The sequence below is a fragment of the Humulus lupulus genome, chromosome 1 (genome assembly GCF_963169125.1).
Source record: "Humulus lupulus chromosome 1, drHumLupu1.1, whole genome shotgun sequence".
Taxonomy (NCBI): domain Eukaryota; kingdom Viridiplantae; phylum Streptophyta; class Magnoliopsida; order Rosales; family Cannabaceae; genus Humulus; species Humulus lupulus.
In genome coordinates this window covers 113,677,675-113,749,763 of record NC_084793.1, presented here as the reverse complement: position 1 = coordinate 113,749,763, position 72,089 = coordinate 113,677,675, and the positions used below count along the sequence as shown (strand labels likewise).

Sequence of the window (72,089 nt, the reverse complement as noted above, 5' to 3'; positions counted from 1 at the left end):
CCCTCGAGGAAGATTCATAAAAATTCTATGTTTTTGTTCATTTGTAAACTGAAATTCCATTTTTTAAGTGAACCTAAGTATGAGAAAATAATATCTCATAGCTACCGGCAATTCATCTTCATCATCTATCGTCTCCCAAATTTCTTCTAAGGTTGCAATTATAATAGGGTAATCTTTAAATAATCTAATCACTAAAATATATTGCTCCGCAGCTCTCATCATAATTTGCTTAGATTCTTGGAGGTGACTTATCTCCCCGTGGAACAAAAGTAGCCTCCGAGTGATTCTTTCTAGCACTCCTACGGAGTTTCGTGGTTCTCTAATTCTTTTTAAAGCCTTTATGGCTCGGATATCCTCATAAGTTAATGCTCCATTCATTCTTAACTAAAACATAAAGGCTAAAATCGTTAACTATACATATAAACATAATAACTATAACTTAAACACTTACTTGGCGGTCAGATTTGGAGCTTTGAGTGTGTGTATCGAGGAGAACTTCATGCGAATGAACTATTGCTTTGATACCAACTGTAATTACCCAACTTATTCTAGACTTTGGACCATTAAAACTACTTATACATAGACACTATTCTTAAGAAAAACTTACATACGAAATAGTCATAACTTTATTAAAAATTGTAAAGCAAAAGTTAAATACATAAAAATTCGGTTAGGATATGGAATCCCATTGTTTTGAAAATAAAACATAACATAACTTAAATCTTAAATAAATTGGTTACAAAATCAAGTGTGGAAATACATAAAAATCATAATTAAAAGACTTAAAAAACTTCGTCCTCGAATCGTTCACGCAGTCCACCGATTCCATTCTCCCTCAATACACAATCCCAAGCCGCCAAGAATCTTCCCGCCATCATAACTATTTTCCTGCACATATAAAACAAAGGAATGAGCCTAATGCCCAGCAAAGAAAATCTACTACAAGCATGAAACATATACATAAACATAAGCTATAAATATATAACATATAACTATAAACATATATCGTAACTATTGGGGTTTGCTGACTAAGCAAACTATAAGCCTCAAAATAGTGGGTTTTCTAGCTAAGCAACTATAAGACCCAAAAACATAGAAGTGTTGGGGTTTTCTATTTAAGCTACTATAAGCCCCAAAACATATAACATATAAAAACATACTATAGCATAATCATAACATATAAAAACATACTATAGCATAATCATATAAGCATATAATACTATCCTATTTTCCTTACCAAATACTAGGATGTGAGAACAAGGATGGGATTTTGGAACACTCCTAAAACCATTAATAGAAAGGTGAGTATTCTAAAAGAAAGAGATGAAAAGGAATGAACTAAAACACCGAGAAGGTACTTACCGACAAGAACCTCAAGTTCAAAGAACTTAGATGCCTAACCACGAATGAAAACATCGAGTTAGGAATTGAGTAGAGAAAAACTCTAAAAACTAATGAAACAATATAGAAAGGAACTAGAAATAGGAATACCTTGAATGCGTTATAACCCAACTACACCTCGATATCGGAATACACACTATTATCCTTACTTCGCAAGTGTTTAACAAGCTTAGAATGATAAAGCTTATAACCCCAACCCAAGTGTTTAACACTCTAAAGTAAACCTAGCAGCTTGAAGGCTCTGAACTCAGCTTGATGAATGAAGAATTGGTTGGGTACTATGTCCTATTTATAGAGTTTAAGAAAAAAAAAAGATCTTCTTTTAGCTTGAATAAAAATAATGACTTTTTAATTGAAAAACATTTGAATAATTGTTCAGCAGAGGCTTAAGACTCGGTCAAAAGATTCTGAGGCTTATCAAGAGGTTAAGGATTAAAAGGAGCTCGGTTTCAAAATTATTCAAAATTCATGCTCTAGAGCCGATATATCGCCCATGCTAGGCGATATATCGCCTGGGCTGATATTCCCGAGGCTCGTCGAAGTGGTCATGCGAAGTTACGTGTTTTTCGTATTCCCCGAGTGGCGATATATCGCCCCCTAGAGCTGCGATATATCGGCATACGCTGAAATATTATACACGTAATTACACTTTTTCAGCCTAATTTGAATTGAGTAAGCAGCTTTGACTCAGTCCTATAACAATTTCAAAGCTGCTGGCAGACTCTGGGATTTTCAAATATTCCTCAAAAATACTTAATTTCTCAATAAACATGAACATGACAAGTGTCATTATCTTATTGGGTCTATCTAAACCTTATAGTATAATAAATATCATCTTTATAATCAGCTGTATTAATCAAACTTTATGTTATAATTAATATTCTTAAACTATAGGTTAAACTTATAAAATCTACAAGGGTTGCTACGGGTGTTCAACTAAGTCCTGGCTTGAACCAAAATCCACAGTAATAAACATATTATAACTACTACTATCTAACTAGCTAAGTAAAGTTCTTGGACTCTACATCACGAAAGAAATGCAAATGAAGTGAACATCCAAAAGAAGACTAGGGGCAGAGCTACATTGGCAAATATGTCTAAGAAAAATGATGACTTGATCAAAATAAATTGGAACGAAAAAGGACAACCAGTTGGTATTAACTCAGTGCAATTTGCTTCTTTAGTGGGTTTCCTTGTGAGGGAAACCGTTCCTTACACTATTTCTAATTGTAGGAAAATTTCACCAATAATGAGAGATGTTCTTTGGGCATCTATACAAGTACAACTTAAAATTTTTGTGGCTTTCTGTATATATACTTCTATATTCAACTCACATCATAAATATATAATATGTAATTCAATATCTTATTGTAGGCAAAATATGATTTACATGAAGATTGGCAAAAAAAGATGTGCTTTCAAATGATGTGACAGTCAGAATGCCATGATCCGTAAGGGGAAAGACCGGGTAAAGTTGTGCAATCCCACACCGCCTGGGGAAGGTCAAGTGTGATGATTCTAAGACTGTGTAGGTATGTGACTACACAGTTGAAGAGGGCTTAAATGGATTGATGAGTACTACCTATATCAACAAGATGCATCCTCTTTTTGGTGGCCCATCACTTGAGAACTCCAAAGTTAAGCGTGCTTGACCTAGATTAATCTCAAGATGGGTGACCTCCTAGGAAGTTTTCCTAGGAAGCGTGCGAGTGAGGACAAAGCACGCTGGAAAGACTCGTATTAGTTTGTAGGGCTAGTCATCATTCTAGGAAGCAGCCATAGTGACGTGGCGCGTTACAAATGATGTCAGACTTATGGAGACCCGCAAAATCTAGACTAGTCAAGGATATTATTGAAGCTATAATTGAGAGTGAATGACTAGCATTAAAGTCAGATTGCATAAAAAGTGATGTAGAATGGAAGGCTTTTGTTAAACAAAAAACTAGTTAAGAACATATGGTAAGATAAGAAATATGTGATTGAATATTAGACCAAACTAAGTTTTTTTTTAACTAATGCTTGTTTCTTTTTAAATAGATTGTAAGGAGTAAGTTCCAAAATAGAAGAAAGAAAATTGTTCCACACACCTTAAATCGAAGAGGATATGCTCGAACAATAAATGCTATGGTAACAATTAATATTTTGACTGAATATATTTTGTTTTTATTGTAGGTTTTTATTTTATGTTTTGTATTATTGTATTGTGCAGAAAAAAAAATCCAGGTGGGAAAATATATAGGATCCAAGCTTATCGGAGAACCCATACCAAGAAAAATGCTGAACCAATCAACCCAACAATATCTAATGTTTTTGTGAGTACTTGTCTTTTTATTTTTCATGTTTATACTTAAATTCTATTGTTGTACATTATCCTCACAAAGATATATATATATATATATATATATGGAGAATTGGATGAGTTTATACTTGAAGATCCAAAATCTGGAACTACAAGCAATACTGATGAGGATGCATTAACCAAATTGTTTGGTAATTCGAAATTTGGTAGTCTAATCAGAGAAGGAAGGGGATAACAAGGTCAAAATTAGTTGTCATTAATATGTCTAAAGACAAGATAACAATGTTGGAAGAAGAACAACAAAATATGAAGATCCAAATTGCTGAAATGTTAAATCTTGTTAAAGAACACTTGGTAAGGATTTGTTCATGCACTTATAAAACTTTAAATTTGTATTGTTAAAATGGAACTTATCTTATTGTATATTTTTAGGGTGGTAAAGCAGCGCCGAGTGAGGGGCAGTCCCACAATGTTATGCAGTCAAACAATATTCCTTCTCCCAAGGTAAATTTTCAAATTAATTTCCTTTTAAAGATTTTTTTAGAACAACAAATTTAGCAACTAACATCTTCTCTTCAAAATTAATTTGCTAGAGTGTTGGACTTAAAAAGGCCCATAACTTTTTAGATGAGATGAATGATTGCTACTTGCTTGATTGGTCGGATGCAATTGTTACTGAAGGTCGTTGGCTTTCTAGTGATCCTAACATAGTGATACATGGAATTCCCCTTGGACAAGATTTTTTGAAGGTATGGGTTGATGGTGCTATTGTCCCTAGTGCTTATTTATTTTGTCCTAACTATGCGATTCTCACCATACAAGAAGCTGTTGGTTCTACAAGTGCATGGCCTAATCAAAAGGTTATTCCAAGAGGTATATATTTGATTATTTAAGTACTTGTTCATCCTTAATTTATCTACAATCCAATTCCAATTATTTGGATTATGTCATGATCCATATAATAATTCTTTTTTATGATAATTATGCAATCTAAGAGTGTTCACTGGGCATGACCTATATGATAATTATGTTTTATGATGGTATTGTTTTTTATTGATTTTAAAAAGAAGGTTTAAGAGCAAATGATGGTATATAATATTTTCAATAATTAATGAGAGAACATGCTCTAGTTCATTATTCATACTCAATGAATATAAACTTAGTTATGCCTTATCAACATCATGGTTATAGAGAACTTGATATAAGTTCCATTGTAAAATGAATTGTTGATGCCATGGAGTGTTTCTGATGAATGATATGATATTATATAGCCTAATTAGTTTTTCTTTTTCTATTTTCTATACTAGATTCGACAAGCGGAAGGCAAAAGAAAGTTTGATTTTGAAGACTTTCTTTTGGTGGTATTTGGAAGATGATGAGTTGTTTCCTTCACTTTTGAATATGTTGAATGTTTAAGACTACTTTGTTGTTGTTAGGTAATGTTGAATATTTTAAGACTATTTTGTTGTGGTAATGTTCAATGTTTTAAGAGTCTTTGTTGGATTGCTAATTAAGTAATGTTGACTGTTTTAAGACTTTTTTGTTGTATGAACCTTATAAATTCTTATATATATTTGTACCACTTTAATAGCATTATAATTATATTTAATACAATAGGATTTAATTGGAATAATAATAAATTAAGCAAATTTATATGATATTGTAATAACAAAAAAATGTTTTGTTAACCTATATATAATAATAAGTCAATCTTATCCAAATATTAATTTAATACAAACAAAGTGTTATCATTATCTTATACAACAACACTTGCATATAAGTACGAAAATGTGTTATGGAGATTATTTTACATACTGTTAAAAATGTGTTATTGTAAAATATACAATTACACTACTTTATAAGCATAAAAAAGTGTTATATAAACTATTATAAATAACATAAGTAAACACTTATCCATTTACTAATATAAGACAAGAAGATTGTTATCGTTGAATAAACAATACTACTTATCTATAACTATGGAAAAGTGTTATGCAAAATAATACCGCTTTCCTTAAGACATCAAAAACTATTATGGTATGTATAATACTTTTTCGGTCTTATTGAAAGGGGTCTTTGGTGTAGTGATATTTGAAACTGATGCCACCTTCACCATTTACATCCTTTATGAGATACCAAAGTTTTCTCCCCAAGCTCCTCATTCAAAGTCTTGTGTTGTTAGTGCGACATGCCAAATAGATTCATATCTTGCCAAGCTTGAGGGCATTCAAAATGACAACCTTCAAGTTGTCTTGTATGACGCTTATTATGGGTGTCAACCATTTATTGATGCATCAATGAATAATTTTATATTTACAACGAGATAAGGATGACAATGATGTCACTACAATGGAGCAATGCATTGGATTATAGGGAATTTTTCTTTTCTTTTTCTTTTATTTATACATTAGGGACAATGTTTAGAATAAGTTTGGGTGATGAGATTTGACTTTTACTGCTTTTCCCATTGTAGATGCTTTAGTTTGTGTAAATTTAGCTTCTGTTTAAGTTATTTTAGGCTTATATTTATTTTTATGTTTTGTTTAGATTTTGTTTAGAGTGTTGTTGAATTGAGTTGACAATGAATAGCCAATGGCAATATGTTGAATGATATGTTGTATAAATTGAATGGAATGAAACCTATAAAAATATGTGTGCTTGGTTGAATATTTATTTCTACTTTTACTTGGGTCTACATAAATAATTGAGAGCTCGATCATGATGTTTTATAATTTTTTTTATGATTGAACAATATTTATGTTTGCTGAATTTTGAAAATGAAAATAAAATATGATAATGTTGTTATCTTAGAACTTGTTTGTTTTCTTTTTGAGATGAAGTCCTAGATGATGCATGCTTAAGAAGATGATTTAGGCAATTCTTTGGAACAATTGAGCCTTTCAAGCCAACCTTAATGTATTAAATCCTTAGTTACTCATTTTTGAGCTTAATGTGAATCTTTTTATTGTTTGACACTTATTTTGAGCTTATTTGAAAGTTTGTTATTTTTCATTCCATTTGATTTATACCATGAGCATATGAAAAGTGATTGGGGGATGATTTGTAATGGAGTTTATATTTGGAAATTTGTGTCAATTGAAGAAGAAACATTGAGAGAGAAAGAAAAAAAACTACACTCCAATTGAAAATACAAAAAAAAAGTTTGGGGGAGTGTAGTTTAAATAGAAAATAATGAAAATAAAAGTCTATCAAAAGAAAAAGGAAAAAAAATAATGTTTATGAATTCTCTCGTATTAACTGCCTTTTTTCGTTATCAACTTAATACCAAAACTAAAAGAAAATAAAGAAGATTAACACCGAGATTTTATGTAGTTCAGGTTATAAAACAACCCTAGTCCATGAGTCTTTAGCATTAGTATTCTTAAAGCTTATGATGGTAAACTTTAATGGAGGTTTTCTCAAGCAGTGTATAGAGTCCTCCGAGTACAAGAATTTGTGAATCCTTTTACAATGATACCCTAGCCCTATTTATAAAGGTTGAGGGTCATTAATATCATTTATTACAAATGTTCCCCAATTATTTTGGGAGTTAATTGCTATTCAACCCCTCCGAATGTTCTAATTAAGACTGTGGGCCTGTGCGCATCGAACGGGGCCCAATTTGTAGGTTGCATCCCACCAACTTTATGGGAGACATGCCTCTGACACTGTCACAATACGGGAGGCACCCAAAAAGTTTTCATACGGTCTTGTGGTGGCCCAAGGCTATAGTGACTAACACCTGGCGTTCTCTCTAGGCCCGAGGACAAAAACTCCTAGACCTGGAGGACTTTCGGGTCTAGAAGACGGAGGACTACTAGTGTGGTCCTTGGGACATGACCTCACTTGGAGAAATCCATCCCTAAAAAGGGATCATGGCTTACAGGGAGGAGACTACACTTTTAGAAGCTTTGGATGAAATCTACAGATCTTTATTATCTCTCGATGAGCCTAATTACTTCTCTAATTACTACCACATGTCCAATAATGAAATCACGGACAACATTTGCCCCCAAGTCTTCACTTGTCCTCAGATAGTGGAGACTTAGTCTGAGAGGAGTAATTTTAAGGGTTTTGATAGACGACTCTTGGGCTGTTCATGACGTCATACTCAAAAAATGCAAAGCCACATGTTGACTCCTCACTGCTGGGCCCATCAATTGGTGCAGTTAATGAGGAGTTCGTTCCATGCCCAAGACGTCCAATCTGTACCTGAAGCATCCTTTCGCCCTATATCTGAGGCTTCCTTTCCCCATGCTAATGATCATGTTCCGTGCCTTGATAATCGTGACCGTTGGATCATGCTCGAGTGTCTACCCTGTAGGTGATCAACGGTCATGGTGGAATTGCGTCCACCCTAAGCTATTCGAGTATAAAGCTCAAGAACCACCTCCACATACTCACTTTGGCCATTTGAAATTTGAAAATACAAGAACCTTCAAACTCTCCCAAAGCCTCATCACTCCCAGACCCCAAAAACCTTCACTAGTTCTTGCGTTTCCGACGATCTGGAAATCTGGAGGGAATCGTCATTCTTCTGATCGAACAACAAGAGGTCTTTCTGATCTGTTCTTGCTTTAGGTTCTACTTTCGAGTACGCACACAGCACAACATCTACATGCACTTTATATCGATTAAGTTTTTCTAACCTGTTCTTACTTTAGGTTCTATTTTGTTGAGTGTGTAGTTGCATGCTTAGGGCTTTGGTGTTTCTGGCATCTAGAGGTCTTTTTGACCACTTTTTAGTTGCTTTGGGCCCATTTTGATGTTTCAAATGGTCAAAATGGCTTATTCCGCGCTTTATGCAATTTTTCATGTTTTTGGACATTCGACCTGAATCTAGAAGATATCTAGATTCCAGCGAAGTTCATGAACCTCTAGTGGTATTCTTCGGCACCAATACGTTGGTTCTGAGGACACACAAGTCCCTTAGATTCCTTCTCCTCCACTCCCCGAGCAGTAGTCTTAGGGGTTCTCGTTTTGGCCTATCTTTTCTCTGGTCAAGGCACTAACTTCTTGGTTTTGTTTCAGATGTCTGAAGAGCTTCACCATCTCCACCAACAAGGATTCTATCACTTCAACAACGAGGTATTAGAGATGGCCCAAGATGTGGGACAACCTCCCTACAAGAGGACGCAAGTGGTCGTGGAGCAAAGTAGGGCCCTCGCGGTGAGGGGAGACAACACTCTGGCAGCGAAGATGCCCATTCCAGTTGGACTCTTGGAGGAGGAGGCCAACATGGGTCCCCTGCCAGGGGACAACATCTATACCACCGAAGACTTCCTAGCACAGGAGCTCCCAAGCAAGCTGAGACACCGGGGAGCTCTTAACAAGATTATAGCCCACTTCAGAGTGGACACTCGAGACATGCTGGTGCGCTTTTCTTGAGAGAATGAGAGGGTGCACTAAAGCGTCCATGGCCTTGGAGCGTGGAGCGCTTCTCACCTCCAGGCGGGAGCCGCGCTATGACTCCACCAATACTATGTTGACTTCCTAAAGTTCGTCGACATAGCTCTTGTCCAGCTATCCCCGAACGGATATCGGGTGTTAGCAGGGCTCTTCTTTCTGTACAGGAGGCAAAGCTGGCCTGCCCCTTCTTCGGTAGAGATCCTTTATGTATACAACTTCTGAGCTTGCCAGAAGAAGGGGAATCATGATGGGTACTATACTTTGATGAAGTATACGTACCTTGGCATGTCCTATAAGGCTCCGAGCAGCAACGAGTTCCATGCGCGGGATAAAAAAGACCAATTTTTCTTGACAAGTTTCTTTCTCACGCATACAAATCCGACACTACTCCTTGACTTTGCCAGGGTTGGTAAGTCTTTGCCTAAACTATCTTTGATCAATTTTCCTCCCCTTGTAGTTGGTCCTTATGAGCTGAGTCTTTTGCAAGTCCATTTCGTCGCACTCCTCACGCGGAAACCTACCATGCAGAGTTTCAAAGAATGCAAACCCTCCCAGACCAAGAGATGAGTCTTGCCTTCCTCATCACAAAGTTTCATCTGCACCAGTACGGGCTTCTCCAAGAGGGTCAACACATAAGCCCCGTGAGCCTGTCCAACTTTCGCGACTCGAAGAAATCATTAGTGGATACCAGGGTTCACACGAAGTTTGTGGTAGTGCAAGCGCTCCTACGACACTACTAGAGGATGTGCAAGGACCATGTGGAGACAGTGCTCGCCGTCTAGGCAGTTGTCGATGCCTAAGAGGATGAGGAGATCGAGGTGGAACTCAAGGCAAGGATAGGGTCTTCTTCTATGCCTCAAGGTAAATCCCCCATAACCTTTTACCATGCTAAGCATGTAGAGGAGGTATTTAGTCCCAACCACATAAGGATTTCACCATCACTCCTCGAGTGCGGGCAGGTCTCGGAGTGTCAATAAATGGAGGAGGAGTTCTAAGGCTACCAATGTTTGATCGATGTCTTCCTTTGCCATTTGAAGAGAATACATCACCCCCGAGGATTTGTGCATCTGGAAGAGGTGACGTCCATGCATGCAAGGTGGTTTTATCAATATGAGACAAACACCACACATGAGATGGGCCGACTCGTCCAAGAGTTTTCTCACTTAACTCTTCACCCAAAGGAGCCTTATAGCGGTGGGGCTCCTGAGGAGATCCTAGACACTTAGATCTTCTTGCATGCATTTGTCATTTCATTTTCTTTATTATTATTTCTCTATCTTTCCTTCCCTCTGAGTGTTAACCAGCTCCTTTCTTTTTTGCAGACCATACAGGCTTGTCCGACTACATTCAGGAAAAAAATCAGAGGGTGTTGGGGCCATCTCAAATTGAAGTTCTGATGGCACCAGGAGTGGTGCCTCCGTCCCCAACAGTTGTTCCCCAAGCCTCGACGACCCCTATGGTTCCTTTTCCTGGGACCAGTGGTGCTTGGAGAGATCATTAACCTAGAAGGGTCCCCTTTGCACGATGAGGGGCCTTCTTGGAAGGGAAAGAAGATCCTTTCCCTCGAGGTTCTTGACATTCTTCCAGCCAAGACACCGTACCTCATCATCTTACCTAAGACGAAGGGGAAGAGTTGGAGAGGCATAAGCGTGTGGTTGAGTACTTCAACACTTGTATTGACGAAGGGATGGGGACTTAAAAGACCTGGCGGAGTATCTGCTCAAAGACAAACCGCAGACCTCGATGCCGCCTCCTAGTCGCGAAGAGCTAGAGCCTCTCCTTGCGAGGAGGGTGGGCGATCGAATGGCTCTGCTTACGGTGGAGATTCTCCAGGGACTAGCGGGGTCCCTCTGCCAGATGTCGTTTCACAGCTACGCCCATTGTGGCAGTGATAATGAAATATCACTCCTCCCCGTCTGCCCCTACAACACTCTGGGGGGTAAGTATCACTTGAGCTTCTCAAAATTTCAATTTTTAGCCATGTCCTTTTTTTGGAGCTAATTGTTTTTGTTGTGTAGGCTCCGACATTTTGTCAGAGGCTCAGGGATGTTGTCACAATGAGATCCTTTGAACTCAAGGAGCTCAGGGAGACCTCAGTTCCCTAGAAGAGCACTCACGATTCCAGAAGGCCATGGAGGAGGAGAAGACTCATGCCTCTGAACTGGAGACCCAACTGGCGATGGAGCGGTCCAAGCTGCAAAGTCTTGAGGACACTTCCTCGAAGTTGGTGGAGGATGCGGTGGGTCGCACCCAAGCTGTGGAGGAAGCCGCCCGCAAGGTGTCGAAGGAGCTTGCGGCTGTTCGGGAGGAGCTTCGTATAGCCCGCGAGGAGTCCTCCAAGCATTTTGCAGAGGTCATGAAGGCCTGAGAGGAGGCTTTTCAGGCGGATTTGCAAGCTGAGGCATCCGCAAAGGAGATTGAGGATCTGAAGATTCAAATTGAGGAGCTGACAAAAGAACTTGAAGTGATGGTCGAGGACACCATCTATGTTGCGTGGCAAAGCAACAAGGAGATGGATCTGGCCTTCACGGGGGAGCCCAACATGAGGATGCTGCTCGTGGAGCGTCTTTAGGCAGATGAAGCTAAGGTAGCCAAGGCAAAAGAGGCCACGACAGCAGGTGATGGGTGTTGTATGCTGTATCAAATTTAAATATATTTTTTTAATCACTTATACCAGCTACTTCATGTTGGAAAAACATTTAGAGAATGCAACGAAATCAGCGTGGTGGGCCCATTGTTCAAAGAAACAACAACAATCAAATTTTTTTCATTAATCATATAAAAGGTTTATATGATCAAGAAAACAATCCAGAAACATTATCAAACTATAATATTAATCATGCAACAAATATATAAATATACAATATATTTATATATAACATATAAACATACAAGAACATTAACTTTTACCTCTTGAAGCCTATCAAGTGTCCTTGAGTCTTTTCGTATATTTATTGATCTTTCTATCCAAAGTTTTGAGCACTCAAACCACGATCTTCCGGAGTGTTCTCTACACCTGAAGATGTGTCTGGGCACATAGAGAACATGGATTTGCAATTTTTAGGAATCACAAGTATTTATCAACACATGAAAACTTGGATTATGGCCTGAGAATGGCTAGAATAAAGAAGAAGAAAGAAATATTTTTGTCTAACAAAACCTTTGAGAACTATTCTAAATTGTATCTGTATTGTTGTGTATTTTTGTATATCTTTTCTCTTCTTCTTCTTCTTCCTCTTCTATATCATGTATATAGAGATTTATATTACCTTATTATTCCTAATAATAATAGTAATATAAATATATTATAATAATGATGATAGGATTTGATTTTAGGTAAATATCTAACTTACCAAATTTGAAAAATTATTTTCAAATTATTAATTAATTAAATAAATAAAATAAAAACTACACTTATACAATATCAGTATATGTGGTACACACATGGCATAGTCTCTGGACTGTGTCATGCGTGACCCACTATTCCTTTTTTCAAGGATTTTTTTTATTTAATTATTTAATTAAAATCAATCTCCCACAAAATGAGGTGTTTATCTTTTTAAAGAAAAGATGAGAATCATATTTCAAAATTTAAATTTTAAATTCAAAATTTAAAATAATGATCATCATTATCATCATCTTTTAAAATTAAATAAATAAAAAACTATTTTTTTGACTTACCAATTTTATTTTCTCCCACTCAAATCAAATAATTAATTAAAAAAATTATTTTATTTATTTATATATATGAAATTCGAAATTTACATATTTAAATTAATAAATATATTTTTGAAAATTAATAATTAATTCCAAATTATTTATTCAACCTCAATTATCTTATGATTGCATACTTGACTCGAAGAATAAAATTATTCTAAAATTCCCAAATTACAATTATGCCCTTGTATTAACTCTTACCTTGATATGGTGTTGATAGAGCCACCCTGGGGACCTATGGACCTATAATATCAAGCTCCTATAAATATTACATTATTAATCAAAGCTCTTTGATTAAATAGTCATATTTATTAATCTCGTGATCACTCCATAAATATGAGATTGAACTCTTGATAATTACATACATATATTTACTGAGTACTTTATTAAAGAATAAATTGTCCATTGATATAATCATTACATACAACGTTAATCCTCTAATAATGGTTCATAATTAAAATGGAATAAAATTATTGTCTTACCCTTTTAGTTATATCTTGTTCCTAGTGTACCATTGACTTTACTAGTGAAGGTTGTGTCACAACAAGTTTGTGACGTGAGTGCTCATAACCTTTTCAGGTCTAAAAGCCAACCCAATAGGGAACCAATATTCAATCTATAAGAAGGTATAGATTCCATATCTGTTAAACTACGTCCCCAGCCATATACATCATTGAGGCCCCAAAACAGTTGTTCTTAGCCTGATCATTCTAACAAACCTTAACGCATGAATCAAAGGATCATATGACATATATAGGAGTTCATAGCAACCCAGTGATTAAGATTATCTTGTATATGATCATCATTTGATGTGTTTGATTAATACTATGAAACGATGTTTAGACAAGTATTAACAAAACACATCTGGTGTAGTTCTATATATCACTATATATAAAGTACCTCCACTAAAGTGTCCTACTACACTAGTAACCCGGATCTAGGTCACATGTATTCATAACACTAGTTGATCGTACTAGCAATAATTAATCTAAAGATTCCATAACATTATTTTACTGTGAACTGTTTCAAGTTTATTATCTTAATCTCGATCCTCTCACAACTATATGAGATTAAGACCACATAGATAAACTATGGATTTTTCTGATATTTACTTAATATTATCATATAATATCGGATATAGTCTATATATAATAATTCAATTCAATTATTTATTTCATTCAAAACATTTGTCAACTACAATTTCTTTAATGACACTATTCCCAACACTTCAGTATAGCGGTAAATAAGGGTCGAACCCACGAGGCCTATGATCAAACTATTATTCAAAATTACAACTAAATTAGAGAATGATCAAAGATTATATAACTAAGGATAGAACGATATTAAAGAAATAGTCAAGAATTACTCTCCACCTTTGACAATCAATCTATCAACAATGACAAATAGTATTCCTTATTCTCAATTAAACTATTAACTCTGCATATAACACTTAAGCAGTCAATTATCCCAGCTTCCCCATTATAATTAATTACAGCTAAGCGCTCTTAATTAACCCTTTTTACCCAGGAATAAACCCATTAAGCATGCGATCTATTTAACCTAAGTTCTATTTTTCATCACAATCAAGATACCCATCACAATATCATAATTGTAATTTATCACTCTACTTAGAATCCTAAACTATTAGGTGAATAGTAATCCTAAGATGATAGTAGAACAATGTAAAACCTTAATTAGTGGCCATCTAAACAAGATTTTACAAGATTCATAACATTCAAATAGAAAAATAGAAGCAAGTTAATATAAGGGAATAGAAGGAATAAAATTCATCAATGCATTCAAGATCTCATGTCTAGGGTTTTGAAATAACCCCCAACTACAAAGAAAACTACTCCATAATCACAATCGTATTCACAAACATAAATATTCAATGAAAATAAAAGAGTTTTGAGAAGAAAGAAAAACTAAATTGAAGAATGTATATGCTGATGTCTTTTCACCTCCTCTGCTGCTCTAGCCTCTAAAATTCGCAATCCAAAGTTGTATTCAAAGTTAACCATATTCCCTTTTATAGCCTATTAAAAATTACATTTAAAAATTAAAATTTTAAGAAAAATGCTTTCGCAGGTCGCAACCATTGATGCCTAGTTGCCGCGACCACGGGACATTTCTGGGCAGGCTACGCACGGCGGCTGCAGCTAGGAGATTATGGTTGCCGCGACTGCTACTCTTTGACTCCTTGCCCGAGACCAGTGAATGTTGGTGGCCATGGACACAGCCCAAAATATGCTCTCGTGCTTTTTCTTCGTAATCTTCAACTTTAAGCTCGAACCTCGAGTTTAGGGACTTCTATCACTGCACATCCATTCCTAACCACAAAAATACATCAAATTCATCAATAATACCTTATGAAATATTTTATGGCTTAAAAATAAAAGACTCATAAAACAAAGCTAATAACACATAAAACACTTGAAATTAACATTATCTAAATGCGAAAGGATAACAAATATCATATCCAAAATGCCCTTATCAAATCCCCCCCACACTTAGACTTTGCTAGTCCCTTAGCAAAACAACTAATAAAAACAAAAAACTCAACAAATAAAAGCATAAGCAATAGTTTTGTCGAAAGCATTAGTTGTCTCAAAGATTGATCAAACAAATACGTTATAAGAAAAATTTGAATTTCACATTCCTCAAAATTTCAATTCAATGCATAGTCACCACTTAAACTCGATCTATATATGATTATGCACAATTAAACCTACCAAAACACAAACATTCGAATCAATTTATACATGCGATAGTATGTTTTAAAATCTCATATATAATAATATTTTCATGAAAAACATCCACTCCATAGATATTAACCAATTGGTCTCCAGTAATGTAAACACACACAATCAATAATCAAATGTAAGACTAAGGTTGAAGATAGTTGAAAAAGGAATATTTATGCTTAAATCACACCATAGCCTATATATCTATTCTCTAGATCTTCCCATACACTTCAAGAATACATAATCTCTCCCTTTCCTTTTTTCACATTGATCTTACTGTTTCCCCCACACTTATGCAAAACTTTTTTTTTTCTTCAATATTTCTCTATGCATTTGTTTTCTCAATTTTTTTTCTTTTCGATTCAACTCATTGAGAGAAATAGTAGAACATATAATTTAACATTATAATCCAACAAACCAATACAACTTCCCCTTCTTACAATCCATAACCCACCCCACCCCACCCCACCTCACCAAATCAAACAATCATATAAAACTATTGTGGAATGGGTCACAAAACGGATAAAACTTTTAAGCTGCCAAAGGTTTAGATATTGGTTTATAAAAGAAAAAGGTTAGTCATTATGGCTAAAAAATGGGAAACTAGGATATTCAATTTCATAGGTAAGCTTGAAAGGCTCAAACGATCCAAAGAACATGCCTTAATCATCTTCCTAATCATGTGTACTTAGGATTTTGTCTCAATCAATTAATCAATGATTTCTAGAGTGGTCGAGAATATATATATATAGATGATAGCATGCATAAATATCTCCAAAAAATAGTGAAAAGGTAAATCTAATTGTACACACATTATGTTTAAACATCAAAGATCAAGCTTAAGTAACAATCACACAAGAGTTAAGCACACAATTCATGCATGATTCATCAATTTCCTAGGAGTAGTCTCATCTTAATAAGAAGTTTTATCATTGACAGACAACTTTCAACACAATCATGCTTATGACAACCTAATACAAACTAAAAATGAGAAAAAAATGACACAAAAACATAAAAACATAAAAACAACACAACATAATAAAAATAAATACAAAGCAGTTCAGTTTCAGTTGTTCCCTTCCCCTACACTTAAATAGTACTATAACGCCCTCCTAATCATGGACCATTACACTGTGTACTTAAAATTGTGTCAGACCTGCTAATCAGGTCATTTGGCTTAAATCGTGTAACTAAGGTTAGTCACAAGGGTTAGGGTTAAAAATTTTGGTCAAAGAACCATTGAATTTTCTTTCAAAAGTGTTATACAATATGGGATCCCAAAATAATACAACAAAACTATTTAAAAGGGTAAATACATAACAAAAGTTAGATCACCAGCCTAAGCGGCGAAATAGGGCTATAACCCTAGTTCCTCTGAGATACCCCAGCCGTGATGGTCAAGCAGCTGCATATGTACACGCCACCACCAAAGCTCTCCAACTCATGGCTGATCAAGCTTTCCCCTTCTCTTACCTGCACCACAAAGCACCTGTGAGCCAAGGCTCAGCAAGAAAACAGAACGTGCGACATTAGAGAATATAACTTTAAAATAACCATTCAATAAAATTAGTAATATCCACTCATAATTAATATCTTATAAATTCAATCGCATGATCATTGGATCAACCTGGGGCCGTTGCCCTATTCATTTGTCTTTTAAGCCAACTCTCGGGCCTATGCCCTAGCTACGTGACCATAGAGTCACCTGGGGCCTCGCCCTTAGCTCTGTCCCACTAGCGATAGTGCTCACCAAACCCCTGTGGTTCACCTTTGACCTTAGATACAATCAACGTAATAGTATGTTGCAGGTTGAGGCCTATATATGCCTCTCGACAAGTGCACAACGCGCTATTGTCGTCCTTGACTTATAAGTCAAGCCCTGATCCAGGATTACATACTTTGCTTATAAGAAACAGATGTCGATAGGCACATCCCAACAATTAAGCACATATTCATGCTAATCATACAATTCCATTGATTAACCATACCCACGATACCAAACATAATCACATAAGGGGTCGCACGCCCTAATCATAGAATTCATGTAACGAATATAAGCACTTAAGCATTTATCAACAAGCCTTTAGAAAAATAGCCTAACATAATCAATTCAGGGCCCAAGCCCTAACCATATTCAAATACGATAGATGGGCCAAGCCCTAATCACACACAACCCATTCGGGGTGCAGTTTCCTTACCTTAGGTCAGAGTAAGCATAAACGAGAACGACCCTCAAGCACGATGCCGGTTCCGAGCCCTTAGCGAAACCCTAAGCCACAACCATAAAATAGGATACTATTAATATCGAGCGATCAAAGGCTTTTGGACCAAGTCCTAGCCTCCAGGGCCTCGGGTTCCACCAAACTAGGTAGTGGAAACAATCCCGAGCGCTAAGGAAAAGTTCTATTTTGAGAACAACCTCCCTAGGCAAAACTGCCCAGGCGGATGCGACTTGCCCCTCTGCAGGTCGCGGCGTGCTCCCCTGACTAGCCTCTATCTCCTCTCTGTTCAGAGGTACGGGCCGCGACTTGGCCTCTCAAGTTGCGGCGCACCCCCCAGGCAGAGGCCTCCCATGGTGCATGGCTCTGACTGAGTCGCGACTTACCAAGAACAAAGTCGCGACTTGGCCCCATGAACCTAGAAAATCCTCCATTTCTAGCAGTCAAAACCCATCCAATCTAACCCAAAATCATTTCAATAACATAGTTTAACAATCACAATAGTACTAATATGTTCCCAGCAACAAAACCCACCAAAAACTTAGCTTAAAACTCATCAAAGCTACACCTTCAACTTTGAAACTCACAAGCTCATAAACACTTAAAAACCAGTCAAGAAACACAGAATTTACTTGCTAGAATTCATAGTTTAAAGCTTACCTCTACTGAAGATGGATTCCACAAACTGCTACTGAATTAATCCTCAAGATTTTGGCTTCAATTCATGTAATCCTAGCCCAAAAATCCCTTGGTTCTTCAAGGACTTAGCTTGGAAAGCTTGAGAGAAAAAAGAGAGAGAAGGGGTCAGTCTAGGTAGCAGCTTCTAGCATTTTTTTTGTTTTATCTAACTTAACTAACTTAAGCTAATCCCAAGACTTGGGGTACCAAAGACGTCCCTGAGGGAAAAATGGTAAATTTCCCCAATATTCCCTCCTAAACTTTCTAACTTCAAATATATCTCCAATTATTTATTTTCATAACCTAATAACCCAAATAAATGTCTATTACCCAAAATACCCCTTGACTCGCCCCGAGTCGGGTATCGAGTCTCGTTGTGAATTTCCTGCTAACTTGCTCCCTAGGATCACCTCGTGCCGAGTAACCCAAAATAACCCACATCATAATGTGGTCTATCACATACATCACATATATGCACATAAATACACAATAATGCCCGCAACTAGCCAAATTATGAAAGTCTCTCTTCTAATAAGAAGCGGGCCCACATGCATATTTAAAACCCCTAAATATGTTCATTTAATCATATTATCACATAATCCACATAATTACAATTAATATAACAATTAAACACATAATTTCATATATTGCCATCCTGGCCCCCTTATTAAGGCCCTAAGCCTTATTAGGTAATTTTGGGACGTTACAAGTACATTATCCTCAATGAAAAATAAAAGAAAAGATAAAGAAAAAGAAAAAGAAAAACTCCCTCAACCGAAGTAAGTGCTCATTCATCAGGCATATCTGCCTGATCATCTTCAACTTCCTCCTCATTCTCCTCATCTTGCATCATGGGAATAGGTGGTGGATACACTGAAACCACTGTGGTGCAGGTGGATAGTTCTCCATCTCCATACCAAGGTGCATGGAATTCACTCTGAAACAGACATCTTGGTAGCTGGCCCACTCAATCATGTGTTGTTGGTGTGCTTGGAATTCAGTATGGTGAGCATGCAGATCTTGGGAGGTATTGTACAGAGATTCCTCAACAAGTGTCATATGGTTCGCCAAGGTCTTATTTTTTGTTGATGGCGGTGGCCTAGCCTGAGTTTGAGAAGATGAGCTCGCCCCAATAGTGTCATTGACCTTGAAGCAAGGTATGGATGATCTATTCAGTATATGCATAGGTTGCAGCAAAGGCTCAGAAGGATATCATTTCACACCAGCTTGAGCACACATGGCAGTAATGAGATGGGGATGATATAACCTCTTAGAGACATGTCTGAAACTATTCTGAATGGATGACTTGATTATGTGTCCCACATCAATTGTTTTCCCTTCAAGATGGCATATAAGAGTATGGCAGTATCCACATTCACATCACTGGCATGTTTAGTTGGAAAGAACTTCGCATTGATAAACTTATGCCATGCTTTTTCAACAACTCCCATTTCCTCCCTTAAACTTAATAGGATGACCTGTTTCAGTTAAGATCCATTGGGTGTTCAGTTTGCACAAAAATTGGATGATCTCATCAAAGTCGCGATTATCAACTATTTGACTATACTCATAATTTTCTATGCTAGGAAGCCCATAAAATTGATTTATTGCCGCACTTGAAAAATTCACATTGACCTCTCTCACTATAGCCATAGCTGTGACTTGAGAAATTCCATTGGCATAAAACTCTCTTACTATAGGGATTACTGCAGCATTGGGTTGAGAGAAAAATTTATTTTCTCAATTTTCTCTACAATGGATGGATACCCATGACGAACTTCCATATTAAACACCCTCTCTTCAATCATTGTTTTCTGCTTCACTACAACATCTTGATAGCGTTTAAATGCCTCCTCAGAAATAAATTTGTTGGCATCAAATTGAACCCCAGATGAGGAAGAACCTTTGGTATTCTTTCTAAATCTCTTTGGTGCCATTCTTCACTTCAAAACTCAGTAACGAGGTTCCTTTAACAAAAATAATCAAGCAATAAGAGAAAAATTCAAGATATCCAAAAAATATCAATTCAAACTCATTAACCAAATATCAACTAAGCAATTAAATGCTTCCTCTTAAAAAATATTCCACCAATGCCCCTTAAAACTCAATCACACTTCTCTTAGAACTTTTATCAAACACTTAGTAGGCATGAGCTAATCCAAGAGTGGAAAATATTGTTCTAGTAATCCAATCTCCCCAAATTTTAGATTATCACTATTACAACAACATAAACACTCAATCCAAGGCAATGATCACAATAGATAAGCAATTCATCCACCAAAAATCATAAGATCCTAAATGCCTCAATTCTTGATCTACAATATTCAAAACCCACAAATCAAACAATGAAGAGAAACTAATTACTTGTAATCGACAATAGAAAGTCTTGGAAACTTGATTGTGCCAATGAATCACCTTGAAAGTACTTGGAGAACATCATTTGGAAAATTTGAAATTATGGGGTTTTAGGTTTTGGAAGGGAAATGTTGTAGATATCGAAATTTCGGTGAGGATAGGTGAAAAATTGTAGAAAATAAAGACTGAGAGTTGGAATTGTGATGGTTTTGGGGAAAAAATTGAGTGAAAATGGGTTTGAAATGATGAAATGTGGTTGAAATGAGAGTATTTTCAGTTTGAGAGGTTTTGGTTTTGTAGGAAGTGGGAAAAATGATTTGGGGGGTTTTTAAAAAAATTTGGTTGAAAATCGCTCAGTGGCCGCAACCTAGGGTTATTGGTGGTCGCGGCCATCACTCCCTGTTCTCCAGGCCATGGCCACAGGCCTTTTGGCCCCAATTTTTTTTTCACGATTTTCACTGTTCTAAAATAAGTAAAAAAATATTAAAACTAAGTTCAAAAAGAAAAAATTACAAGGAAAAATAAATTAAACAAAAGTGTTTTGTGTTTTAGTTGTGTATTGTATTTGGTTAGTCTTTTATTTACTATGTTGTTGTGGCTAGGATGTTTAGAGTGTCATGTTTGTGTGAATCAAGTTGTCAATGCTAGCCTATGATATGGTAGCTTGTGTGAATCAAGTTTGGTCAGTGCAAATTTTCAAAATTTTTGATCAATTGAATCTCTGTGCTTGGTTAGACTTCATTGGTAGCTTGTTTCGATCCATGAATTTTTTTTTGAATGTTTAGCCATGAATGGAAAATTCTTTGCAATTTGAATTTGAATGTATGCATTGTTAAAAATTGGCTTGTGGTTTGATGTATGAATGAATCTAGAACTTGCTTGTTTATCATTTGAGAAGAAATCCTAGATGAGATATGCTTAGGAAAGTGATTTATGCAATTTCTTGGAATGTTTGAGCCTTTCAAGCCGACCCAAAACTATTTTTCCATTGTTACCCTTATTGAGCCTAAAATTATCCTCTTTATTGTTTGACACAAATTGTGAGCCAAATAGATATTTTGTTAGTTTTCATTCCTTTACCAAATTACTATGAGCATATGAATAAATAATGAGGAATGAATTGTAAGGGGATGTGATTAGTTTTGTAATTTGGTGTATTGTAATGAAGAGTAAAAATGTTGAGAATAGAAAAGAAAAAAAAAACAAAATCAAAGGAACTTGAAAATCCAAGCAACACTCTTGTTATGCTTTTACAAAAATAAGTTTGAGGAAGTTTAGTTTGAATAAAAAAAAATGATCAAGTGAAATAAGCTTTTCTCAACCTTTACTTGGGTTCATATGGGGTTTTCTTTGGAAATTGTTTGGGTGAATTGTTGGTTTGTAAGTTCATATGCTTATGGTAATTTGAAACCTAAATGACATATATCTACCCATTGTCTAAGCCTATTGTTATGAGCCTAAAGTCCTAGTGATTCTTGAGAATATTTTGTGTACATTAGTGGAGAATGGTGAACAATACAGGCATATGGATCAATGGTTTGATGGATTGATGGTGAGATTTTGGCATGCATACAAAGGTTCAATTGTTGAGTAATTTTTGTGGTTATGGTTGAATAGGCATTTTTGGAATGAATCAGGTTGTTGGTGTGGTTTAACTAAAATTCTAGATTGTTTCTACAAATCAGGATTTTGGACTTTTGTGTGAGATTTTTTGAAATTGAGGCTAATTCAGTGTTGCTGACTTGATTCATAAGTTTGTGTCGTTTGTGTTTTTGAGTTGTCTATGTGTGGGGTGTTTAGTTTGAATCTTTACCTTGAGGGCGAGTAAAGGTTAAGTTTTGGGGAGTTTGTTAAGTCTAGTTTTGTGTTGTGTTTTAGGTAGTTTTTATTAAGTTGAGCTATTGTTTAGTGCGGTACTATGCTTGTTTTTGTTTGTTTTTAGGTTTTAGCTTTTAAATAAAGGAAAAGAACAATTGTAGCAAATTGGCAGAAAAATTATGAAAAATTGGCTTATTGGTGTTGATTCCATGAAAACATAAATCTTAAAGCAATTTTATGGCTACGGTGATTTTTTGAGATCAAAAGCACAAAAAATGAAAAAAATTGTTAAGGGTCGCGATGCCATGATGTTGTGCTGCAGCCAGGTCTAACACAGAAAGCCTATTTTTCGAGGATAGACATGGACCGCAGCGTAGGAACACAGGGCCGCGACGCTGAAGGAATTGTATGCCCAGAAATTGAACCTGAGTCACGACGCTAAAGAGGTAGGATCGCGGCCCGCCTGACATCCACATAAATCCCAAACTAACACGGGCCGTAGCGCTTGAAATGTTGGGTCGCAACCCGCATTGCTTCTCAAGAAATAAATTAGGTTTTAAACCTAATTTTGAGGGGGGAAAATCAGATAGAGGGGGAGGACGAACTCTGAAGGAGAAAACACACCGTGGAGCATCTCCATTCGCTCTCTACAATTCTTTTTCTATTGCCTTTTAATTCTATGTTATTTTTTAAATTGTTGTTGATGTTCAGAATGACAATGTTGAACTAATTTCTTTATTAGGGTTTTTAATGGATTTTATTGAACTCCTTTGATGATCTAATGCAATATTGGTATTTTTCTTCTTCGTCTATTAAGCTTCTCTCAATCTATTTTAATGCATGAAATGTGATTGTCCATCTTATTTCATTGTTTATTTGTGTTTGAATTGAAATTTTGAAAAGTGAAATTTCAGCAAGCTTTGATTGAAACAAAAGAGATTTAATTTACAACGAAAGTATCTAGGTTATTTGTGTAGCATTTAGGTTGTGAATTCATTGCCTCCTAATTGTTGAATTTATAATAGAAATATATCAAGTTCACAATTAGGTTGAGTTTTATAATTCCTAATTCGATTATAAAATACATTCACAACTTGTTAGCTTAATGAGAAGAAGTGTTTTTAATATTGTGTTAGTGATTGATAGGAGGGATTGTAGACGAAATTAAAACCCCTAATCGTTTAAATCCTTGGAATTTTATTCTTGTTTATGTTCTTACAATCTTGCATTATTTTAGTAGTTTTATTGTTTTAATCATCAAAATTACAAAACCAATTTTCATTAACCAAATATAAATGAAAACTAAGAAATAATTATCTGGTAATTGATAATTCAATCCTTATAGGACGATACTTGGTCTTACCAAGAAATTATTACAAATTGCGACTGTGTGCACTTGCATAGCTTTAATTTTCGCAACACAACTTTGGGTAGCCTATGCATAAATATTGTAAATAATAAATTTGGATAAAATTCCATTTACATAAGGATATGATTGCCTATAGATTTTTCATCAGTTATCTTAGGTAATAAATGTGTAATAAAATCTAGGCATTAATGAGCGTATAAGGAATCTCCAAGTTTTTTGGGATCATTCACTGTGCATCATGACCAGGCTTTCGCGAGTTGGTCACTTCCTTCGAGCTGAATGCCTCAGAACTAATCTATCCTAACACAGGCTAAGTTCAAAGTTTCAAAAAGGTGATCTGACCATCGCGGATCTTGAAATAGGTTGTCCTCTCAAGAGGCAATCTGAAGATTATCTGGTTATCATAAGCTGTCAAGTTGAACTCGAGCTGCTCACTTCAAAGTTAGCTAGATATTCTATCTGTACGCTTTCTTCTTGCACTTATCTACCATTTGTACCCCATGCTGAGTAATTCAGTTCGTATTTATTTTGGAGTACAACAAATTTGAAATTTTAAAATTTTGTAAAAAATATTAGTTTCGCAGAAAAAAATATCAATTTTTGAAATTTATGGTTTCCCAAAAAAAATTAAATCACTTGGGCACACGTGTGTGCACACCCATTGCATGCCAAATCTCCCAAAACGCTAAAAAACGTAAATTTTTGACTTTTTTGTGCAAAAAATCATTCCAAACTTATTTCTAATTATATTTATGGGTTTTATACAATTAATAAAACAAACATAAAAATTAAAATACATCAAAACAATTATTTTTTAAGCACAAACACATAAAACCTAAACATGCTTCTAGAACATGTCAAAGTTTATAAAAATAATCATGCATGCAAAACATCTAGTTCTAGGCAACCTAGGCTCTGAGGCCAATTGTAGGATCTCGAAATTAAAATCTAGATGCATGCTCCCTATTATTTTTTCAAAAATATAATAGAGACATAGAATAGCATGACATACATATGAACATCAAATTTGTAATTTATAAACAAACACAAAGATGTAGAAGCTTACAAATAAGTAGCAAAACAATGACTCATTCCTTTAGATACTCTAGCCTTTGATTCATGGAGGTAGCAAGGTATTGTCAAGAATCTAAACTGCTTAGATTGTTGAAAAGTCTTCCAAGCCTATCTCTAAATCAATTCTAACAAAGAGTGGGCATGTTCTCAGCACAAAGATAGAATTAGAGAGGGAAGAACAAGAGAATGAACGACCAAGAAAGGATTAGATTGTTTATGTTTTCACTTACCCAATGAATCAACTAAGACTCACTCACTTATGAAAACAGTAGATATCACATTCCTTATATAGGCAACTTAATGGGTTTTATTTAAATTTAAATTAACTAAAATAATAATAAATAAAAAATCAGAGCCTTGGGTTCCAACAAATGGACTTGCGCCCAATCTCTTTGTTTTGAATTCAAATCACAATTGGGCCTAAATTCAAATTCTTTAAATTTATTAATATTTCAATTAATTATTTAAATACTTATTGAGATTAACTAATTATCATTTGAAACTTGATTTAATATTATTTATTTATATTGACACCAATTAATCAATATTAATAAATTTGCCCAAAGATTCTCCTTTATTCCGAAATTATTATTACATGTAAATATCAATGATATTTCTAATTGATAATTAAGTCAATTGTTTGAGACGATCAAACTTGATTTGATAAGAGACGACACATGGACTATGGATCTATGAATACATGCTACAATACATTCTCGTGAGTTTATTTATTGAATAAATTATCTCACAATTTATTAATTCCTCATGACTCTACTATAGATTCAGAATTGGACTCTTGAGTTCACAGAATATATTTTACCAAACCACAAATACGTTATCGATTGTTATGACTGTTATAGTCAGTCAATCCTCTATCGATGACTTCCTAACGTGTAGGTGAAAATTACCGTTTTACCCCTCATTTGTATTTTATTCTTAACTCCCACTAATTCCCTTGTAAAGAATAAATCCGTGAACTTAATCGCAACTACATAAGAGCTCAATCATTTACCCTTTTGGACTAAGCTATTAAGGAATTCATATTTTCACATCTCATACAAAAGCTATTGATTTCATATTTAAGAATAATACTCCCACACAATTACACTACTAAATCTCTAAGATGTAAGTATGGGCTAGACCATAGGGTAAACTGGTAATGAACAAGTCAAAAGATTTAAATAATATAATTAGCATAATATTCTCACATAGAATTAAGATTAACTTGACAAATGGTCAACGTTGTGACATTGATTAGATTCGATAACAACAATACTTATTTATCTATCAATAATCAATATTGGCCCTAGTCCATTGTACCCATATACATCTTGTAGCGCAACAATTTTTATTTTATTTTATTAATTTTGTGTTTTGTTTTATTTAATTGTTAAGTGTTGTGAATTTTTATTTTATTTGTTAGAATTGTTTGGTAGTAATTTTGTGTAATTACTTGTTAATTGTTAATTATTTTATTTATTTAATGATTTATTTTTGTGAATATATGAGTTTTGGTTGAATGCACCAAGGTGCATGGTAGGTAGTGATGCACCCTAGTAATTAAGTGTGTGCATGTGCATGGTTGCATGTTGCACTTGAAAATAATTTTCTACACATTTTATTGTTTCCTTGTATTAGACTTATTTTATTTAATTAGAAAAAAAATAAAAATAAAGGAAAAGGAAATAGAAGGTGGCGTGTGGACTATAGTGGGAATGAGGTATTTTCCTTTCCAATTTGGTTTGGTCTTAGCACAATATGATTGGATGATAATAGTTAAAATAGGAAAAGAGTTGTCATCTTTTATGCACTCTTTATTTTCCTACCATCAAGAGAAAAATCAAGTAAGAATAAAAACAAATGAAAATATGGACAAATAGGCAACTTACCCTTTTTCTATTTGGACTAGTAATTGCCTTAGGTTAGATAAGAGGGGAATAAAGAAAATAGAGGAGCCATTTATTCTTGGGCTGCCGAATTCAAGAGAAGGAGAGAGAGAGAGGAGAGGCATGATTTCTAGAGAGAGACAGAAGAGAAAGAAGGAGAAGAGAAGAGGAAGAAAGGTAGGGTTTAAAAAACCCCTAGGTATGTGCTTATGTTTTGGTGTTTTTAAATCCTTAGTCATGAATCTTCTTCCTCTTGAAATCTAAGAAATAATTTGTGGTTTTTCTTTCTTGTTCTTGTGATGTTCGAAATCCCTAGGGGAAGTGATCAGGGGTGGTGGCCGAATTGAATTTTTGAACTCTATCAAAGGAGGTAGTTGATCACTAGCTTTGTTTTGGTTTTGTGTTTATATCTAATGGATTGTTGATGTTTTGGTTCCTATTTGAATTTTTCTATTAGTTGATTTACGTGGTCATTGAGATACTAGAATATGATGTATGATGATTTTGGTATTTTATGTTCATGTTCATGGGGGTTTCGACCAAGCATATTGTAGGGAATTCTTATCTTTTTTTTTATGTTGCTATGTTGGATTCATATTCTAGGATTCTTGTTTTCTCTTGAGCTTTGAAATTACCTTTGGATTTGAGAGATGATTATGATATTTTTGAAAGCATGATTAGTTTAAATGAGGAATCTTGTTGTATGTTCTTGTGTACATCTAATGATTTATTTTCTTAAAAAGGGCACATAAATTTGGTTATATATTTTGAAAATAGTACTGTGGATGTTTCGGCCTTGTGAGTATGTTTTAAGATGGTTGAGTTTAGATTCACTTGTGATTTTAAACAAAATAATTGGTGGCTGAAAGTTTAGTTTAATAAATTAAAAATAATTATTTTGGTTATCACATACGAGTTTACATTACATAAATTAAGCCTTAAATAATACAAGAAAAAAAAATATTTTTTCTCACCCTTAAAATTATAATTTATATTTTTCCCACATCACATCATGTAATTTTATTAATTTAAATAAAGTGTTATTTTCTATTGGAAACATGATATTTATAAGTATTTTTAGATAATTTCAAGCTTTCGTTATTTTTTAAGCAATTTAAAAATAATAAATAGAATTTTTTTTATGGCAAAATAATGTATTTTTATGAAATAAAAATAATGTCTTAAGAGATTTAATCAACTTAGGAATTTAAGGAAAATAAATAACGGTGAGGAAATTATGTTACTAAATCTTTATTTTGAAAAGGTTAGAAATATGCGTGTAGAAATTATCATTTTTAATGTCACTTTTTAACAATGCTCCTACATATGCATGTCGCATGCAAATGCACTTTTACGTTAAAAAATATGTCTATTATTCAACCGTATAATTTTTACTTAAAAACCATGCATAGATAATAGGTAGAATTGACATTATTCTTTTGTGATTCTATGTGAAAAAAGTGCATGCTTGGAAATTATGTGTAAATTGCACCATGTGTGCATGGCCCATGCACAGATGTGATATGTAAGTTGGGCACAAGAAAATCTTATGTGGTGCTAAAGAATGCTATTTGATTATGGTTATACGCTCGTCGTGAAGTTTGTTCAATTTTTGGTTTGCTTGGACCTGAGGTAAGGAAGTTAGATAGAATTCTATTTATTTATGCTATGAAAGGTAAGATGGGTTTGTTTGAGGTTAAAGGTTATGTATGATGATATACCATGTGATATGAAGTATGAAATGCTATTTTGAGATGATATGATGAATTTGATGAATCATGTATTTCCTTTGTGTTGATATGACTGGAATGCATGTATTTTGTATGCTGTATGAAAAGAAAATGGTTGTTAGCGTGTTGAATGCGACACGACAAAGTGGTTGTCAAGGATATAAAGACATAACTCATAGGGCGGATGCGCCGAGGTTATTCAAGGACCAGAGCCTTCTGTTTACCTCAAGATGTGACATGGACAAGAGAGGGGGACATGTTCACAAAGATATGATGATGATGTTTGAATATATTAATAATATATGATGCAAAATAATGATGGATGACGTATGATGATAACGTTTATGTACGATGTATGATGATGATGTTAAGTACGATGTATGACGATGTATGTATATGATGTTGTAGGAGTCTAACGATATGATTATGTTTTGTTGTGTTTTTCTTTTTTTGTTGTTTATAATTCCTTGCTGGGCTTTTAGCTCACCCCCTTACTTTCCCTTTCAGGTAATAAATAGGTTTTCTCATTGGCACGCGTGGTGATGTAGGGAGTTCCAACGTCAGAGTGTGTATGGCGTGGGGGTATCCTATGGGCGAGTAAACAATGAGCTTAAACGCCAATTTTAAAGAATGATGTTATGTTTTATTTTGGCTTCAGACCTTATCAATGTGACTTGAACTATATATATTTTTAAAAAACATTGCATGAGAACTTTTATTTTATTTTAAACTATTGAGCCCAACTTGCATGTTTTAACAAGGCTCCACTGGAATTTTCATATAATAAGAGGTTTTCTTCTACAAGTTTATGAGCATGAAGATGTTTTACAAAGTATTAGTCTACGGAGTTTTACAAATGGTATCAGAGACGATCGTCCATGTTTCCAAGGACCCTCCCCATACACTAAAGACGAGAAAATCTCACATCACTGCGTCGTAAGTATTTGTTCTATTTGTTATTGTTTATTTTTTAGTTTTATAGTTTTTTTTATTGCAATATAGTAAGATGCCTCCCATTATAAAAATCAATAAGAAATAACTACTTAAGGAAATTCGCGCGATACCCAAGGTCCAGCTTGAGGAGGAGCCCTACGATTGGAGGATTGTGGTGTTGAAAACTACGGCGGTGGTCTGCGATCATATATGAAGGAATCATAAACAAAAGCAGAGCATTGCTATGGCTTATAAAGAAATACTGGGTGTTAAGGGAAGCATTGTCGGTGTATCTCGAAGCCCTTCATCAGTTAGCTATGTCATGGCACAACGTCATTCAGGATGACCTGGACTTTAGCACCTTCGAGTACGTGATCTACTATCTTATGGGCAACTACGATTTTAGTCGTGAGGAGTCGGTTATGGTAAAGATGGACAACAGAGAGATGGAGGAGAGTTATGAGATGGTGCATGATTTGGAAGGAGCTATGGCATGTCAAGAGGTAGTTCATGCCATACCATGAGTGAGCACTAGAATGATAGCATTGGCGAGCGCCCTCGAATACTTCTACATCTCAGAGGCGTCTTCGACTATAGTTCTGGGGATGAGTCCACAGTGGAGGACTAGAGTCCGTCACATAGATCGTACAGTGAAATGTTAATGAATAAGATGGGATATTTTTCTTTAAAAACCCTTAGGACTTATGGTTTTGGGTATTGAATACTTTATGAGTTGTTTGAATTTTGGAATAATTTTGAACACACTTTGAATGCTATAGTTTAATATTTTTCCTCTTCCAAACTCTAAATGGTGCGGATTTGGAATGTATGATTTTCACGAATATCTATCAAACCATTATGCGATTTGTCCTTTCTTATGATTTTCTTTTGGTGCCTTAGAATCTCATAATGTTGACAGGAGGACGAGGAGGAAAGGGAAGAGGAGGAGGCCGAGGAAAGGGTGTCTCCATAGGATCTAAGGCCACAGCAACTCTTGAAGTAGGAATGCCATTTGTCCAACCTGCAGCCCCAGTTGCACCAATTGTGGATCTGGCTGCAGAGGTAGCAAGGTTAAGGGAACAACTAAGGCTGAGAGATGAGGAACTAGCACATGATAGACAAGCGCCCCAAGTGCCTCAAGTACCAGGGGTGCAGCCTCAGCCACCAACGTCACCAACTGCACCAGTATCTCTGACTTATGGGTTCGAGCCGATTTATGAACGTTACAGAAAGCAAGCCCCACCGACCTTTGAAGGGAAAAATGATCCCATTGGGGTAGAAGATTGGTTAAGATCAATTGAGGCAATCTTTGATCATATGGAGTTAAATGATCGCTAGAGAATCTCATGTGCAACACACTTGCTTAAGTTTGATGCGCGAATATGGTGGGATGTGATTAAACAGGCTTGAGACCTGAATACCATGACTTGGGCAGATTTGGTGCAGGCTTTTAGCAAGAAGTATTACTGTGCGGCCGTGTTAGCAACCAAAGTAGATGAGTTCATGACTTTGGTTCAGGGAAATCTATCTGTCCTCATTATACAAAGAAGTTTGATAGGTTGGCAAAATTCGCTCTTGAAGTTGTACCAACTGAAGCTCTGCGAGTCCAAAGGTTCATGAGGGGACTGAAGCCTATGATTTCTAGGGACGTTATGATGACCAGTGATAAAGTGGTCAGTAATGCCGAAGCACTAGATAGGGCACTTGAGAAAGAATACTTGAAGGATTGGACATGGAAGGATAATGCTGCCAGAAGAGAGGCCCACTGAAAAAAGGGCCTCAATGAGGCTAATAAGAGGAAAGCTAATGAAGGGAAGAATAGTGGCACTAACAAGAGACCGAGACCCCTGGCCACGAATAACAATAGTCACAACACTCAGAACCACCCTAACAACCGCAACAGTCGCTACAATGATCGGAACTATGGGAATCACCAAAGCAACAGAGTAAAGCACCCCACCTATCCTAATTGCTCGAAAAGACATATGGTAGAATGCTAGGCTGACACCAACAAATGATTCAAGTGTGGTCAGGCAGGACATCTGAGAAAGGATTGTCCATAGTTGAAAACAAGACAGAACAATAACAACAATCTAGTGCAAGCACGAGTCTTTGCCTTAACCCAGAATGAAGCAGCCAACAATAATACCATAGTCACAGGTCAGCTCCCTATATCTGGTATGATGTGTAGAGTCCTTATTGATTATGGAGTGACTCACTCTTATATTTCCATGAATATGATTGATAAGTTGGGTATGCCTTATAAACTATTTGAGCATAGTTTTAGTATAATGTTACCGTCGGGAGACATGCTGTTGTCAACTAGGTGGTTACAATCAACACCTATAACAATAGAGGGTAGGGAGTGCCCAACAGACCTTATAGAACTAAATATACCAGACTATGATGTCATACTTGGCATGGATTGGTTATCCAAACATGGAGAGTCGATTGACTGTTGGAAGAAAACTGTGGAGTTCAGACAAGAAGAAGGGGAACTCTTTTCTTTTAAACGAGAATTAGTAGGTTTTCCTACACCCATAATATCGGCACTGAAAGCACGAAATATGATGCAACATGGTTGTTCGTCATTTCTGGCTAGTGTGGTGGATAAATCCAAGGAAGCAGGGTTGAAACTAGAGACTGTGCATATTGTTTGCAAGTTTCCGGAAGTGCTTCCTGAGGAATTAACAGGATTACCCCAGATAGAGAAATCGAATTTATGATCGAACATGGACCAGAAACAACACCAATCTCTAAAGCACCCTATCAAATGGCACCTGCAGAGTTGAAAGAACTCAAGTTCCAGCTACAGGAATTGTTGGATAAGGGGTTCATAAGACCTAGTCATTCGTCATGGGGAGCACCAGTCCTATTTGTGAAAAAGAAGGACGGGAGCATGAGAATGTGCATCGATTACCGAGAACTCAATAAGGTCACCATTAAGAACAAATATCCTTTGCCGAGGATAGATGACCTTTTTGATCAACCGCAAGGGGCAACAATATTCTCAAAGATTGATCTGCGATCTGGGTATCATCAGTTAAAAGTAAAGGAGGGAGACATTCTAAAGAGGACTTTTAGAACTCGCTACGGGAACTATGAGTTCTATAGAGTCCAAGAACTTTACTTAGCTAATTAGATAGTAGTAGCAATAGTAATAGTTGTAGTATTTTTTATGACTGTGGATTTTGGTTCAGGCCGGGATTTAATTAGACACTCGTAGTAACACTTGTAGATTTTCTAAGTTTAACCTATAGTTTAAGAATATTAATTTTAACCTAAGGTTTGATTAGTATGACTGATATTGATGGTGATATTTATTATATTATAAGATTTAGATAGACCCAATAAGATAGTAACACTTGTCTTATGTATGTTTAATGAAAATTAAGTATTTTTGAGGAATAAGTTTATTCAGATAAATATTTGAATATCCTAGGGTCTGTCAGCAGCTATGAAATCGTTAGAGGACTTAGTCAAGGCTATTTACTCAATTCAAATTAGACTAAAAATGTGCAATTTCGTGTTTAAATATTCAGCGCATGCCGATATATCACAGCTATAAGGGGCGATATATCGCAGTACGGGAATACGAAAAACACGTAACTTCGCACGATCACCTCGATGAGCCTCGGGCATGCTGGCCCAGGCGATATATCGCCTACTAGGGCGATATATCGACTCCTTTGGTATATTTTTGAATGTTTTTGAAAACGTTCTCATTTTAATCTTTAACCTCTTGATAAGTCCAGCATCTTTCTGACCGAGTCTTCAGCCTCTGCTGAACGATAATTCAAATATTTTTCACTTAAAAAACCATTATTTTATTCAAGTTAAATGAAGATCTTTTCATTCTTGAACTCTATAAATAGGACCTAGTACCCAGCCATATATTCATTCATCAAGCTAAGTTCAGAGGCTGCAAGCTGCTAGGTTATTTTTGAGAGTGTAAACAGTTGGGTTGGGAATTATAAGCTTACCAAACACTTGGGAAGTAAGGTTTATAGCACATTTCGGTTCGAGGTTTAGATCGGTCATAGAAGCATTTAAGGTATTCCAAACTCTAGTTCATTTTGGTATTGTTTTCCTTAAGTTCTTATAGTTTCTACTCAGCACCCTAACTTTATTCTTTATTTTTGGATAGGAAATCTAAGATCTTGAACATAAGGTTTTCGGTAAGTATATTCTTGATGGTATAGTTTGTCCATTCTTTTCATTCCTTTTTCTTCAGTATACTCACCCTTTCATTGATGGTTTTTAGGAGTGTTCCAAAGTCCCAAACCTATTCTCATATCCCGGTACTTTTGGTAAGGAAAATAGGATAGGATTTTATATGTTATGTTATGTGTTATCTTCTGATTTAAGTCTTATGTATATGTTATATGTTATATTATGTATGTTTGTAGACTTGGGCATATGACCTATATAACTAACAAGCCCCAATAAATTATGGGCATATGACTTGCTTAGCTAGCAAGCCCCACAAATGTAATGGGCATATGACTTGTTTAGTTTACGGGACCCCGAGTAATAATGGCCATTATAGTATATGTGACATATGTTATGATACGTTTTAGTATATGTTGATATGAATATTATGTATATGATTTATGTGTTAGATTTTCCTTGCTGGGCATTAGGCTCATTCCTTTTTGTGTATATGTGCAGGAAAATAGCTTTGGTGGCGAGAAAGGTTCTTGGAAGCTTGGGGATGTGTATTGAGGCGGGATGGTGTCAATGGACCGAGAGTTCGAGTCAAGGATGAAGTCTCTTTAATTATGGTTTTCTACGTATTTTTCCGCAATTGGTTGTAATAAGTTTTAATTAAGTTTTCATTATTTCAAAGTTATGTTTTGTTTCAAACAATGGGATCTCATATCCTACTTTAAATTTTATGTAGTTTAACATTTGTTTTACAAGTTTCTAATGAAGATTATGATTATTTCACTTGTAAGTTTTATTAAAAATTAGTGTCTATGTATAGTAGTCATTAATGGTCCAAAGTTTAGAGTAGTTGGGTCATTACAAGTTCCTAGTGATGTCTTTTGGACTCACTAACACTCCTACATCATTCATGGACATGATGATCAGGGTATTTAAGGACTATTTAACAAGTTTGTAGTAGTGTTCATAGACGATATGCTTATCTACTCGAACACTAAGGAGGAGCATGAGGAGCATTTGAGGTTGATCCTAAAAGGACTACGAGAACATCAATTATACACCAAGTTCTCCAAGTGTGAGTTTTGGCTAGAACAAGTAACTTTCCTAGGGCATATAGTGTCCAAGAATGGGATAGCAGTAGATCCGTCCAAGATCGAGGCCATTAGGGACTAGCCCGAGCAGAAGAATTCCTCAGAGGTTCAAAGCATTTTAGGATTGGTGGGTTATTATCAGAAGTTTGTCAAGGGTTTTTCAAAGATCACCACACCTCTGACCAATTTGACCCACAAACAACAGAAGTTTGCATGGACCAAGAAATGTGAAGAAAGCTTTTAGATCATGAAGGATAAGTTGATTTCTGTGCCTATCCTTTGTGTTCCCACAGAGGGCACGAAATTTGTGGTGTATTGTGACGCATCAAAGAAAGGCTTGGGGCGTGTTTTGATGCGGGATGGGAAGGTAGTAGCTTATGCTTCTAGACAACTCAAGGACTATGGCAATGGTATCCCACTCATGATCTTGAGTTGGCAGCAGTGGTGTTCACACTAAAGATATGGAGACATCACCTATATGGGGATAAGTGCAAAATCTACACTGACCACAAAAGTCTGAAATACTTCTTCACTCAAGATGATTAGAACCAGTGAAAGACTACGATTGTGAAATACTATACCACCCTGGCAAGGCCAATGTTGTAACTCCCTGGATAGCCAAGACCGTTACACTGTGTGTTTATAAAGTGCCAGACTTGCTAATCAAGTCATTTAATTAAAATCGTGTTGCAGAAGCTACAAAGGAACTAGGGTTAAAAGCGTTTTGGTCTCAAAAGCCACACTTTTCATTAAGAAACATCATCTGGTTACACGGGATCCCAAAAATACAAGTTTAAAGATCGTTTATAAAAGTTGTAAGACTCAGATACAATAACCAGCCATACTAAGGCAAAACAAGCAGATAGGTAGTCCCTGTCCTGGTCCACTCCTCGATCATGGTGATCGAACAGCTGGCTATGTACATTCCACCTCGGAGCTCTCCACCTCAGGCTTGGTCCAGCTTCCCCTTGCCTTTACCTGCACCACGTAGCACCCGTGAGCCAAGGCCCAGCAAGAAAACACAATATCAACAGAGCATAAGCAATTATCAGACAAGTCAATATCTCACATTGCATCTCATAGCCTCACTCAAATAACCACTCAATATAGTCAATTATTCCACATATTAAGCATATCAATTCATAACATGCACATTTTATAAACGATAACCAGGGCTAGCGCTCACAGGCTGCTCCCTCTGTTATCCCAGTGTTCATGGCTCCCAGTGGCCGAATCGCGCTCTGTGCGCTAATAGTATGTATGACACTCTTAGGCCGCATTTACATGTCCCATGGCGTGATACCAACATTGACACGATACAATTATTGGGAGCACTTAGTCCCATCACAAACATATAACCGGGTGCAGTTTTCTTACCTTTCAATTCAATAACTTTGATCCCTCGACACCTTGAGAACGATCCCCCTCGAGCCCTAGCGCTCACCTAAACACAATCATGGCCAAAGTCATCATCAACCCTCAAGTTCAAAACCTAGTCCCGGGCCAATCCCGAGCCCCCGGGAAGTCCTAGTTCCACCAAACAAGGTGGTGGAACCAAACCCCAAACCTTAGGTCAAAAACCCTTGCAAATAACCCTAAAATCCCCTTCAGAAGGCAGGGTAGCGCTACAGCGCTCTTGGGAGGGCGCTACAGCACTACAGACAGAAGCCCAATTCCCCTCAGCATTATGGTCTAGCGCTACAGCGCCCAAAGGCTAGCGCTAGTCACAGACAGCCCAGCACCAAAATTTCTCTTCTGGGATTTTCTCAAACCAACCTCAACCAAACCTCTTCCAACTCTTACCCAAACTTAAAAACAACCTCATGAACACACTCCACTCATCCCAAGCACCCCAAACACCTAAAACCCAAGCACATGCATCCACAAACTCAGATTTCACCATAGCCACTCCTAAGCTCTAAAACTCAGTAAAAACTAGCTGATCATCAAAGTTTAAAGTTTAGACCTTATACCTTTGATAGAATTTCGACTACAAGCTGCCTCTAGACTCCTTTTGCTTGCTCCTCCTTAACCTTTGCCCTGAATTTCCCAAAGTTCCACTCAATTCAACTTAAACACCACAACTCAAAAACTAGAAACAGAAATGGATGAACTCTAGAATCTTACCTCAAGTGTTAATGAAACCCTGCTAAACCTCTGCCAATTCCTTAGTCTTAGGTCAGGATCCTTGATGTTTAGTTACCCTAGCTCTCCTCTGAGCTTTACTCCAAAAAGTCCTCAAGAAACAGATGAAGAAAGCCTGAACCGACTCAGAGAAACTCTCTCTGTTTTTCCTCTTTCTTTTCCCTTAATTTTCCTTCTTTTTCAGACTTCTTTGATATTCTACAAATTCCACTAACATAAAGCCTTAGTATAATCTAACTTCTGTAAAGCAAATGACCATTTTACCCTCCCTATTAATTCTAACCCTTTTAGTCCACTTAAGGGTATCTTAGTCATTTTACCCACTTCCCGCTAATTCCTCGAGTGTCTCTAATATTTCCCACTTAATTCCCGATACCTAATTAATCACCAATGGTATTCCTCAATGTCAAAATAGACTCCAATATATCTGCCAAACTCCCATTTATACCCCTGAGCTCACCGCGAGCCGGGTATAAATCCCCGCTATGACTTTTCCGCTACTTTGCTCACTAGGATCGTCTCAAGCCACAGATCACAGATATATCCACATAATAATGTGGTCTCGACAATTATCACATATATCAAAGCAGTTATGCCCATAACGGCCAAAATTACGATTATGCCCTTCTAACCTAATCTGGGCCTATATGCATACTAACACACATAGTCATGCATCTCAAGTACTCAAGTAATCATATAACATGATTTAAATCATAATCATGCATCTAAATCATTAAAACCACACATAATTCCCATTATGCCCTCCAGGCACACTAATCAAGGCCCTTAAGCCTTATTAGCAAATTTGGGTCGTTACAACTATCCCCTCCTAATGAGAATTTCGTCCTCGAAATTTACCTGAACAACTCGGGATACTGATCCCGCATCGCTGTCTCAAGCTCCCAGATCGCCTCCTCGACCTTACTATTTCTCCACAGTACTTTAACCAAAGGAATCGTCTTATTCCGCAACACTTTATCTTTCCGATCCAAGATCTGAACCGGTTGCTCTTCATAAGCCAAATCCGCCTGTAACTCCAAATCTTCATGCCTCAACACATGAGTCACATCTGAGACATACTTCCGAAGCATGGAGACATGGAACACGTCATGAACTCCAAACAACGATGGCGGCAAAGCTAACCTGTAAGCCACCTCACCAACCCTTTCCAGGACCTCAAATGGTCCAATAAATCTAGGGCTCAGCTTGCCCTTCTTACCGAACCTCCTCACCTCTCGCAGAGGCGAAACTCGAAGAAAGACATGGTCACCAACCTGGAACTCCACGTCTCTGCGTTTAGGATCAGCGTAGCTTTTCTGTCTACTCTCTGAAGCGAGCATCCTAGCCCGGATCTAAACTGTGGCCTCACTTGTCTTCTGAACCATATCGGGCCCCAAATATCTCCTCTAACCCATCTCATCCCAATGAATGGGTGATCTACACTTCCTCCCATATAACATCTCATAGAGAGCCACTCCAATTGTTGACTGATAACTATTATTGTACGAGAACTCAATCAACGGAAGGTACTTACTCCATGAACCCTCAAAATCAATCACACAGGCTCTGAGCATATCCTCCAATACCTAGATCGTCCTCTCAGACTGTCCATCAGTCTGAGGATGAAAAGCTGTACTGAACTTCAACTGAGTCCCCAAAGCTTTCTGCAAACCACCCCAAAACATGGAAGTGAAAATAGGATCCCGGTCTGACACTATAGACTTAGGAACCCCATGGAGACGTACGATCTCCCTCACATACAACTCAGCATACTGATCCACAGTATATGTTGACCTCACTGGAAGAAAATGAGCTGATTTGGTGTATCTATCCACTATCACCCACACCGAATCATGAAGTCCCACTGTCCTGGGTAAACCTCCCACAAAGTCCATAGTAATGTCCTCCCACTTCCATTCAGGAATACCCAATGGCTGAAGCAACCCTGCTTGTCGCTGATGCTCAGCTTTCACCTGCTGACAGGTTAGGCATCTGGCAACGTACTAAACCACATCCTTCTTCATCCCGGGCCACCAATACAAAGTCTGCAGATCTTGATACATCTTCGTGGTACCCGGATGAAGTGAGTACGGCGTTGTATGAGCCTCATCTAATATCTCTCGTCTGATCCCCTCATCAGCTGGAACACAAATTCGTCCCTGATACTGAAGTAAACCAACCTCAGAAACAAAATAGTCCTTAGCTACTCCCACTAAGACATCATCTCTAATCCTCTGTAACCGAGTGTCTGCCAGCTGCCTTTCCCTGATCCGCTCTAACAGGGTTGACTGCAGAGTAATGTTGGCCAACTGGCCCACTACCAATTCTATCCCCGCTCTAACCATCTCATCAGCTAACTCCCATGAGATCTGAACAGAGCTATACAACTGACCTGGACCTCTGCGGCTCAACGCATCCGCCACCACATTGGCTTTTCCCGGATGGTAAAGAATATCACAATCATAGTCCTTTACCAGCTCCAGCCAACGCCTCTGTCTCGTATTCAGGTCCTTCTGTGTAAAGAAATACTTCAGGCTCTTATGGTCAGTGTATACCTCGCACTTCTCCCCATATAGATAATGCCGCCAAATCTTCAGTGCAAAGACCACTGCTGCCAGCTCCAGGTCATGAGTAGGATACCGCTGCTCATACTCCTTCAGCTGTCGCGATGCATAAGCTATGACCTTCTCATTCTGCATCAACACACAGCCTAAACCCAACCTCGATGCATCACAATAGACAACAAACTTTCCTTCCCCCAAAGGAAGACTCAACACTGGCGCTGTAATAAGTCGTCACTTCAACTCCTGAAAACTGTCTTCACACTTATCTGACCAGATAAACTTCAAGTTATTTCTTGTCAATTCTGTCATCGGTGCTGCTATCTTCGAGAATCCCTCTACAAACCGCCTGTAGTAACCTGCTAACCCAAGGAAACTCCGCACCTCCGAGGCATTCCTTGGCCTCGGCCAATCCCTAACCGCTTCTATCTTAGATGGATCCACCTTAATCCCATCTGCACCTACAATGTGCCCAAGGAATGTCACTTCAGGTAACCAGAACTCACACTTCTTGAACTTAGCATACAACTGATGCTCCCTCAACCTCTAAAGTACCTGTCGAATATGAAACTCGTGCTCTGTCTCTGAACTGGAATACACCAAGATGTCATCAATGAAGACTATAACAAACTGATCTAGGAAATCCTTGAACACCCTGTTCATTAAATCCATAAAGGCTGCCGGGGCATTGGTCAAACCAAAGGACATGACCAAAAACTCATAGTGCCCGTACCGCGTCCGAAAGGCTATCTTAGGTATGTCCTCATCCTTGATCCTCAGCTGGTGATAACCAGATCGAAGATCAATCTTTGAGAATACCGTCTTACCCTGCAGCTGATCGAACAAGTCATCAATCCTCGGTAGGGGATACTTATTCTTAATTGTTAACTTGTTCAATTCTCGATAGTCAATACACATCCTCAGCGTCCCGTCCTTCTTCTTAACGAACAGAACTGGAGCACCCCATGGCGAGTAGCTAGGTCTGATGAAACCCAAGTCTAAAAGCTCTTGCAGCTCTTTCAGTTCTGCCGGTGCCATCCTATATGGTGCTCTCGACACTGGCTCTGTCCCTGGTGCCAACTCAATAACAAATTCAATCTCCCTACGCGGCGGCAACCCAGGCAAATCCTCAGGAAACACATCTAAGAATTCACAAACCAATCTGGTCTCCTCCGGTCCAACTGGGGAAACTTTGGTAGTATTCACCACACTAGCCAAGAAGCCTATACATCCACCCTGTAGCAAATCTCTGGCTCTCAGTGCAGATATCCTGGGTACGCGGGGTCCATGCACCGCTCCCACGAAAACAAAGGGATCCTCGCCCTCTGGCTCAAAGGTCAACATCTTCTTCCTACAGTCAATGGTAGCTCCAAATCTAACCAGCCAATCCATACCTAGAATCATATCAAAGTCCTCCATACTCAACTCAATCAAGTCTACTGATAACTCCCTTCCATCAACTAACACTGGCAGTGCTCTAATCCACCTCCTAGATACTACCAGTTCTCCTGTAGGCAATATAGTCCCAAACCCTGAAGCACTATACCCACTAGGCCTACACAACCTATCAATCACCCTATCAGATACAAATGAATGCGTAGCACCAGAATCAATCAAAACAGTAAAGGGAGTGCCAACACTAGAAAGCTGACCTGTCACCACCGAGGGACTAGCCTCGGCCTCCGCCTGCGTCAAAGTGAACACTCGAGCTGGAGTCAAGCTGTCCACCTTTCCTGTCTCCCCCTTCTTCACCGTCGGGCAATCCTTCCTGAGGTGTCCCACCACCCCACACACATAGCAGGCCTTAGCCCGACATTCGCCCGGATGGCGTCTCCTGCACCTAGTACACTCTGGGTAAGTCCTCCACGAATCACCGCCTCCCTGATGGCCACCCTGAGTACCCCAACCTCCCCTATCAAACCTAGGAGCGATTGGAGCATCAGGAGTTTTTCTCTTCAAATCACTGGAGCCTCCGCCCCTACTAGAACCAGAGTATGGTGGCACCGCCTTGCGGCCCTCCCTTCTTGCCACACTATCCCTCCAAATCCTATTCTCCGCCTCCTCAGCGGTAAGAGCCCTCTCCACAGCCTGGGCATAAGGAGTCACTCCAAGAACTGTGGTAATTCTTACGTCTCGAGCTATCATAACATTCAACCCTCTAACAAATCTGTCCTGCCTAGCTGCATCAGTAGGCACAAGGTCTAGTGCGAACTTCGTAAGTCTGTCAAATTTCAGGGCATATTCTGTAACTGTCATGCTGCCCTGAACCAGCCCCACGAACTCATTTACTTTCACTGCTCTGATGGCAACGTTATAATACTTCTGATTGAACAAATCCTTAAACCCTTCCTAAGTCAATGTAGCAACCTCTCTAGTCTGTGATGCCACCTCCCACCAGATCCAGGCATCATCCCTCAGCATATAAGTGGCACAGTCCATCCTATCATGTCCTTCCACTCTCATAAAATCAAGAATGGTAGTGATCAAAGTCATCCACTGTTCAGCTTTCAGTGGATCTGGTCCACCCTCAAAGGTCGGGGGCTATTGCTTTCTGAACCGCTCATACAACGGTTCCATCCTGTTCCCAACATCAACTGGCTGCACCACAGGTACCAGTGCCGGTGGCACAGCAGGGGCAACACTCCCAGATGGAGCCTGCTGTAGAATCCAAATCTGCTCATCTTGGCTCTGAAGCCTAGCTTGCATATCTGCCATTAACTGCGGCCAGTTCTCAGGGACTGGCGGAGGGGTCAGGCCCTGGTCATCCTCTCTAGCCCCAGACCTGTCGGCTAGTCGTGTGGATTTCCTTGAACGCATAACTATTCAAGTCAATTTGCAATCAACGACTCGACAATTAGGCTATAATGACATGGTAATAATTCCCTCATAATCCATCACTGGAACTCTAACCATTCATAAGCAATCAAGTATAGCAATTTACCCAAATATTCATTCACATGCACAGCAATGCTAATAAGCACGCCTCAATAACATCATGCAATAGTCAAGGGCCAGGCCCTATCAGTATCTCATGCTCCCTATTCATCAGACAGATATCAGCAGTCATATCTCACTCAAATCATTTAAACGCATAACCATGTATACACAATTACCAAACCCTGAGTTGAGCTTGTCTCCCACGGCAAATGTACATATCCAGCCAGTCTTCAGGACCCTTAAACCTACGACGCTCTGATACCAAGTTGTAACACCCTGGATAGCCAAGACCATTACACTGTGTGTTTATAAAGTGCCAGACTTGCTAATCAAGTCATTTAATTAAAATCGTGTTGCAGAAGCTACAAAGGAACTAGGGTTAAAAGCGTTTTGGTCTCAAAAGCCACACTTTTCATTAAGAAACATCATCTGGTTACACGGGATCCCAAAAATACAAGTTTAAAGATCGTTTATAAAAGTTGTAAGACTCAGATACAATAACCAGCCATACTAAGGCAAAACAAGCAGTTAGGTAGTCCCTGTCCTGGTCCACTCCTCGATCGTGGTGATCGAACAGCTGGCTATGTACATTCCACCTCGGAGCTCTCCACCTCAGGCTTGGTCCAGCTTCCCCTTGCCTTTACCTGCACCACGTAGCACCTGTGAGCCATGGTCCAGCAAGAAAACACAATATCAACAGAGCATAAGCAATTATCAGACAAGTCAATATCTCACATTGCATCTCATAGCCTCACTCAAATAACCACTCAATATAGTCAAGTATTCCACATATTAAGCATATCAATTCACAACATGCACAGTTTATAAACGATAACCAGGGCTAGCGCTCACAGGCTGCTCCCACTGTTATCCCAGTGTTCATGGCTCCCAGTGGCCGAATCGCGCTCTGTGCGCTAATAGTATGTACGACACTCTTAGGCCGCTTTTACATGTCCCATGGCGTGATACCAACATTGACACGATACAATTATCGGGAGCACTTAGTCCCATCACAAACATATAACCGGGTGCAGTTTTCTTACCTTTCAATTCAATAGCTTTGATCCCTCGACACCTTGAGAACGATCCCCCTCGAGCCCTAGCGCTCACCTAAACACAATCATGTCCAAAGTCATCATCAACCCTCAAGTTCAAAACCTAGTCCCGGGCCAATCCCGAGCCCCCGGGAAGTCCTAGTTCCACCAAACCCCAAACCTTAGGTCAAAAACCCTTGCAAATAACCCTAAAATCCCCTTCAGAAGGCAGGGTAGCGCTACAACGCTCTTGGGAGGGCGCTATAGCACTACAGACAGAAGCCAAATTCCCCTCAACATTATGGCCTAGCGCTACAGCGCCCAAAGGCTAGCGCTGTAGCGCTAGTCACAGACAGCCCAGCACCAAAATTTCTCTTCTGTGATTTTCTCGAACCAACCTCAACCAAACCTCTTCCAACTCTTACCCAAACTTAAAAACAACCTCATGAACACACTCCACTCATCCCAAGAACCCCAAACACCTAAAACCCAAGCACATGCATCCACAAACTCAGATTTCACCATAGCCACTCCTAAGCTCTAAAACACAGTAAAAACCAGTTGATCATCAAAGTTTAAAGTTTAGACCTTGTACCTTTGATAGAATTTCGACTACAAGCAGCCTCTAGACTCCTTTTTCTTGCTCCTCCTTAACCTTTGCCCTGAATTTCCCAAAGTTCCACTCAATTCAACTTAAACACCACAACTCAAAAACTAGAAACAGAAATGGATGAACTCTAGAATCTTACCTCAAGTGTTAATGAAACCCTACTAAACCTCTGCCAATTCCTTAGTCTTAGGTCAGGATCCTTGATGTTTAGTTACCCCAGCTCTCCTCTTAGCTTTAGTCCAAAAAGTCCTCAAGAAACAGATGAAGAAAGCCTGAACCGACTCAGAGAAACTCTCTCTGTTTTTCCTCTTTCTTTTCCCTTCCTTTTCCTTCTTTTTCAGACTTCTTTGATATTCTACAAATTCCACTAACATAAAGCCTTATTATAATCTAACTTCTGTAAAGCAAATGACCATTATACCCTCCCTATTAATTCTAACCCCTTTAGTCAACTTAAGGGTATCTTAGTCATTTTACCCACTTCCCGCTAATTCCTCGAGTGTCTCTAATATTTCCCACTTAATTCCCGATACCTAATTAATCACCAATGGTATTCCTCAATGTCAAAATAGACTCCAATATATCTGCCAAACTCCCATTTATACCCCTGAGCTCACCGCGAGCCGGGTATAAATCCCCGCTATGACTTTTCCGCTACTTTGCTCACTAGGATCGTCTCAAGCCACAAATCACAGATATATCCACATAATAATGTGGACTCGACAATTATCACATATACCAAAGCAGTTATGCCCATAACGGCCAAAATTACGATTATGCCCTTCTAACCTAATCTGGGCCTATATGCATACTAACACACATAGTCATGCATCTCAAGTACTCAAGTAATCATATAACATGCTTTAAATCATAATCATGCATCTAAATCATTAAAACCACACATAATTCCCATTATGCCCTCCAGGCACACTAATCAAGGCCCTTAAGCCTTATTAGCGAATTTGGGTCGTTACAAATGTGGTTGCAGATGCATTGAGTATGTAGGGACATGGGAGTGTCTCAGCACTAAATACAATAGAGATTCATATTCAGAAGAAAATTATAAATGCCGACATTGAATTCGTGACAGGAGGCCTAGCGAACCTCACGTTACAATCCTCCCTACTGGAACAAATTAGAGAAGGATAGAAAGTGGATGAAGCCCTAATGAAGCAAGAGGCTTTGGTACAAGAGAATGGTAGCAGTGACTTCACGACGTCGAATAGTGGATTGTTGCGATATAAGGATAGGATTTATGTGCCTGATAATGATGAGATTAAAGAAAGTATTATGAAAAAGGCGCATACAACACCCTACTCCTTACACCCAGGGTCGACAAAGATGTACCAAGACCTTAAGGCATTATACTGGTTGCCTAGAATGAGAAGGGATATTACTGAGTTTGTTGCCAGATGCTTGACATGCCAGCATGTCAAGGCAGAACACTAAAGGCCACCAGGGTTACTTTAATCGCTTTACGTTTCGAAATGGAAATGGGAGGATATAGCAATGGATTTTTTGGTAGGATTATCCAGGACCACAAAGCAACATGATTCTGTTTGGATAATAGTGGATAGGCTCACTAAGTCTGTCCATTTTCTACCAGTTAAGACCACCTACTCGGCGGACTAGTATGAAGAATTTTACGTGAGTGAAATAGTGAGACTTCATGGGGTTCCAAAGTCGATAAATTTTTATCGAGGGTTAGTGTTCAAATCAAAATTTTGGTAGGGACTACAGAGAGCTATAGGAACAAGATTAAAGTTTAGTATCGCGTTCCATCCTTAGACCGATAGACAAGCTGAGAGAACTATACAAATTCTTGAGGACGTGTTGAGATGTAGTGCTTTGGACTTTTCAGAGTCTTGGAACCGATACCTACCCCTAATGGACTTCTCCTATAATAATAGTGATCAATCCACTATTGGGATGGCTCCCTATGAGATGCTTTATGGGCGCAAGTGTAGATCTCCTTTGCACTGGGATGAGGTTGGGGAGAAACATATTTTAGGCCCCGAGGCAGTTAGGGAAGAAAATGAGGTGATCGAGAAAATTTGCCAAAATTTGCTTAATGAAGGGTGTTATGAGTTTTGGAAAGAAAGGGAAGTTGAGCCCTAGATATATAGGTCCATTTGAGATTTTGGACAGAGTAGGGTAGGTTGTGTACCATTTAGCACTACCCCCAGCACTAGCTGAAATGCATATGTCTTTCATATCTCGATGTTGCGTAAGTACGTGTCAGATCCCTCTCATGTTTTGTGTTACGAGCAGTTACAGCTGAAGCAGGACCTGAGTTATGATGAACAACCAACGCATGTTATTGAAAAGGGAATCAAGGAACTGAGATCCAAAAGGATTCCATTAGTTGAGGTCCCATGGAAGAATAGTACGGAATGAGAAGCAACATGAGAGTTGGAGGAGGACATGAGAGAAAGATAACTTGAGTTATTTGGTAAGAAAGAATTTTAGGACGAAATTCCTTTTAAGGAGGGCATATTGTAGCACACCAATTTTATTTTATTTTATTAATTTTGTGCTTTGTTTTATTTAATTGTTAAGTGTTGTAAATTTTTATATTATTTTTTAGAATTGTTTGGTAGATATTTTGTGTATTTAATTGTTAATTGTTTTATATATTAATTAAATTATTTTTGTGAATATATGAGTTCTGGTTGAATGCACCAAGGTGCATGGTAGGTAGTGATGCACCCTAGTAATTAAGTGTGTGCATGTGCATGGTTGCATTGTGCACTTGCATAGAATTTTCTACACATTTTATTGTTTCCTTTTATTAGATTTATTTTATTTAATTATAAAAATAATAAAAATAAAGGAAAAGGAAATAGAAGGTGGCGTGTGGAAATAGTGGGAATGGGGGATTTTCCTCTCCTATTTGGTTTGGTCTTAGCACAATATGATTGGATGACTATTAGTTAAAATGGGAAAAGAGTTGTCATCTTTTATGCACTCTTTATTTTCCTACCATCAAGAGAAAAATCAAATAAGAATAAAAATAAATGAAAACATGGACAAATAGGAAACTTACCCTTTTTCTATTTGGACTAGTAATTGCCTTAGGTTAGATAAAAGGGGAATAAAGAAAATAGAGGAGCCATTTTTTCTTGGGCTACCGAATTCAAGAGAAGGAGATAGAGAGAGGAGAGGCACGAATTCAAGAGAGAGAGAGAGAGAGGAGAAAGAAGGAGAAGAGAAGAGGAAGATGGGTAGGGTTTCAAAAACCCCTGGGTATGTGCTGTTTTGGTGTTTTTAAATCCTTAGTCATGAATCTTCTTCTTCTTGAAATCTAAGAAATAATTTGTGGTTTTTCTTTCTTGTTCTTGCAATATTCGAAATCCCTAGGGGAAGTGATCAAGGGTGGTGGCTGAATTGAGTTTTTGAACTCTATCAAAGGATGTAGTTGATCACTAGTGTTGTTTTGGTTTTGTGTTTATTTGTAATGGATTGTTGATATTTTGGTTCCTATTTGAATTTTGCTATGTGTTGATTTAGGTGGTCATTGAGATACTTGAATATGATGTATGGTGATTTTGGTATTTTATGGTCATGTTCATGGGGGTTTTGACCAAGCATAATGTAGGGAATTCTTATAATTTTTTTTATGTTGCTATGTTGGATTCATGTTTTTGGGTACTTGTTTTCTCTTGAGCTTTGAAATCACATTTGGATTTGAGAGAAGATTATGATATTTTTGAAAGCACGATTGGTTTAAATGAGAAATCTTGTTTCATGTTCTTGTGTAGGCCTAATGATTTATTTTCTTAAAAGGGCACGGAAATTTTGTGATATATTTTGAAAATAGTACTATGGATGTTTCGGCCGTGTGAGTATGTTTTAAGATGGTTTGTTTAATTATTGTATGCTAATGGTAATTTTAAATGCTTAAAAGAGGTGTAGAAACATGCTATGATTTTTGTTTAAATTGTGTTGATTAAACATGTATGATTATTGTATGAGTTTTGTGAAGCATGATGTAAAAGGATGAATTTCATGACTTAATATGCTTGCTGATTTTTGTGTTTAAATGATGAGAAATTTGGTGAAATAATGATTTGCATGCATAAATATTTTTGCAAGTGCTCTGATGATTTTATGAAATTAAAAGGGTATTTAAATTTACATTAAAATGATATTTTTACTCAAATAAATACCTACAATTTTTCTATATTTTAAAAAGAAAATATGAGTTTTAATTCCAAGATGGTGATTTTTGAGGGTTTAATTTGTTGCTGGAAGTTTTGGTAAAAATTATGAAATGTCTTTTAAATGAAAGGAAGTTTGTGTGTATGTTGAAATAAATTAACACACTAAACTATATATAAATTAAAATGATATTTTAAATGTAACCGTGAATGTTCACATGCTAATAAGTTTGGTTTTCTTTATTTTAATTAAGAAAAATGTTGAGTTTAGATTCACTTATGATTTTAAATAGAACAAATGGTGGCTGAAAGTTTAGTTTAATAAATTAAAAATAATTATTTTGGTTATCACATATGAGTTTACACTACATAAATTATGCCTTAAATAATACAAGAAAAAATATATTTTTTCTCACCCTTAAAATTATAATTTATATTTTTCTCATATCAAATCTTGTAATTTTATTAATTTAAAAAAAGTGTTATTTTCTAAATGAAACATGATATTTATAAGTACTTTTAGATAATTTCAAGCTCTTGTTATTTTTTTTAAGCAATTTAAAAATAATAAATGGAATTATTTTTTTATGGCTAAATAAATTAATTTTATGAAATAAAAATAATGTCTTAAGAGATTTAATCAAATTAGGAATTTATAGGAAATAAATAATGGTGAGAAAATTATGTTACTAAATCTTTATTTTGAAAAGGTTAGAAATAAGTGTGTAGAAATTATCATTTTTAACGTCACTTTTTAACAATGCTCCCACGTATGCATGTCGCATGCAAATGCACTTTTACGTTAAAAAATATGTTTATTATAAAACCATATAATTTTTACTTGAAAACCATGCATGGATAGTAGGTAGAATTGACATTATTCTTTTGTGATTCTATGTGAAAAATGTGCATGCTTGGAAATTATGTGTAAATTGCACCATGTGTGCATGACCCATGCACACATGGGATATGTGAGTTGGGCACAAGAATATCTTTTGTGATGCTAAAGAATGCTATTTGATTACGGTTATAGGCTCGTTGTGAAGTTTGTTCTATTTTTGCTTTGCTCGGACCGGAGGTAGGGAAGTTAGATAGAATTCTATTTATTTATGCTATGAACGGTAAGATGGGTTTGTTTGATGTTAAATGTTATGTATGATGATGTACCATGTGATATGAAGTATGAAATGCTATTTTGAGATGATATGATGAATTTGATTAATCATGTATTTCCTTTGTGTTGATATGATTGGAATGCATGTATTTTGTATGTTGTATGAAAAGCAAATGGTTATTAGCGAGTTGAACGCGACATGACAAAGGGGCTACTAAGGATATAAAGACGTAACCCGAGTTACTCAGTGTTTACCCAGAAAATGGCTGCTGATGACGTGGCAAGGATTTTTCACACGTGGTCTACACGTGGTGGAAGTGTTGTTCGACTATCGACTAGAGGCACATCACTTCGTGAAGCTTAACTATTAGATACGATCAGGGTGGTCGCATAATTTGGTTTATTTACTTCTAAGGCTGTAATCGTATAATAATTGCATTGAATATTTCCTCTTGATTACCTTGATACACAGTTATTAAGGAAAGTTAAGGCCCATTGGCCCATGTAACCCTACTTGAGCCTATAAATATGCATGAAATAGCTCAAGGAAAGGACTTTTTGATCTCTAAATCTTTTTCCTAAGTATTGAGAGAGAAAGCTATAGGGTGATTATCCATCGTTTTATTGTGATTATCCCAATGTTTGTGAAACTCAAGAACCCTAGTTCTTTGATCACGGCTTTGAGATTCAATATCAATAATAGCACTAAGTGGACGTAGGTCATTACCATTCTTTGGGGCCGAACCACTATAAATCATTGGTGTTTTCTTCTTTACCATTAGATTAAACTCTTAATTTTCGTCTCATCTTCTGTCGTATATTTGAATCTGTGTCGTTGGCCAAATCGAGGGTCAACATTTTGGTGCTTTCATTGAGAGCTTGATAAAAAACTGTAAGAAAATCTAATGGCGAAAACATCCATGAAGATTGGACAGGCCACTGGTGCTGCACCATCCCAATCTCCTCCCCCAAATGTGTCTGAGAATGAACCACATTTGGAGTTTGAAGAGGAGGAGTTAGATTTCGAAACGCTGAGGGCAACGATGGGGGTGTTGCAGGATGAGTTGGCTAATCTGGGGCCAATCAGGAGAATGTTGCAGAGATAATGGCGCTGCAGCAAAGAGAAATAGAACGCTAGCGCTAGGATCTGAGTGAGCGGCAGGCGGACATGGATCGTCGGCAGAGGAATGCCATGGCCGCTCTTGAAGCAGCCATTCAATTGGCTTGGAGTCAGGCTGTGCCAGCCTCCCAGCCATATCAGCCGTCGAATGCGCCACCTCAAAGAGGTCCCAATCCTAGTCCTCTGCTTCAGCCAGCAAGCCCTCAAAGGTCGGAGCAGCCACCTGTGGCTCAAGATGATGTCCTGTAACGTCCTACGTTTTTGGGTACCTTTAAACGACTCAAGTCGGGATTTTTCCCCCGGGTTAAGAATATTATTTTAAATAATATTATATTTTGTTTGTAAGTATTCCATGAGTTATTGCTAGCCAAAATATGAATTTTGTGATTTTAAAAGTCAAGATAAGACTTTCGGTCCTCGACCGACACAAAAACCCTGATCGGGTAAAAATCTCGGAAAATAAAATGAAAAATCATGGCAATTATATTTTGGGCATAAAATACATTCATAAAAGTTAAAGTTTGGTAAAAAATAATAAACCTAAAAGAAAATTGAAATTTTATGGCATTTTGTGTTAAATGCCTAATTTTACCGAAATGGGGAATTTTATTCCATGAATGGACCTTAGGTTAAATTTTATTATGTGATTAATTAAATTAAATGTGAGAGACATTTAATTTAATTAATTAATGTTAAATTTGGTGATTAAAACTTAATAAGAGTGAAAAAGGTGTCAAAAGCCAATTTGGACTTTTCTTCTTATGAAACATTAATAACCTTTATATAAAAAAAAAAAAAAAAAATTGAAATGATCATATATATAGCAAGGGTTGGCCGGCCATGTGCTATTTTAGGTGGTGTGAACCCAACTTAATAAAGATAAAATCTCATTTTAACTAAGACAAGTCAAGTGGGCAAGTGGGAGGAAAACACTTGAGTGTTTTTGAGATAAATTAGATAGTATATAACTCTTCCATCCCTCCCCAACCGACCACACCACCCTCTCTCATTCACTCATCTGATTTTTTAAGACCTTTCAAAGTGTTCTCTCAATATTCAACCTCAAGAACACCAAGGAAAACTTGGAGGCTAAGTCTTGGTCTAGGAAGTATTTTCCCTAAGGTAAACCTTCACTAATCTAGGCTTTTGTAAAGTTTTAAGCTTAGAGTTTCAAATAGCTAATTAACTATGTTGTTGGGGGAAGTTGGTTAGGGTTTTTGAAAGGTTTTGGAGGAGCCAAAGCTAATAGGAAGGTCCAAACCTTAAGCAAGAACACCAAAGAGGTAAAAAGTTTACTTTTGATGATTTTGTTGTAGGGTTTTTAGTTTTAAGCATTATTTTGTATATCTAATGCTTAAAGTTTCTTGTTGGTGATGTAATAAGGTTATGGTAGTTGTTTAATAATTTTTATGATGCATGTGTATTGATTTTTGAAAATGGGAACCAAAACCCCCAAGGGTTTTGTAGGATACCCTAAAACAAAACATGTTTTGAGCTGTGACTTCCAAATGGTCAAGCAGCCACTGTATATTGTTTTTGTAAAATTAAATTGTACTGTGATGTTGTTGAGATTGAGTACATAAAATTGAGCTTTTGAAACACTAAAAAATGTTTAGAAATTAGTAAGTTATGCTATTTCAAAGTTTAGGTAAAAAACTGTTTTTTTCGTATTCTTATTTTCAGAACCAAGTTTGGACAGCCACTGTATAGGGAAAATGAACCCAGTTTTTTCTAAAATTTTGTGGACATATTACTGGCATAACCTATTATTCCACTGTAAAATTTGGTAAGAAAATATTAAACGGTTTGAAAGTTATTAACTGTCAAAGTTTGGAAAAAATAAGGACTTGAAAATAAGGTCATTTTTACCTCATTGTTGGAAAATGATTTTACCAATAAAAAATGCTCATTTTGACCTAAGATTTTACAAAGACCTAAATGGCATAACAAAAATGGAATTGGGAAATTTTGGTAACAATTGGGTAAGTAAATTTCAAGTTATGAACTAACGAAGTATGTAGTTAAAAATGTGAAAAATAGGTTTTTCACACTTAGTGTAAAAATGAGATTTTAGAACATAAGGTAAAAAGTAAAATTTTACTTATTTCAAGATATAAATTGGTAAGTCTTGAAATCATATTTTCACTAAAATTACCCCTTTGAGTTTAAATGAATTATTTTGATTAAAGAGTTTTTATTCTTTCTAAAAATAAGAGATTTAATTTATTAATAGTTAATAAATTAAAAGAGGGTTTAAAACCCTATATTTTGAGAAAATAATTAAATGAATTATTTTTCTAGTAAGTAAAATTGATTAATTGCTTTTGGAAAATTAATTAGTCAAGATGAGAAATTTATAACGGTTTTCCTAATTAAGACAAATTAGGCAATTTTCTTAAAACGGTTTTTAGATATTAAAACCTTAAGAAAAATAAAAGGAAAATTTAAAGAGTTTATTTTCTTTAAAAATAATTAAGGAATTTATTTGAATTTTCTGGATATAATACCGGCTAAAATCTTACATATTTTAACCGACTAGTCGAAAGTGTGGGTTAATAGCGATACCTTGAAAGAATAAGATTTTTAGCGGGTTGTGGGGAAATACCATTGTGATACCCGAGCCTAGGTATCGAGACCTTAGGATAGGTCTCCCCGAGACTTAGGGTTTAGATGACTTTTATTAAAATGACCAATCTGCCCAAAATAATAATAATGAATTATGAGTGCCATAATTAATCCGAGTATACTGTATGGATAACTACAGTATTGGCTAAGCGTAACTGGACTGAACGTTGGAGGGTGAAAACCTGCTGAGCGCTAAGGACTCCAAGTAAGTCAACTTATATTGTATGGCTGCAACATGAAATGATTATTGTCTTGTATGTTAGTATAGGGATACATGCATATACATAGGCTGTCATAGAAAGTTGCTTAGAGACGTTAGTCTAGTGAGTGCTGATTTAGAAAATATGAACGGTAGAAGTCCGTCATATCCTAGACGGTTGATCCCCGTCACACTGCTTGATTTTATTTATGTCCGGTTCATTACCGCGACGAGTGGCCATGAGATGAGGATAAGCTGGTTAAACCTAGGGGCGCCAAGATAAATGGGACCTAGGGGCCCTCATGCTTACTTAATCATTGGACGGTTAGAATCTGAGCAAGTGCTCTGATAAGTTATTCCCGGATAGCAGCTGTGAATATTGGCCATTCCGTGAGAGTGCCTAGAGATACTAGGGGTTGCCAAGATTGAGTGAGGATGAACACCCTAGGGGCAGCTGCTAAAATCTTACATATTTTAACCGACTAGTCGAAAGTGTGGGTTAATAGCGATACCTTGAAAGAATAAGATTTTTAGCGGGTTGTGGGGAAATACCATTGTGATACCCGAGCCTAGGTATCGAGACCTTAGGATAGGTCTCCCCGAGACTTAGGGTTTAGATGACTTTTATTAAAATGACCAATCTGCCCAAAATAATAATAATGAATTATGAGTGCCATAATTAATCCGAGTATACTGTATGGATAACTACAGTATTGGCTAAGCGTAACTGGACTGAACGTTGGAGGGTGAAAACCTGCTGAGCGCTAAGGACTCCAAGTAAGTCAACTTATATTGTATGGCTGCAACATGAAATGATTATTGTCTTGTATGTTAGTATAGGGATACATGCATATACATAGGCTGTCATAGAAAGTTGCTTAGAGACGTTAGTCTAGTGAGTGCTGATTTAGAAAATATGAACGGTAGAAGTCCGTCATATCCTAGACGGTTGATCCCCGTCACACTGCTTGATTTTATTTATGTCCGGTTCATTACCGCGACGAGTGGCCATGAGATGAGGATAAGCTGGTTAAACCTAGGGGCGCCAAGATAAATGGGACCTAGGGGCCCTCATGCTTACTTAATCATTGGACGGTTAGAATCTGAGCAAGTGCTCTGATAAGTTATTCCCGGATAGCAGCTGTGAATATTGGCCATTCCGTGAGAGTGCCTAGAGATACTAGGGGTTGCCAAGATTGAGTGAGGATGAACACCCTAGGGGCAGCTGCTCACCAGCACCACTGATTAACATAGAAGTCTCCGTAAAACCGTGTAAATTGGATTACACTCTTGAATAAGTAGCGATGCCCTAGGTAACACGATAGTTACCCTTGATGAGAATATTTATTGGCTAGATCTTAGTGTGGGGACTCGGTTCTCTTTTACAGATTAGCAATTATGTTGGAGGGCGCGTTACGTCTGAATTGTTAGAAATTGTCGAGCGTTGGTCTCGAATTATGTTGTGATATAATATATCTGCTTGCTCAGGGATTTTCTGAGTGCAGGGATATAATTGTTTATAAGATATAGTTGTGATATAATATATCCGCTTGTTCTGGGATTTTTCTGAGTGCAGGATTTTTATCTAGTTACGAATTAATTTATCATTGGTTATCAGGCATGACCATAAGTTTGCCAGGACACTTTAGCGTTCTTGAAATTGATTGTGTAGGGTCCGGATGGGTCCGGAACCCTAATTCTCTACATGCTTTGTTTGAAAGTTGATCTTACTAAGCGTTTTCGCTTACCTAGTTGTTTCATGTTGTAGGTAAGAGCAAGGGCAAGGCAGAGCAGTGAGCGCTGGAGTCTTCCTTGCAAATGTACATGTGGACCGACCTTTTGGGAAGCCTTTTTATTTTTGGAAATGTTGTGTAATTTTCCTAAACTAGGCTCACTCTAATCTTTATAAAACATGTTTGTAACTAAATGTTAAGTATGGCCATACGACTTTTTAAAAAGTTTTTTTTCTATGGGTTTTTGAGACATTTTGTTAAATGAAAACATTTATATTTCCACATTATCGAGTCTTGAAGATCCGGGTCGTTACATGTCCCACCTAAGGATCCTGAGCAGCAGCCTCCATCTCAGGCTGGTTGAGCCAATCCCCAGAGCCCGAGGCAGAATAGGGCCGGGCAACCGCCCCGTAGCCCTAGACGCCCAAGGGATGAAGAGTAGAATTTACCAAGTAGGGGACAGCGTCCTTCTGCCAACAGAAGGAACATCGAGTCAGGCTCTGCGGTTAGGGGCCTCCCACAACATAGCAATGCACGGGGACCCAACGACTAGCGCAGGCCTCCCCCTGATGCCCGAGAGATGCCAGCCCGAGGAGGAAATAGCGTGAACAGCCGGTCACGCCGTAGTCAGCCACAATTTAGAGATGGCCATGACTATAATGAAGCCAATTTCGGCAGAGGAAATGTTGATCGGAGAAATGAGGAAAGAGGTGGAGGCAGAAGCCCCCCACCTAGAGAAAATAGGCCAGCTAGCCATAATGCTGGGGGGCAACCCAGGCACCAGAACGTCTTTGATCGGCTAGGAGTTAGCGAGCAGAGACGTAGGGACGATGATTTAAGGGACGTACTTAACTACCGCTGTGAGAGGCACGATGAGTATGCTCCCCCAACACCAGTTGCCCCAGCAGTCCCAGAAGTTGTTTATGCTCTGATTGATGCTCTGAACCAGGTGGTACAATAGCTGGTCGGGGGACGAACGTCCCATAATGAGTACGATAGGAGGAGGGGCACTCCCTTTGTATAGAGGATTGCTGCGGCTGAAACCCCCAGTAAGTTCAAGATGCCAACATTGTCGAACTTTGACGGGTACGGAGACCCAGTATCTCACGTCAATAAGTTTGAGATACAAATGGATATACAGAAAGTGTTGGAAGATGCCCGCTACCGAATCTTCGCAGCGACACTGTCTGACACTGCCCAGGAGTGGTTCTTTAAGTTCCCTCATGCTAGTATAGTATATTGGGAGATGTTCATAAAGGAATTTTACGAACAATTCTATGCAGGTCGCGTACACCCCACAGAGGCCAACAAGCTGGTTGAGATACGCCAGAAGGAGGGAGAGCCCTTAAAATAATATGTCCAATGCTTCATGAGAGCAACAGCTGGAGCCAAGATAGTGGGCGATGAAGGTAAGATGATGGCCCTAATTGCTGGGGTTAGGCGCCATTCACCCCTCTGGAGTAGCCTCAGAAAGAATGGGGTAAGAAGTACCCAGGAGTTTTTGGATCGGGCTGATCGATATATCAAGCTCGAGGACGCGATTGCAATGAAGGGAAATTTCCAACTAAAGACAAGGGGCCGAAGGAAGAACTCGCCAAAGCTGCCAACGGGTCAGAAAAACCCAATGGCAATGGCAAGGGCAACGGGAATGGAAATGGTAGGAATGGTGGAAAACGGGCGAACAATGAACCCTCAGCTTCTGAGAATAAATGCCCCAAAGTCAGTCGATACGAGCCGAGATTCACCAACTACACGGCCCTTGTCGAAAGCTAAGCGGAATTCTACCAGGAAACCAGATCTAGTGTGCCTTAAAAATGACCCGCACCTATAAGGAAAGATATCTCCAAGAGAGATACGACGAAGTTCTGTCGTTTTCACAACGACTATGGGCACGACACCAATGAATGTAACCAGTTGAAAAACGAGATTGAGTTCCTGATTAGGAAGGGACATCTAAAGAGATATGTGCGAGCCGCAGGAGGATCCTAGCGAGAGGCTCAAAGTGGCAATGAGTAGGTGCCTGCATGGCAACGCTCGCCATCCCTACAGCCAGCTCCTGTGGTAAGCACTTTACTCACCATCTGTGGAGGCCCACACCTTGCATGGGACAGTGGGAAGGCAAGGGAACGATACACTCGAACCCTATGCCACGACCAGGACATCGAGATGATGAGTGTGGAGGATCGAGCACCAAAGAAAGCTCGAATAAAGGAGGAATTAATAACCTTCTCTGAAGACGATGGCCAGCACGTACGATTCCCGCACTCCGATCCGCTGGTCGTGGACGTGCAAATTGCGAACATGATGGTGAAGAGGGTGTTGGTTGACACAGGAAGCTCAGTCAACATCCTATAAAAGTTTTCACTAGAGAGAATGAAGCTATCCGTCAAGGATCTGGAGCCTTGCAACCAAACCATCTATGGTTTTTCTGGTGAAGGGCTCGCCCCAACTGGGTCGATTAGGCTTCTAGTTACAGTAGGTACTGCACCTGATAACAGGACGTTAATCACTACTTTCATAGTAGTTGATTGTCCTTTGGCATACAATGCTATAATTGGGAAGCCAATTCTGGTCGACCTGCGAGCCGTCACTTCAATATGGCACCTTGCCATGAAATTCCCAATGGACGCAGGGGTAGGATGCGTATTGGGAAATCAGCAGGAGGCAAGGGAGTGCTACAACGCCTCGATAACCAAGGCAAAGAAAGGTGTGTTGAGAGATGTTCCCAGAAAAGAGTTGCAAATGGCAATTGATGCTCAGGCCCTGTCAGGTGGTAATGTCACCAAATAGGGCGTTGCCGAAAGTGAGGATAGAGACTTGGATGCTCGCTTTGGGGATTTTGAGGAAGAAATAGGACCCATCAAGGACCTTGAAGAGGTCCAACTCGATGAAGAAAATCTAACCAGGGTTGTGAAAGTCGGTAAATACTTAGAGACAACAACAAAACAAGCACTTTGGAGATTTTAAGGAGGAACCAGGAAGTCTTCGCCTGGTCGCATAAATACATGGTCGGAATAGACCCTGCACTCATCATCCATGTCCTGAACATCAACAAGAGTTTTCCACCAGTGCAACAGAAAAGAAGGTTGCTCGACAAAGATAGATCAAAGGCCTTAAAAGAAGAAGTCGAAAAGCTGAAGAAGAATGGGTTCATCAGGGTGGCATTTTATCCATCTTGGGTCTCTAATCCCGTGCTAGTTCCCAAGCCGAATGGAAAATGGCAAACATGCATAGATTTCACAGACCTCACTAAAGCCTGCCCCAAGGATTGTTTCCCACTCCCTAGGATCGACCAACTGGTCGACGCCACTGCAGGGCATGAGATTCTCTCTTTTATGGATGCATACTTCGGATATAATCAGATTAGTATGCATCCCCCTGATGAGGATCACACTAGCTTTAGGACTGATACCGGGCTTTACTGTTACAAAGTAATGCCCTTCGGTTTGAAAAATACTGGTGCAACTTACCAGCGACTAGTCAACCGCATGTTCAAGGAGTTGATCTAGACAAACATGGAGGTCTATGTCGACGATATGCTGGTAAATTCAAAGAAGGCAGAAGGGCATATAGAGGATTTATAGGAGTGCTTCAACGTCTTGAAAAAATATCAGATGAAGCCTAATCCCCTTAAATGCTCCTTCGAAGAAGGATCAGGGAAGTTCTTGGGATTTATAGTTAACTCTAGAGGAATTGAAGCCAATCCCGAGAAAATCAAAGCCCTAATCGATATGAAATCGCAGTACAGATTAAGGATATTCAAAGTTTGACCGAAAGAACTGCCGCTCTTAGTAGATTTATTTCAAAATCAACGGACAAGTGCATTCCATTTTTTAATCTACTTAGAGGCAACAAGAAATTTGAGTGTACGGAGGAGTGCGAGCAGTCATTCCAAGTATTGAAAACTCACATGGCGCAACCACCCATCCTATCAAAGTCGGTCGATGAGGAAACTTTGTTTGTCTACTTGGCGATTACGGAATATGCCGCTAGTGTTGTTTAAGTAAAGGAAGAAGAAGGCATGCAAAAGGTCATTTATTATGTAAGAAAAAGGCTAATAGGAGCAGAGCTGCGATATCCACCAATTGAAAAGTTAGCCTAATGCTTAATTTTGGCCTCAAGGAAGCTGTGGCTTTACTTTTAAGCCCACCGGATCACAGTTTTGACTGACCAGCCTCTACGGCAAGTGCTGCAAAAGTCAGAGGCTGCAGGAAGATTGTAGAAATGGGCAGTCGAACTTGGGCAGTTCGATATCTTTTATTTACCACGAGCAGCGATAAAAGGACAAGCCCTAGCTGACTTCATTGCAGAGTTGACTGAACTTACAGATAGCGAGCAGACCGAAAAGCCTGATGAGCCTGAATCTCAAAACCAACCTCCCTCATGGAAGTTGTTTACATACGGCTCTTCTAATGAGCATCATGCAGGCGTGGGGGTGATCCTGATTACGCCTGAAGGGCATCGATTTCACTGTGCAATCAGGTTCGACTTCACTGCTTCCAACAACGAGGCTGAGCATGAAGCGTTGCTCGCTGGGTTACGATTAGCCAGGGACATGATTATAAAGATACTTGACATCTATAGTGACTCTGAACTAGTGGTAAATCAAGTCATGGGAGAGTACCAAGCCCGAGGTTTAAAGATGGTTGCCTACTTAAACAAAACAAAGGATCTATTAGCACAGTTTGACAGATACACCCTTCAGCAAGTACCTCGTGACCATAATTCAAACGCCGATGCTTTGGCCAAGCTCGCAAGTTCAAAAGATGCTGATACTCTAAACATAGTGCCAGTTGAACGACTATCTTTACCAAGCATCCAAGCAGAGGAAACCACTTTGGTGATCCAAGTGGCAGATACACAGATGGCACCATATGTAGAGTATCTGACGCAAGGCGTGTTACCAACGGACATAAACAAAGCTAGGACCCTTTAGCGACAGGCTGCTAGGTACATCCTAGTCGAAGGAATCTTATACTGAAGGGGATACTCAATGCCACTCCTCAGATGTGTTTCGAAAGAGAATGCCAAAGAATTGATGAAAGAGGTACACGAAGGCTTTTGCGGGGACCACGCTGGGGGGAAAAGGTTGTTGAAGAACATCCTGTGGCAAGGGTATTTCTTGCCAACAATGAATGAAGATTCGATGGAATTTGTATGGAGGTGTGACAAGTGCCAGAGATTCTCAAAAATCCCGTGAGCAGCCTCTAATGAACTGAAATAGATGCAAAGTCGGTGGGCGTTTGCTGTGTGGGAGATAGACTTAATCAGATCTTCACCCACAGGAAAGGGTGGCGTCAAATATGTTGTAGTTGTCATCGATTACTTCACTAAATGGGCCGAAGCTGAGCCACTCGCAACCATAACGACCAAGAAGGTCACTACAACAAATTTGACTAAATAGTACAGTAGAATATAACACAATTTTAAAAGCGTTATTATTGATTAGCCAAAAAAGTAAATAAATTTAATACTGGCGCCAAATGATTTTTTTTGTTAAAACATCCCGCTTTAATTTTTCCCCCACTATTAACTCACATTTTCATTCTCTAAAATCATAAAAAAAAAAAAGAAAAATCCTCTCCTGAAATGGGTTCTCTCTCTATACTAACGCCTCACGCCTCTCCCCTTCACTCGGTCTCTCTCTCTCTATCCCTTCTCTCTCTCTCTATCCCTTCTCTCTCTCTCTCTCTCTCTCTCTCTCTCTCTCTCTCTCTCTCTCTCTCTCTCTCTCTCTCTCTCTCTCTCTCTCTCTCTCTCGCAGGGTCGAAGGATGAATGGAAGGGTACAGGGGCTTCTATGTCTCAGCGATGGGCTTCGGGTAGGGACTGTTTGCCTTCCCTTCGTGTTCTTTCTCAGTCTCAGAGATGGAACGATATCTCTCTCTGTCTACTTACAATTACAGAGATGATGTGTGGGATTTGAGCACGCGATGGGGCTTAAAAAAAAGTCCACTGCTAAACTTCAAGTTCTCTTTCTCTTTCCAAACTGAGTTTTATTTTGGTATTTTCTCGTTTTTTTTTATTTGAGTGGAGTGAGATTTTGAACTTTAACTAGGGTTTTATGTTTAGATGTTTGTAAAGTCTGATGAGGCCGAAATGGTTTGCATTTTATGGGGGTTTGGGTTGATCTAGCTTTTGTGAAATTATGATTTTAGGGGTTTTATTTGGAGTAAGAAAGAAAGGAAATGTAGTGTTTTTTTTTTAAATGTACTTTTGCTGGAAATTGAAATTCATTGGGTTTGATTTGATCTTGGAATTGGCTCTTTTTTGCATAATCTTACTGAACTTTGATACTCAATTAAGCCCAACAGGTGTATGAATTTATGTTTAGTTTTTGGGGATAGAGGAAATAGAGAGAGATTTAGCTATATCCCTTACCCCATGAGGCATGAGCCTTGAAATTTGGATTATTTTAGATTGTGTAGTTTTATAAGAAATGGAGATTGAGCTAGTTAGAGTCTATGTTAAATAAGAATTGGGAGTTGGCAATGCTCATGTGTTGGAATCATTTTATGTTGATGAACAGAAGATTATCTTCTCTTATTGGTTGTTTTTGTGTAGAACGGTGAGGAAGATTGTGAATTTGGATGATCACATTGCATTGGCCTGTGCTAGGCTCAAAGCTGATGCTTGTGCCTTGATAAATAAGGTGAGAATTGAATGTCAAAGCCACCAACTTACGGTTGAGAATCCAGTAACTGTTGAGTATATTACTCGCTACATTGCTTGTCTTCAACAGAAGTATACACAAAGTGGTGGTGTTAGACCATTTGGGCTTTCAACCTTGATTATTGGCTTTGACCCATACACAGGTGCACCGGCACTATATCAGACAGATCCTTTTGGGACATTTTCAGCCTGGAAAGCAAATGCCACTGGAAGAAACTCTAACTCATTACGTGAGTTTCTCGAGAAAAACTACAAGGAGACAGCTGGGCAAGAAACCGTCAAGCTCGCCATTCGTGCTTTGCTTGAGGTAAGTAATAGCAGAAGATGCATATTTAATCTAGTTTCTTAAAATAAATTAATCATTAGAAATGATGATTATGTAACTCACCTTTAAGTTTTAAAAATTACAAGAACTTCATCTTAAAACTAAATCCACCTCTAAGGTAAAATATGTTCAAAAATTAGAGTAAGCTAATCTCAACAGTACAGCTGTCTTCACCTTTCTGTGTCCTCACTGTAAGGTTGTCCCAAAGCTTCCCTTATCCATTCTGTGGAAAAGTACTTTAATTTTCATATATAAGGCAATCTATTTATGCGAGTATGTGATTTAGTAAAAGCATTGTAGTATCTGCATTTTTTCATGTGGGTGGGCAGGACATGTTTTTATCAAGGTAAATAATTTATTTTTATCACATGGCATCTAATGTGAACATATTGCTTTCAGGGGAATCAGCAACGAAGAGAAAGTACATCTGAGGCAAAAACTGGTATCCCATTTAAGAGAAGAAAACTATCAGGTGTTTGTTGCCCTTACTTCTTTTTTTTTACAAATGGAACATGGTCTCTTTCTCTCTCTCTAAATATATGTATATAAATATATCTATCTCATCATATATCGTTCAAGATTCATCATCCTAGCCCTAGTCCTAACTCTTCATATGAGATTTTCTTTTATATATTTATTTTAGAGGTGACATTATTTTAGTGAAAGAATCCACTTTTACTATGCTCTTTATATGTCTGATACAGACAACTCTCATGTTGGCTATGCTGATCTCAAAAATTGCTCGAATTGATTATCCAGTAGAATAGTGAGTTTTTTTTTCCCTTCTAGGTCTGTTATTGGTTTTCTTCTTGTAACTGTGATGTTTGTTGAAACTATGTTGTTTCAATAAAAATTCCTGCTTTCATAAAGACTAAGATATATAATTTTATGATATGTATTTGTAGTTTCTCTCCTATTCCCATTTAATAGGGTAGACTGGTTGGGTCACACAATATCGCGTAGAGTTTGCAGCTTTCTGTATAAGAAAATTTAATTTACTTCTCTGCAATTTCGTTCTGAGTTTGTGATGCCCAATATTTGTTAGGAGTTTTATGGTTAATTGAATGGACATGATTTGTCTAAGAATTTTAAGCTGATGAGAAATCACTACAACAATTTTGACTATATGTAACAGTAAAAAAATTACATAAATGAAGAAGCACTACAACAATATTGGGTTATGCTTTGTGATCCGTATTTATTTTGCAGATGATTCTCATAGCACTTCCGATTGTTGATCTGCTCTTGGGATTTTTTATCAGTATTTATATGCGTTTTGTGGTTCTATGCAATCACTTTTGGTTTAATGGTATTGGTTTGCCACTATTGTTTTGATAAAGCCTTTGACAAGTTCTATGACATGTACAATGCAACTTGGTATGATATGGATATGTTTAGAGCTGTTATTATCTTCATAATTGATCAACATTTTCACTTCATAATTGACATAAATCCAAACTGTATTACAGGAAAGGTTATGGGTTGTAGATATTGATACAATGTGGATTATATATATACATATATGTTATGTAATGCTGTTTATTTAGGTTGTAATTTTTACTTTGAATTAGATATATTAATATGATTTAAGCATTATTCTGATGAGATTTTAGTCGACATTGTTTATGCTATGTTTTGTTACTCCATTGTTTATCCTAATTCCTATAAATATTTATATTTTTGTACAAATATGGCAATCTTTGTTTCTTCCATTATCTTTGGCAAAATAAAAATATCTCTTAAATGATGAAATCTCTGATTATCTGAGCATGTAATCTTTAGCAAGAGCTTCTCTTTACCATGAAATCATCTGATCAAGAATATAATGGACTTTTAATGGCTTGAATTCAAACTTTATTGACTATGTAGTCTAATTGTATCGTATATGATGTATGTGATTATGAAGTGGCTGTAATTACTAGAAATCAAGTATATTCTAGTTCTATATGCATTAAGGATTGTAGTTTTGTTAAATTTGTTTTCTTTATTGTTGGAATGCAATTCTCTTTTTCTTTTCTTCCCCTCTTTATAATAATGTCGTTTAATGTGAGTGTAATTATCATTCTCCTTTCTTTCCTACATAAACCTATCCTCATAAATTTATATTAATGGTATTAGTAAATTAATCTTGATATAGTTGTTGCTCCTACTTATGGTTGCAAGTGCCATATGTGAGGCCATTCCATATGATGTTGCTGCTATTGAGAAAGTTAATATCCAGATAAGAACTGCTCTTGTTAACAGATGAAAATATTGATTTTTTCACCAATCTTTTTTGTCTTTTGATTATTGCCTTTAATCTTTGTTTTGATTTTAGCCACTTTTTTGAAATCTTGTACATAATCCTCCTCTCTTTTTGTAGGTATGTTGTTGGACAGTACCCGAGGTGTCTAAGAGCTCACTGGAAGTTCCTAAAAACTATTGTGAACAAATTGTTTGAGTTCATGCATGAGACACATCCTGCTGTCCAGATTTTTGTTCTATTGTTGTTTTCTTGTCTCATTAACAGTTGCAAAACATTTTCTTGAACTCTTATTTATTATAGTGTCATTAAGTGTTTTTATTTGTTATAGCTAGCTTATTAAGTATATTATAATTAAGGAATCCTGAATGGTGTCTCACATTCTTTGCAGTAGCACTAAAGGCCTCTCTGTGACTTAAATCTGGCTTTAAAGTTGGCTTTAAAGTTGGGGTTAGAACAAGGGCTATAGACACCAACAGGTAACTAGTACAAGATCAAGAAACTAAGGCATATTTATAATAGTGAGTAATACTATATACAACAATTAATAAAAACACATTTAGTAATATTATTTCACTTAGTCTGGATCAAATTCAAGGTGTTGAGCTTTTTACTTCACCTTTATTCAATTAAGAAATTGAGTGACTTCATATTATTTTCATTCTCTGCCTACATATATTTAAATTTTCCCTTTCATTGAGCTAATTTTAATCAGAAAGTAAGTCAATAAAAATAATATGATGTTAAAACGAAGATGATGCCAAAAAAGTGTATAAATTGACTTTGAAGTCTTGATCTTTGCTCCTGTTGTAAATATTTATTGTTTAAATTGGTCTCTATGCATAATATGTCTCTGTTTTGAATTTTCTCTCTCTCCACTCTTTTGTCTACCTAACTCCCTTCCCAGACTTTCTCTCATCTTTAAATTAGTTTAAGTATACATAAGGTGCAATGATATAAACTTGCCCAAGTAAGTAGATTGTAAGCTATTGTAATAACAATTTCTTTTCCTACCATATGATATAAACTTGCCCAAATTGCAAATTCTTTTCCTACCATATGAATGTAATCTTTATGCAGAGCAAAGCAGAAGAGATGATTTGGAGTTTCTTGGTTATATGCTTATGTATTTTTTGAGGGGAAGGTTGGATACTTATGTGATATGTTGAAATCCATTTTCCTTTGTTTCATTGCTCTTTTTCACCATATTATTTACTTATTTTCTTTACTAGTCTTCCTTGGCAGGGATTAAAAGCAAGTACGAAAAAACAGAAATACGACAAGAACAGTGAAAAGAAGATGTTTACTCCCATAAAGGTATGATCTTAAGCTCTTGCAAGTAGTGTAGGGTGAAGTTAGCATTTATAACTCTCATATGAGTATGGTATTATTAGCTCATTACAGATGGTTGGTGGTGAATTTTTCAGCTCACTTCCATTGATACCATGTACTGTTATTTTTTAAAGTAAAGGCATGGGAGATACTGATATGCCTACTACTTTGGCAGGTTCTTTGTTTATTCTGTATACTCTCTCTTATTCATGTTTATTCTGTTTTTCCCCCTTTTGTAGCAACCAAGTGGGAAACTGGTTCTAAATCCTGGGCCATCTGCAGAGAGAATAGAGAGACCTTCAGGTTTGTTCTTTTTTTTCTTGGAAACATCCACCCTCGCTGCCCTAGTGGACATTGTTTGCACATGTTTAGAAATTCTATTATGTGGTCAGGGAATTTTTGAGCCTTTTTCTCCTTATTTAATGTTGAAGTTAAACTAATTGCTCATTGTTTTATGTTGGAAGTTAAACTGTGCTGAGCCTTTTACATATTTTATTTATATTCAAGAACCTTGAAAAGATATGTAAAACAGATATATCATTTGTATTGAAATGAATGGTCTAGACTATATAGAGGAAATTTGCTAGATGAGGTCTAGTGAGGCATTGTCCTTGTGCAATCACATGATACAATTGCAATTAGATGTGTTAGGCGTGTCCCATATCTACAGATCTGTTTGTTCAAATAGATTTGAATGATTAATCTTAAAGAAATTTTATTTGCTTAATTGGTTGACCATTAGACTTGTTCAACACAGCTGTAGGCCATCTTTTTCATGATTTTTGTTGAAGTATCTAATTTGCTATATGGTTTGAGCAATTCTTATAAAAATAAGCATAAACATATCTGGAGACAAATCGAACATTACAAGAAGCACAACATCAGTATTTTAGGTCATGTTTGGAATGTGAAATTGGATTGGATTAAAAAATATAAGGTAAAAAACATAAAAGAATGAATAAAATTATCATTTCTGAATGATAAATTAGAAGGAAACAAGTTGGGTATAAAGTTGTAATTTTTTTTTCTTATCATTGAAATATATGAAGACGGGGATTAGATAGATTGAAATGATCTCAAGATCTTACTTTGTGCATTTGATTTCTTGTTATTTTCTATTATTGGGTATATATTAATGTATTCATTATTGATGAGATTTAAGTGTTGATCATATGTAATTATTCCATTCAACTGATACAATGTAAACCATGTCCAGCCACTGCTTAACTGGCATTTTCTTTTTATTTGCTCATAAGCAGTTGCTTCAACTAAATTGGGGAAGATATTGAACTCCTATGCCATATTGGCCATGAAAATGTAAGGACTGTTAAGAATTAGAATAGCTCCTTAAGCTCTTAGCCATTTAAACTCCTTAAGCGATTTTCACCTTCTTTACTAATTTTGACCTCATTACTGACTAGTTCAGAAGAGAATTTGGGTTTAGTTTTACACTAATGAACATGACTATTTCATATATGTTTCATATCTTGCAAAGCTGCTTTGTTATGGTTTATACTGTACATATTTTTGTTTAATCTAACATTACTTACTTAAGTAGTGTTGGTTTTCATTGCTTTTTGCTTTTCATATATGTTTCATTGCAGAGTTAAATTGTTTGACAATAAGAAGAGATTAACAGTTGTAGGCTTTAAAAAATTTCAAAGCAACATCATGAGGAGGTTTGCCTTGGAAACCTGAGGAGATTTCAATTTAGAGAGCTTCAGATGGCAACAAACAACTTCAGCAGCAAGTACTTGGTTGGATGATGAATTGAAGGATGGAGCAAGTTTCATGCATGATTTATTTTTGTGTATCTTGTAATGTTTCTGTTTTTCATTTTTAAAGTAGAAAATGTTCAAGATTATAAAAATTTATTATGTTATGCTTTCAAATTTAAGTTAGAACTAAGATCTCATGAAGTAGACATATTCATGATTTGAATTAGTTATTGTTTAATGTAATACTTGTGGTTTATCAATCTATTGAGAATTACATTTTATGATTAATTTTGATTTTTTTTTTATCAAAATACAATAATGAAAATCTTTTAATTAAAAAAAAACCTTATAAGTATACTTATCAAAATAAAATTTAAAATATATTATCCACACTAAAGTAACAAAATTTTATTACTAGACTTTTAATATGTTATGATTTAGAAATATATTATAAGCATAACAAATCGTTATGATTTATATAATATAACAAACTAAAAATGCTATCAAAATAATCAAATGTAACAGTGGAAAAGTGTTATGCATGAAGTATAAGATTAAACTCCAAATTTATAATCAAATACTCTAACTAAATGTTATTATTTGAATATTATAGCAACTAAAAATGTGTTATTGAATAGTTTAAGATAACATCGAACATAACATTCGAATACTGTTATAGAAAAGACAGGACTTTTAATAACAGGGGCTATGTTAGCATTTTCAGAAGCGTTATCAATACTCCCGGTTAGCATTTTTTAAGTGTTATGAATATTGTTTTTTCTTGTAGTGGGTGCTGGATTTTGTGGTCAAAAACATCATTTGTCGCTATGGATTGCCAAGGAAAATCGTCTCAGATAACGACACATAGTTTGATAGTGATTTATTCACGGACTTTTGCGGACGACAGGGGATTATCAAGAGCTTTTCTTTAGTCGCTCATCCCAAAGCAAATGGACAAGTCGAAGCAGTCAATAAAACGCTAAAGGATACCCTGAAGAAAAGACTAGAAGAAGCTAAGGGTGCATGGCCAGAGAAATTGCCTGAAGTCCTTTAGTTGTACAGAACTTCCCGCCGAACAACAACAGGCCATACTCCATTCTCTTTGGCTTATGCGTATGAGGCTATGTTTCCTGTTGAGTTAGATCCACCCTCGCATCGCAGGATAACGTACGATCAAGGCTCTAACAGCGAACTATTGATGGAATCCCTAGACTTGATCGATGAGAAATGTGAACAAGCCCAACTCCAAGTAGCTACGTACCAGCAAAAAGTCGCTAGGTATTTCAACTCTAAAGTACGTGAAAGAAAGTTCAACGTCAGAGATTTAGTACTTCGAAGAGTTTTCCTAAATACCCGCGACCAGGTTGCTGGAGTACTTGGACCTAATTGGGAAGGACCATACCAAATTGAAGAAGTCCTCCATCCAGGCACCTACAAACTTGCTCGCTTAAATGGAGATCTCAGTCCTCGCTATTGGAATGGAGAACACCTGCGCAAGTACTATCAATAAACAATTCTTCTTAAAAATTGGCTTGTATTAATTTTACTTTTTACAAGTTATGAAAAAGGGTTGGTTATTTTATATGACAAATCACTTATAAGTGTAAGATCTTATTGATCATTCATACAGACACATTATGTCCATTTATTACGAGCAATATAAGGGACTGTGCGCAGCCAATCATTCTTGTCAATTATTGTATATATTACAAGTATTTTCTCATTATGTGTGTTGTTTTGCTGTAATATCGTTTTAATTATTTGCTCCAAGTAGTAATGTTCGAACAGGTTTTTGTCAAGGCAAGTAACTAAGGACATAAAGCTCCTCAATCACTTGGGGGCATATAAGGCATCTAGTAAGCAAGGCATATTGAAAGGTATGTAAACACATGAGCAAAATAAGTGAAATCATGCTAGGGTACTTAGAGTATTTTTCAAAATTTTGTATTTTGTTAAATCAAACCGAAGTACTATGCTAAGTTCGTTCATGCGAACATATGTTATAATAAAATGCAAATATTATAATATCTTAAGGAAACCTTTTACACTGCAAGCAGTTATTGCTCGAATGTAATTGTTTGATAAAAGGAAAAAGTAGCTGTCCACACAACAATAAAAAAATATATTGTCTCTACATCACGACCCGTAGGTTGGGTATTTAAAAGAATAAAAGAAAAATATCAGATTACAAGGCAGGAGGATCTTGAGGGGTGTCCTGGTCGACGACAGTTGTAGCTTCATTGTCCGCTCCTTCCACGCTAGTGGCCAAAGAGATTTCAGGCGAGGCAGGTATCCTTGCTCTCTCTTCTTCTGCTAGGTGAGCAGCGGAGTGGGCTATCTCAGCATGCCTCATGCGCTAGGGAAGAGAGCTGAAGTTGGCCTCCTGGTTGTGTTTCCAGAAGTCATAGAAACACTTAACCGTGGCATCCTAGTACCTCTCGAAATTGTTTATGTTGGCTTTTTCAAGTTCCTCGATCCAGCCGTCCAGCTTTGTAGTCTCCTGTCTGCTCACAATCAGGTCCTCCTCGAGCTTTTTAGCCTTGTGGTAGTTGATGCAGTTAGACTCCTTGAACTAGTCTCTTTGCTCGATGGCCTTGTCCAGAGCAGTCTGCTTCTCCCTTAACTCCCCATCCAGCTTGTTCTTCTCCTCGAGCAGTGTTGCATTTGTCTTCTAAGCCACCTCAAGCTGTTCAGCATATTTTGCTTCGACAGCTTTGAGTTCTTCAGCGTGTCGTTGCTCGGAAGTCTTGGACTGTTTGGTGATGGCTCCCGAGTGGAGACGGCCGGCAGTCACAGTTAGCATTGCCTGCAATTAGCATGAAAGTTAAATTGACTATAATAAATAAAAGGATTTAGTTTCCACAGAAAAAAGACAACTTACACTTGCGAGCTCGTTTAGAGCGCGGGTTAAGATCTGGTCTACATCCATCGTCTCTGTCCTAGCCATCGCTTCTCGGCAACGTTCGTGCTTCAAAATTTTTGCCATCCTGTCCTTGGCTGATCTTAGGGAATGACTCGATATGTCACCCCTTGTGGAAGCAGGGGTAGTCTGCTGAGTCTGGTCAGCTGGAGCTAGTGGGGAAGGTGTCGACCCGACTGGAGCAGGCAGAGTTTGCCGCTCGAGGGGAGAAGGAGGTGGTGTTGCATTTGTTGAGGGTACGTCTGCTGGAGGGTCTGCAGTACGGGTTTTCTTGGCCAGAGGTGCTTTACTGCTTTCCCCTTGATGCAGCCTGCTCGCTTTCTTCTTGCTCGTAGGAGCTTCAGGAGCCTCAGGAGCACAATACATATCGAACACGTTTTCGAATTCCATGTCTGCAAGAAAGCAAATGCAGGAACAGTGAGATAGTACAAATGAATGAGTATGTTATGTCAGGAAAAGAAACAAAGAAAATTGTAAGTAAAATACCCGAGCTATCATTACTGGTCGCTACATTATATACTTTACTAGTGTTACACTCACTCTCTGGCATGAAGAAGTCTGAATCTAAATTGGGAGCGTACTTAAAATTGTCGTCCCCGTCAAACAAGTGATAGGGAATTGGCAAACTATCGAAGAGAGAGAGATCAGTACCGCTCTCATTCGAAGATTCGTCGAGAGGCTCGAGAGGTTCAGTAGCTTTCTTTTCTCCCTTTCCTAGTGGGGCAGGGGGACCAGTAGCTCGTGGGGTGCTGGAGGGTTCCCTGATTGTCACTCCAGTTGTCCTCCTCCTTTGAGGTTGTGACATGTCTGGGTGCTGCTCGCGAATCTCCTCGCCAGTGGCACTTCCCGCTGTTGACTCCCTCACATCCTGGTGAGGGGCCAAAAACCCGACCAGCCTAAGGTTAGCCTATGTAACCAAATGCTTAACACTCTTTTCCACGTCAGTTAGGCTAGCCAAGAGGGCTGATCAGACCTCCATGTCTGGAGTAGGGTTTGGTCGCAACCATGGGCTTGAAAGGTGCTAAAAATCTAAGGGAAATGCAGTAAAAATTTAAGTAAAATAAACAATCAGAGGTGCAAAGACTTTACCTCCTTGTGTGAAGGCCAAGTTGTTCGCGACCATGTGAGTAGTCAGAAAGTACTCCAGATGGCACTTCCCCACGTTCGAGATAAAAGTAGTGTTAGTCAGGAAAGTGCGACCTATTTCCTAGTGACAGAAGTGGAAAAACCCTGTGTTTTCGTGGTTGGGGTTGGATTTTAGGTCGAACAGGTAGTTGACCTCATGTCGCGTGGGGACAGGCCATTTTTTATGGCCATAGAGGATATAGAGTGCAAAAAGCATTCTATATCCGTTGGGGGTTATTTTGAAAAGGAGCGACCCTGAAATAATTGGCCACTCCCTAGAAAAAAGGATGAAGAGGAAGGATCGCTCCTTCCTCGATGTGGTACCTTAACCAGGCGTTGTACGCGCCTCTAGGAAGATTCGCCCTTTGGTCTCTAGTGGGTTGGACTAGGGTCACCCCAGAAAGTCCGTATTTTTTAATGTAATTGGAAATCATCATAATCGTAACTCTGCTAGGAGGGGTGATGTACCATTTAACATTTGGTTGAATGGCGTTTCAAAGTTGAGCACTAGTTTGAATGCTGGGGTCGGGGATATTTCTTTCTTTACCACTGGTCGAGGTAATTTCAGCCTGAGGACCAGGCTGATTTGAAGGGTTGGAAGGTTTCTTTTTCTGGGCTTTAGACTTAA

General features: G+C 37.6%; 1 protein-coding gene across 1 annotated transcript; it reads left to right on the top strand.

The window, feature by feature from the left end:
* Positions 1-31,054: 31,054 nt before the first annotated feature.
* Positions 31,055-62,875, top strand: LOC133819920 (proteasome subunit alpha type-7-like). Its single transcript, XM_062253306.1, has 4 exons — positions 31,055-31,244; positions 61,604-62,106; positions 62,524-62,596; positions 62,829-62,875. The coding sequence occupies exons 1-4, from the start codon at positions 31,055-31,057 to the stop codon at positions 62,873-62,875; spliced, it is 813 nt and encodes a 270-aa protein (XP_062109290.1).
* Positions 62,876-72,089: the final 9,214 nt, after the last annotated feature.

Coding starts and splice junctions, on each gene's coding strand:
- LOC133819920 (XM_062253306.1), top strand. CDS start 31,055: ATGACTTGGGCAGATTTGGTGCAGGCTTTTAGCAAGAAGTATTACTGT. Junction 31,245..61,603: donor GAAGCTCTGCGAGTCCAAAG/GTTCATGAGGGG, acceptor ATGTTAAATAAG/AATTGGGAGTTGGCAATGCT. Junction 62,597..62,828: donor TAAGAGAAGAAAACTATCAG/GTGTTTGTTGCC, acceptor TGTCTGATACAG/ACAACTCTCATGTTGGCTAT.